The sequence below is a fragment of the Nannobrachium achirus genome (assembly GCF_963921795.1).
Source record: "Nannobrachium achirus genome assembly, chromosome: 9".
Lineage (NCBI taxonomy): Eukaryota > Metazoa > Chordata > Actinopteri > Myctophiformes > Myctophidae > Nannobrachium > Nannobrachium achirus.
Genome location: NC_137818.1, coordinates 16,984,647 through 17,053,572, shown reverse-complemented (window position 1 = coordinate 17,053,572; position 68,926 = coordinate 16,984,647). Strand labels below are relative to the sequence as shown.

The following is a 68,926-nucleotide window of genomic DNA, read 5'->3' as shown; positions in this document are numbered from 1 at the left end:
AATCATGACCATAAAACATTTAATTATGTGACAAAAAATATATATATATATTATCTAAGTATTAATTTACCGAATGTCTGTCCGTCCGGCATCCACCGCCTGACCGTCTCTGACATCACTGATACTACGCAGTGTCACCACCCTGGTTACAGCCGCATGCTGAAACGATGCCCAAAATTCGGAGGTGATGTCGGCCATCTGTCTGCATGACAATAATAAACAGTGTCGCCACCATAGTAACAGCCACATGCTGAAACAATGCCTACATCACAGACGAGTATTGTACAACTGGACGTCAATGGTGACTGTTCTGCCCAACAGATACCGGTCTGGGTTATTCAACATTACTACTGAGACTCCTACATTCAATCCCTCATACAGTATACTGTGATCTTCATTATTTATCTATCAGTCAAGTTCTCCTCGACAGCACAAAGGCAGGGCCCTTAGGCAATTAGGTGCAGCCAAAGTGTAGATATTTGTGCCCATACATTGTAAATACTGTTTCGTAGGAACAGTATTTCTAGTTGTAAATTGATGCCCTTCTATTTCATCAAGTGTGTCAGGAAAAAAAGAAATGCTGATCTACTGCAATCTCACAGAGTGTCGCATCACAACGTATGAATATAAAATCACAAGCTCTGCAGATAGATCAAGCCTTATCATACAGTATGATCATGTATTTAGAAACAACACAAATAATGAATATTAAATCAAAATCAATGGTTAAAAAACAATCAACAAACAAAAGCTTTTGTGTGTGTGCGTGCATGTGTGCGTGTGTGTGTGCGTGCACGTGTGTCTTATGGCTTTTTAAATTTGTAACATTAATTTGCAACATGGCATAAACATAACATAAACTACATCTTTGGCTGGAAGTGAGTGAGTGTGTGAAGAAACCCCAAGGGCTTCTCTTTTCTCAGAAATCAATTTATGTTGTAGAACAGATGGTGAGACTCTTATGCTTATGTTAACTACAAACCTTATATTCCACATACTGTAAAAATAAAAAATAAAAAACCTATGGAAACAATGCTTATGAAATCTGTTGAAGGAACCCTTTGTTAACTTAAATGTGGGTTTTTGCACAGTATTATTAGAAAACCACTTCAGCCCTATTTAAACTTTGCCTATTGGAAAAAAGCCGAACTACATAAGCTCACAACTGGGCGCATCACTTGTATCGGCTATTTTCTTAATATTCCGAATATATTTGAAACTTGTGAAAAGGGACATTCTGTCATGAGTACCGGGCAGGACCTAAAAGCAGACATAATAACAGAACTCCAAGCAAGTGGCACATACAGGAACTCACTCGACATAGGTCTACAACAGGGAAACAATGCAATCACAGGAATTAAATAGACAGGGGGTAACAACACACAGGTGAACTCAAAGACAAATCAACACTAGGATTGGCTGAGGGACTAACAGGATACAGGTGGAAAACTGACACTCACAAGACTAACCTCGCCTACCAGTCTTTACACATAACAAGACAGGTTAGACAAGTCAGGTACAGAACTACAGGGGCAGACAGGAAAACAGAACAATACTACAAAATAAGATACACGGCACTAAGGCAAAACAGAAAAAAACAAGACCAAACAGAACTGTAAATACTAGACAAATACAGATACGAATACAGAACAACTGAACAACAGAAAATGCTGATTGGTCAGATACTGATAAGCAGATCACTGGTGAGCAGAAGCATCTTAATTAAGTCCAAAACCTAAATAAGGACAGTCTATGTCCAAAGTCAGTAGCGGGCCGTGACCAATCCAGAGCATACTGAATGATCTCATCATATAACAAGACCAAAACATATATGGACAGTCAGAAACATATCGCCTTAAATCCAAAACATAAAGCGGGACAGTCAATGTCCCAGGTCCGCGGCACGGACGTGACACATTCTGCATAATGAGTAGGCCTATTTTACTTTTGGTACTTTGAGTAGGCCCTATATTTTGACGCCAATACTTTTATGCTTTTACTCCAACATAATTCTGGATTTCTACTTGTAACAGAGTATTCTACGTACATTGAAGTATTGATATTTTTGTCACAGCATTTCGTCACTGTCGGGCAGAAACCTCATATTATTTCCAAGTTTCAAATTTGAATGTTTTTTCATAAAGCAAAGCCCTGCTTCATCATACAAGACTGTCGCACAAAACTAGTGAAAACAGCAGATCTACAAGCACACAACGCCTCGCAATGTGAGGCATTGAGTATTTGTAGATCAGCTATTTTCACTAGTTTAAATCATCTCTGTCTCCGTTGCCAACCTGTCGGTACCAGTGCTGCTGTAATCACAACAGACACAAACTCCTTACTGCCAAAATTATACTCCCACCTCCTAAACATAGCAGTCTGATTGGCTTTGACAATATGTATAGTGACCCCCCACCGGCATGTTGACATTGTGACTGTGAGACGTGTGATCGTACCTGGCAGCTTCTTATCCCCTCAATACTCCTCTGTGCTCCCGATGACCTTTGCCTCTCACCGCTCACCATCCCCCATCTGAAAAACATTCTCTTCCTTGTTCTGAGGCCGTAAGTTATGTCCAGAGTCCCTATTCTTAACCTACCTCACCCCTAACCTACTCCCACCCTACCCCCACTCCTAACCTACACCCAATCACCCCTCACCTACCCTCAGCCCTAACCTACCGACATACGCCCGACCTTGGTTCCCAAACTTTTCAGGTCGAGACCTAAAAGGGAGATTATCAGTTTGCCAGGGAAAATAGCAGATCTACAAGGCTGCAACGTGGCGCGAAACGACGTTGTGCCCTTGTAGATCTGCTATTTTCACTACTTCTAATTTTTTTTAATGACATTTCTTAAATTTGTTTTTTTTTAAATGTATACAATTATTTAAAAAAATAGTAATAAAGAAAATGAAATAAATGTATAAAAAAAGAAAAGAAATGGGATTCTTACTTGAGTCGTGACCCATAAAAATTGGTCCGTGACCCACAAAAAACGTGACCCACAAAAAACAGTGCCCTAAGTGGCTATAATGCCTCCATGTAGATTAACATTTACACAAAAGTGTGCACTTTCTAAAGCAGGGGTTCCCAAACTTTTTTGGCTCAGGGCACCCCTATAAATATTATTTTCATCCGAGGCACCCCTACATTCCTAATTTTCACTCCCAGCACCCATTATTTATAGCATATTTTAGCGATTATGTTGCGAGGAAAACGTTGAGATAATAGCCATGTTGGTTAGAACTGACTGAAAATAACTTTGTACTTCAAGTTTAAAATGATACTAAATATACTTTTAAATATCCAAATAAATGTCAAATATTATCAAATTATCTCGCGGCACCCCTGGACTGCCGTCGCGGCACCCCAGGGTGCCCCGTCACCCACTTTGAAAACCCCTGTTCTAAAGCATTTTGCACTCCCACGTATGCAGCTTATTTGTGGTGCACATACAGTACAAGGGAGGTAGCATGCAGAGGCTTAAAGTGGCCTACAATGATGCTGTGCTGAGGATTCATATGGCACATGGCACAGTACCTGTCACCTGTTTGTAACATGTGGAATCAATACATGCGAGGCTCTCAAGGCACTCTATGTATGGATTCATATCTAACCTGGTAGCCTGGCTACAGTCCCTGAATCGCTAGCCAAGTTCAGTAGAGTGAAACGAAATGAAAATTCAGGCTGATGGTCAGGCTACTAGCCTGGATGAGTCCTGGAACAGTATTATTGAGGATAAAGTTAATCCTAGGAAGTGCAGTCTCCCGTACTCGTCCAGGCTGCGTAAACACTGGAGAGTCAGGCTTTATTTATGATTTTTAAAAGTTTTATCTTCATGTGTTTTGTCTATTATGTGTTCTCTATGGACTCCCTGAGTGTCTGGTATAAAGTTTAAATTGAATTGAATTGATCCTTAACAGGCCTCTCTCAGAGTTCGGCTATATGCTGTTTAATAACATGACATTATGTTAAAACTGAGAATTTATATATTTTGCTCTTTTTGTCTGAGAGGTTTTGTCTAAGCCTGCTGTATTCCGCGGTGTGATCCCTTAACCCAGTAGACAATGACAATCTGAAGGCCTGAATCAAAATGTCACGTCATTTTGCACATTTTAAGTGGAAGCAAGTTTTTGTACAACTCTCAACTACGACACAGCTAGCCTGGGATCAGCATTTCGTGTTTCTGATCCGGTCAGGAGCGGAAACAATCATGTTGTAGTCATTAGATGGACTGCACTTTGGCCGGAACTACCGGAATCAGTTTTAACCCAAAATAATTCCCTGCATGCGCTCAAGGGCACAATTTTAGGGCCTGCCCAATAAAACCCTTGGTGCGGCGTAGTTTTGCTTATTTTGGAAAGGTTTGTTTGGTATATCTTTTAGTTCAACTCGTAGCGACTGGCAACACTACACTTGTCAAACATTTACTGTAAATACGACTTGGGGGAAAAACAAACAGGGGAGACCAAAACAAAGCGACGCCGCTTCTTCTGCCTGTTGCCAGTTTAGGCCCCGCGCCCACGCCTAGACTGGATCACACGTTTAAAAAATATATAGGCTTTCCTCCGAGGTGGAGTCTGGTGATGCGAAGTTACGACACAGCAGAATGGAGTAAGTCAGTGAATCAAATTAACCCTCCACCTCCCGACACACACACACACACACACACACACACACACACACACACACACACACACACACACACACACACACACACACACACACACACACACACACACACACACACACACACACACACATACATACACACACACACACTCATGTGTTGTGAAAGAGTTGTTTAGATACAAAGCCTTACCTGACCCCTCTGACCCTGTTGTAGGGTACCGCTGGAATAGATCTATAGAAGAATAGCAAACTGCATCTCAAAGATCTGGACTTGTAAATGTTCTTCATGGCAAGTTGGCAACACATTCTGACATTCTACATTCTTAGTATTTTACTAAGACCTTTCTTGACAAATTTAGTCATTTGCACGGCTAGTGGATCTATTACAGGTAGTTAAGTTCACATGCCCATGACATAACATCATATGACAAATTCTTTGCTCTAAATAAATAGCAGTATCTCATGTCAGGACAGACCACACTAGACAACGAGCTGAGAACAATTTCACTTTAACCACTTATTATTCTTATGATTCCTAAATGATCTGAAGCAATGAAAATATCCTCATTCTATGTGTATTGATTGATGCCTATGCACATCAAATGTACATTCAAATATTCTTGATTTCCTTATTGTTATAGGTTCAGGTATTGGTAGGGCCATTTGTTTATCAATGTCAACGTAAAGGAATAATTCATCCTCGCTCCATGAAGCCTGGAATTCATTAGGAATCTCTGTTTGTGTTTTCTCTTGTGATTCAATGCAGCTGTGAGTTTACACCCAGGAAATGTGCGTTGTTCATGCAACAGACTGTTTACACTGGGGTTCTTCAACGTTTTTCAGGCCAAGGAGCTGAGAGAGAGAGAGATGAAGCAGGTTTTTGTTGCCATTGTGTTGCAGATTAAACGTTTTCATACTGTAGTTCTAGACTTGTTTGACAGCACTATCATCAGTGTTGGATTCGTGTTCATGTGTATTTTCAGACATTTAACAACTTAAAACTGTCAATACTTTGTAAACTTGAGCTTTCATTCTGTACTTTTTTCCTCTATATCAAACTTCTTTTTGCAGAAAATAGCCGAGCTTGTAGATCTGCTGTTTTCAGCCAAAGTTCTCCTCTGAATAGTGTGGTTAATATAAAGAAATATATAGATTTGACCTGTAGTAACTCTGAGGACCCCTAGTGGTCCCAGACCCCCTGTCGAAAACCCCTGGTTCTTAGCCTTGTGAAGCCTGGATCAGAGTCGGGTCCGCGGTGTAGTGCGGTGTAGTCTTTTTGAGCGTTAACGTTGTAGTTTTATGACTCAAAAAGACTACACCGCACTACACCGCGGTGGACCCGACGCTGTTCGAGGCTTAAACCAGCCTCTCCCGGAAATCAAATTCCAAAATGAAATGTATAGCTTTCCGGAAGAGGCTGGTTTAAGAGGCTACCTGGTTCTTAACTGGAGATTAAAGTGCAAACAACTGAAAACCAGGTAATGACAGTTTTAAAGATGTTTTCATAGATCATAGATAAGATCACCTTTTTGGGTGCTTGGAAGATGAATGTATGGTTGTTTATCTCTGTCGATATCAGCTGTTGGAGGGAATGTGGGGAGAATGCTGACCATAAACATATTGTCTTTACCATTCAATAAAACGAAAACCAATGAAATAAAACCAACATAATTATTTTCTGAAATAATGTTTTTTAAATGTTTTGTCGCTTCTCTCAAAAATGAGTGATAAGGATACAGTAGTATATTAAAGGTGGAATATAATGATATGTCTCCTTTTGTTAAAACCGCTGGACTAATCATTTGGAACTCTATACGCCGCCAGTAGGCCACAGTATGCCTCCACTAAGCGTGTTCAAGTTTTATACATTTTTAAATATTTAGTTAATTTCCTTTATCCTTTTACCCCAATTTCTCCCTAATTAGCCGTTTTAGCAATTGATCCCTTTCCACACTCGTTTATACAGTATGTGTTGTCACTGCTGTTGCATCTGACTGACCTGCCAGTGAGGAGCGAGGATGCATAGAGCCTTCATCCTATACTCCTCCCGCCCTGCTGACAGGTGTCGCCCCAGCCCGTAGGAATACATGCAGTGATCACCCAATGGTGTGTTCTACCGTGATACGTATATAACCGTCTGAGTAAGCGTATCTGATACGCAGGGACGTGCAGAGAATGTTAGAGAGGCAGGGGCTGAAATTTCTAAAGGGGCCTTTTGGTGAAAATATCGAAAATAGCAGGCCTATCAGCTCCTGAGCTTTGAGGTCGGCTATTTTCAGTACTTGATACTACACTGAACTAAGCATGCAAGTGAATACTGTAGATGTGACGTACGGCATGGATTTCTACAGAGAGGGCAATTCTTTCAACATATAATGCTGCATTCAAGTTCAGGAGAGTTTTGACAAGGCAATTCTCTTGAATGCCGCCTTCAGGTATGGCATGGAAAGAGGGCATTTGCGTGTTTCTTTCACCATAGTAAAAGCTGCATTCATGGTCTGGAGAGGGCACTTTTTACGAACAGATAAAAGGGCATGTGTGCACGTGCCTGCTGATACGCATCAGCAGGCACCTGCTGATACACAGGAAGAGGGGCTGGGCAGCAAGAATGTGGACTTCAATAGCCTAGTCTGAGGTGTGTGTGTAGCTATTGTCTTTCTTGACGTGATAATGGCCACTGGCGAAATAATTCACACATTAAACAATAGACCTGCCTGCCACATTAGTAGAGTTTCATTCAGTGATATAGGCTATTAGATGCCATCCAAAAAACACACCACTGATATCAGATATCACCTTCCCTGCCCGGCTTCCGACGCCCAACAGAGCTGAATGCACCCACAACATCCGTAGTGTGGGTAGGCTACTAATAGGCACTTTTTACCACTGAGCCAACCGAGCGCATATTTAATTCAGTGGTTCTGTCATCACACTGTAGCCTTGCCCAAATTTGGAATCAAATGTCACAGATATTTTATAGATGACTTATGTCACAAATAAATTACCGTCCACATAATAACCCGACAAAGTTAATTTATCAGCTTGAGTGTTCCAGTTCCAAAGTCTGCTCTTTTTTCATTTCATCACTTCCAATTTAATTTATTATACTATTACTACTACTACTACTACTACTAATAGCCTAATAATAATAATAATAATAATCTTACAATAAATGCGAGAAGTCTCTGCGTGCGTGCATGTGTGTGTGTGTGTGTATGTAATCCGCATATATATCCGCATATATTTAGTTAATTTTCTTTACCTTTTTACCCCATTTTCTCCCTAATTTAGCCGTTTTAGCAATTGATCCCTTCCCACACTAGTTTATACAGTATGCATTGTCACTGCTGTTGCATCTGACTGACCTGACAGAGAGGAGCGAGGATGCATAGAGCCTTCATCCTATACTCCTCCCGCCCTGTTGACAGGTGTCGCCCCAGCCCGTAGGAATACATGCAGTGATCACCCAGTGGTGTGTTCTACCGTGATACGTATTATACTTATAACCGTCTGAGTAAGCGTATCTGATACGCATGGACGTGCAGAGAATGTTAGAGAGGCAGGGGCTGAAATTTCTAAAGGGGCCTTTTGGTGAAAATATCGAAAATAGTAGGCCTATCAGCTCCTGAGCTTTGAGGTCGGCTATTTTCAGTACTTGATACTACACTGAACTACACAGAGAGGGCAATTCTTTCAACATATAATGCTGCATTCAAGTTCAGGAGAGTTTTGACAAGGCAATTCTCTTGAATGCCGCCTTCAGGTATGGCATGGAAAGAGGGCATTTGCGTGTTTCTTTCACCATAGTAAAAGCTGCATTCATGGTCTGGAGAGGGCACTTTTTACGGACAGATAAAAGGGCAGGGGCTCAAGACCCCGTTGATGTCTATGAATGCACGTGCCTGCTGATACGCATCAGCAGGCACCTGCTGATACACAGGAAGAGGGGCTGGGCAGCAAGAATGTGGACTTCAATAGCCTAGTCTGAGGTGTGTGTGTGTGTGGCTATTGTCTTTCTTGACGTGATAATGGCCACTGGCGAAATAATTCACACATTAAACAATAGACCTGCCTGCCACATTAGTAGAGTTTCATTCGGTGATATAGGCTATTAGATGCCATCCAAAGAACACACCACTGATATCAGATATCACCTTCCCTGCCCGGCTTCCGACGCCCAACAGAGCTGAATGCACCCACAACATCCGCAGTGTGGGTAGGCTACTAATAGGATCTTTTTACCACTGAGCCAACCGAGCGCATATTTAATTCAGTGGTTCTGTCATCACACTGTAGCCTTGCCCAAATTTGGAATCATATGTCACAGATATTTTATAGATGACTTATGTCACAAATAAATTACCGTCCACATAATAACCCGACAAAGTTAATTTATCAGCTTGAGTGTTCCAGTTCCAAAGTCTGCTCTTTTTTCATTTCATCACTCCCAATTTAATTTATTATAGCCTACTATTACTACTACTACTACTACTAATAGCCTAATAATAATAATAATAATAATAATCTTACAATAAATGCGCGAAGTCTCTGCGTGCATGTGTGTGTGTGTGTGTGTGTGTGTGTGTGTGTGTGTGTGTGTGTGTGTGTGTGTATGTAATCAGCATATCTCGAGAACCGTTTGTCCCACCGGCTTCAGATTCGGCACGCGCGTTACCCGCCGCGGCGCGGAGTGCAGTGTCGGGAGGAGGAGACAAACATAAGACAAGCAACAAAGAGTGTGACTGGGAGGACGTCGATGATGCAGATTTAAATGACTGTACAGCTTTTGCTGAAGAGAACAAGGATCAGTAGTCGAGATCTGGGTTGGCTCAGGTGCAGACGGAGGAGACAAACATAAGACAAGCTAAATCAACAGCACAAGACAAAAATCAAGTTCTCCAAAAAAACTCAAGCTGAACTCATCCCGCTCCAAAAAAGAAAATGAAAATAAAAGAGACAAAGACAAACATAAGACAAGCAACAAAGCGTGGGACTGGGAGGATGACTTGAATGATGCAGATTTAAGCAGGCTGCGTATTCTGCTTAAAGAAGAAACAAACAAAAAGTGACAGAGATCTCATTATATGGGCATAAAAAGGATGCAGATAAACAGATATCTCCATATATGGGCATATGGGCATAAAATGGACGCAGAATCACAAAGATCTCCATATACGGGCATAAAAGGGACACAGACAGACAGATACAGAGATCTCCATATATGGGCATAAAATGGACGCAGATAGACAGATATCTCCATATATGGGCATAAAATGGACCCAGAACTGTATCCGCAGATATATGGACATAAAATGGACGCAGATAGACAGACAGATACAGATATCTCCATATATTGGCATAAATGGACACAGGCAAACAGATGGTCAAAATGGGTCCTATGACAACAGGTATAATGGGGTTTGCATTAAAGGGTGGGGCATTAATTCCTTATTTACATCGTTCCTGAGTAGGCCGGTCCCCGACTACATGCTCGGCCGCCCGACAGACAAAAAGATCTCCATATATGGGAATAAAATGGACACAGACAGACAAATATCTCCATATATGGGCATAAATGGACACGGGCAAACAGATGGTCATAACAGCTCCTATGACAACAGGTATAATGGGGTTTGCATTAAAGGGTGGGGCATTCATTCCCTATTCACATCGTTCCCGAGTTGGCCAGGTTGCCGACTAGACGCTCGGCCGCCCGAAGCAATAATAATAATAATAGGGACAATTTAAATTCCAATAATAGGCCTATTTTATTCTGTTTGGCCAGTGTTGATTAAAGCAAATAAATAAATAATAAATGGTCGGTTCATGTGACTGAGATATTTTACTATTACACATCTCCTCGCCCCCAGTCTTCATTTCTCGCTCTAAATGAACACAGTTTCCAACAGTCTTGGTTTCATATTTCTGCTTTGCCCATGGCCATGACATATCATACCATAATGTGATTTAACATCATAGATGTAGTGTTGAAACCTTGTTCAAGCATACATTATAGCCTATACAGTGAAGTCTCTGAGTCTGCACTATATCTCGGTAAGTGGAGAACTGCCCCCACGGCCCCAACCGAGAAGAAGGTTTGATCGAATGTCGTTTTCGCCATGCAAACAACACCACCATAGACTATAGCCTATCCTATGCTGCGTAATGTTTGAGTAGACCTCCATTGGGCTTTTTGCCTTTTTATTGCCGGCATGTGGACGCAGAACAATCGCATTTTGTCACCGCACCGGCGACCAGCCGCAATCAAGAACAAAATGTACGGCAATGTTGCACAATGCCTGGTCGTCACTCGTGACGTCACCGCGGGACAATGGCGACGCGTAGCCTACCGAATGGTCACGTTGTTAATCGATGGTAACCTGAGGAGCCTCACTGTAGTAATTATGTTTAGGAACATTGTCTGTAGGCCTACACGTCGCGAATCGCGATAAACAACGTCGCAGTAGGCTTAAAAGAACATTGTGATTCATTCATAGACACATTTTATCGGTTATTTATTGTAGGCCTACTACGACTATGAAGTAGGCCTATGCCTAAACAAGACATGTTTATAACCCAGTTGAACGGTTGTTATTACATTACTGAACTGAACCGGTTCTAGCCTATCAGTAGCCTAACAACTGAAGTTAATCTCTCATTTTCGGAATTTCGGTGACTGCCTATTGTCGGCTCATTTGAGGCAAAGCAGGGCTACGAACCAGGCATACATGGGCGTTAATAAAACTCTATGCGGCCCGCGCGACGGCGTCGCTTGCCCACAACAAGACATAACGCACGAAACGGCATTCATGTTTCGCCGTCGGCAAGCGAAGTATGTAGGCAAGCGACGCCGCCGTCGTGCCGTGCCGACACTAGAACAGCAGGCCTACTGTAGGGCAGGACGAGGCTGTAATATGAGCCGTTGTTACGGCTTTTTTTCAACGCGTAGGCCTACGTGACGGGGGGCGGGAGTCGGGACACAGTGCGACGGCCCCCACTTTTGTGTGCTCTCGCTCGGGACACGCGGGCCGTCCAATGGGGAGCGAGAACGAAGGCATGTCCGTATGTTTGCGTTAACCCTATGTTGTTAACATGTAATATGTAGGCTATAGGCTAGGCTAGGCTGCTATGTGTGCTGCATGACTGCTGATGCAGTGCAGTGACTGTGGGTTGATTCAGTCTGTCCTTCTAATCTTCTCCAAGGTAAGTGCAGCAGCGCTCATAGTCTCTCTCTGCGTGACATTTTGTCGTGCGCGGTGCAGCAGCGGCGTGCGCGCACGCACGCACGTACGGCACTATTGTTGTTGTTATTTTTACGCTCTTTGTTGTGAAATGGAGACGCAAAAAAAAGCCAACACTAGTAGCTATGGCAAAAGATAAGCAGAAGTAGGATATAGCCCTGCTGGAGGCATGGAGGAGGACTTCTCCTCTCCGAGTCCTCGGGTTAGCCATGCATTCAGTCAGTAGCCTTTTCACTTTCTGTCCGCAGCTCATGCATGCATCCATTTCTTCTTTGTTTATTTATTTATTTAGTGTCACGATGGTAGATTTATAACGTGCTCACGTCGCCTCAATCTATGAACACTTTCACACAGTGGTCCCATAGTAGTAAAGCGTTAATTGTGCATGCCTACTTTAATATTACGAGTATAGGTTTGTTTGAAAGTGAAATTAAATGCCTGGGTGCATGTAGAACAACCAGTACAGCCAGCCACTCAGTGTCATGGTGGCAGATGGTGCAAACCGGCCGGCGTCCATACATATAATACATGTATTGGTTTCTTTATTTTAATTACACGCGACTCTAGGCTATCTCTCTCGCCTGAAGTTTCCTCTCTTCAACTCGAAGAAGAGAGTTAAGTTATGCAAGACATTCGCGGCAAAAAGAAGGGAGTGGAGAAAAAAGGAGCCTCAATAACGCGAGATCTGTAGGCTATAGCATTGTATTGTATGGAGTGAGGAAGAGGAAGGGGAGGAGAGAGGAAGGACTGGCCCGGCATGGCTCGGCCCAGTGAAAGTGGCTGGCAGTCTATCGGTCTGTCTGTCCACACGCGCCTTGGTGCTAGCCTGCTAGCATATTTCTTGTCAATGCACTGCTTATGACTACATTATTACACATTCTGAAAAACAGCGACAGAAATAATTCACTCTCATTTTTCAACAACAAACACAAAGCAAAGAATGACTCCTCCTCCTGTCTGTCTGTCTGTCTGTCTGTCTGTCTGTCTGTCTGTCTGTCTGTCTGTCTGTCTGTCTGCCTGTCTGTCTGTCTGTCTGTCTGTCTGTCGTGCTCAAAAGAACATCTGCCTATTGGCTGGTTCTGACACCCCTTAGGTCCCTCCCTCCCCTGGTCTCCACTTTGAGACACATTGGGGTTATAGGCTATTGATTATTGATTATCCATTTGAACACTCAGAGTTACAGATCTGTAAGGGTCCATTTGGTACAACACATGGGTATAATGATTTGACCTGTTGATCATATTTAGATCCAACCGCCTATTCAGCCAGCTCTTTATGGGGAACTTGAAGTTGTGACAATGGAGCTAACTTAGTCAGGGCTTGACCTGTTGTCCGTGACAAGTAAGAAAACCGTTCATTAAAAAGTTACTTGTCCGTTGCATAAGTGGCTCTTGGTTTCACTTTATCTGTGACGGTCCTAGCAGCGTTGTGCTGTATGCAGACTATGCCCAAACTATGGAGTGGAGGAGGGCAAGGGTAGAGTTCTCAAATTCTGCCCGAACCCGACCATACCTGAATCCGACCTGACATTTAGGGTAGGGCCTAAAATGTATGCAAATTAGTCGGGCCGGGTAGGGCCTCGGGCTCAAAGAAAAAAGAAAATATATTTTTTGTATTATTTTATTACTATTACTCTGTAATAGAGTAATGAGAACCCGACCATACCCGAACCCGACCCGACATTTAGGGTAGGGTAGGGCCTAAAATGTATGCTAACTAGTAGGGCCGGGTAGGGCCTCGGGCCTACCCAGTTAGGGCCCAGTTAGGGCCGGGCCTTAATTTTCAGGCCCGTTGAGAACTCTAGGCAAGGGTGGTCGTTAATAGTCCTTTTGTTATACATTCTCTCTCCATGTCTGACTTCTGGTCCCATTTAATGTGGCCATTCATTCACCTGGCGATCCATATGATAGTTTGTGATGTCTCATTTTTATCCGGACAAGTGACTTTTGTGCCCGGACAAGTGAATGGGAAATGTACTTGACAAGTGCCTCAAAAACGTAATATCAATTAAGCCCTGGAATATCTATAGGCATTTATCAGGCACTCTTTTCCAGAGTGACTTTTAAGTGTGTGTAAACTGAGACAGTGCCATTGTGTTGGGAGGGGGGTCTAGCTGAGATATACAGAATAATAGAATCAATAATGAACACTTTCATTACATTTCCAATGTAGGCCTACTTGTAAACTGAAATATTTGACCTGTTGATCATGGTTATAATTAGGTCCAACAGCTCATTCAGCCAGCTCTTTATGGGGAACTTGAAGTTGTAACAATGGAGCTAATGGATTAATGCTTGCAGGTATCCCATTCTACATAACTAGTATTAAAACAAGTCCTTTTTCCCACACAGCTTTTAAGTCTGCCATCTGAATTCTGCCTACTGAAGTCTGAGTGTTGGAATCTGCACGTCAAAGTGTCCTTGAGGCACTGAACCCCTATAACTGCTCCTGATGATCAGGTTGGTGCCTTGCATTGGTTTCCTCTGCCATCTCTGTATGAATGTTTGAATGTTTGAGTGTGTGAATCTAATACACATTGAAATAGTGGTATAGCCCACTGTTTCCCAAACACTGGTCGGTACCCATTTTTGTGGGTCCCTTAATTTTTTGTTTCCTATATTTGGTTTTTAATTATCAAATTATTAAAACTATGTTGTTAATGCAAAAAAGAAAAATCGGAGAAATTCCATAAATCAGAAAACAAATGTTGAAGAAGTAGTGAAAATAACACGCTACACGCTCACAACGCATTCGCGCCGCATTGTGAGCGTGTAGATCGGCTATTTTCACTAGTTTGGGCTAACATCTAATTTTTCTTTTGGGTCACGAGCTAAAAGGTTTGGGAACCACTGGTATAGCCTATATAAATATACAAATATACATATACATAGCATATTATGTGAACAAGTAACCAGCATGCATTTACAAATTATAACCAGCATAACCAAAAATATCACACTAAGTGATACATGAGGAGAGCTGGTGTAGGGGTTCAGGTGGAGTCTGAAGAGGTGAGGTTTCAGAATGTGGTGAACAGACAATAATTATGATCTATATTTTTAATTGATTTAAAATGTTCCCCCTAGAAAACCTCACAATGGACACCACCACCACCACCACCACCACCACCACAGAGGCTGTGACTCCAGATGCTTACTATGACAAGAGCAACCGCCATCACCTGCTGAAGTGGTTCAATACCTTGATGAAGACTAATTTCACTGATGTGGTGCAAACAAACTCAGGTATTAGATTTGTTAAAACAGTGGTTCTCAAACCACATGATTTTTTTGGGGGGGTTTGTGAGGACCTTTGATACCTTTTAATACAAACAAGTAAAGAAAAGAAAAAGACCATTACTGTATCAAAAGTAATCATCAAACTATACTATAAAAACAGGGAAAAAACATTGGCCAAATTGTCAAATAATATATGAAAAGGGCAAACATAACCAGTCTACAAGGGCATTGTGAGCTTGTAGATCTGCTATTTTCCAAAATCCTGATCTGTGGAACCGAGACAAACTAAATGTAATGCCTCAACTCCCACAAGGGTGGAGGATCGCCAGTTCAAATATGATGACCAGACAGAATGTTTGTAAACAAACATGTAGGGCAGTATTTCCTGGGAGAATGTCTTAACCTGTGGATACTTTGAAGAAAATTACATATTTCGAAATGTCAATAACAATGTAATAAGTGCCATGTTCTTCCAGAGAATAAGGCTAATGAATAATACTGCTCCAATGCCGTGCTGCCGGCAATATCTACTCGGAAATACATTTTTGGTTGTGGCGATTTCACAAGCAAGGTTGTTTCAATTTTGTATCGCCAAAAGCTGATAAAATAAAGTGTTTGTGTGGTGTGTGTGTGTGTGTGTGTGTGTGTGTGTGTGTGTGTGTGTGTGTGTGTGTGTGTGTGTGTGTGTACAGGTGCGTGTCACTGCCAGCTCATGGACTGGCTGTTTCCTGGCTCTATTGACGTGAGCAGTGTCAAGTTCCAGGCGAACGGGGAGGAGGACTATAAACACAACTTTACTATGCTCCAAGAGGCCTTCAGAAGCAGGAGTGTCACCAAGGTTCATCTCTTCCTTTCTCTCTGATTTTTATATTTTTATTTTGTGAAGCCATGACCATAACTACTTAAACCCTATATCAGGGGTCTTCAACGTTTACAGGCCAAAGACGCCTTAGCTGAGAGAGAGATGAAGCAGGGACCCCCATATTGGATTGACGACTTAAAGGACAACTCCCACCCTAAATCACATCTAGGCTAATTTTCCTGCTTATATTGATCCAAAATGACTGTCCATGGGGTCTATTAGGCACAAATTCCCCAGCAGTTTCCCAGCAGAACCCAGCAGCTCACATCTATACTATAATTTTGCGAATGTCTGAGTGAGTGAGTGAGTGTCTGTCTGTCTCAGCGTTTCTCCTCGGTGGCTGGAGCAATTGATCTGAAATCGCATCACCATCAGCATATGAACACACCTGACATAACTGTGAAGCCCGTTTGTCACTTTCACAAATCGTATGCTGTATAATAGCATTTTTATGGTGTATCTATATCTATTTAGCCTACAGTACCTTTTGTGACCACACATGTTAAGGGAGGGGCGCTGTTGTTCAGGCCATGCACAATCACACACAAACCCACACACACACACACACACACACACACACACACACACACACACACACACACACGGGGGGGGGGGGGGGGGGGGGGGGGGAGTGTGTGTGTGTGCAGGCGGGCAGGCGGGCGGGCGGGCGGGGGGGGGGGGGGGGGTTTCTGGCCCTGTTACAGATGTTGTCCAAAATCATGCAGATCGGTACACAGTATCTCTGTAGCCGTTAAATGGAACGGGTATTTCTTACATTGATGCTCCTACATATTAGCATGCAAGCACCAGTTAAAGTTACTTTCCATCCCTCATATACTGTGTGCACAGTGCACATCCCATAATTCACACACTGCACATCATTTCGGAGCTCATATCTTTGAACGGGTAAGGGCTAGTAGCATAGAGTGGAGCATATTTGTTGGGGTCAAAAGTGTTTTTTTTTTCATGAATGTGTTGTCATTACAAACACATCCTTAGTTGTGACACACAAGCCACCACAACCTCATGAATTATGTTGTGGGGTGAGCATTGGCACAACTGCCAATCAAAGTGACTGTAATGGCCAATCAACACATAGAAGCATAACATCTGTTTAGTATAGTGTCACCGTGATGGGATGGATGTGCTTGTAATGACAACTAGTAACACATTCATGAAAAATAAAAACACTTTTGACCAGAACAAATAGTGATAGCGATCGGCTTATAGGCTCCACTCTATGCTATAAGAGCCGCTGGGTTCTGCTGGGGAAACTGGACAAATCGTATCATAGCTCATATAGGCCTATGAGTTGTCTCTATCTAGCTGTCTCTTTTTTCAGATAAAATCTATTTGTTTTAATAATAACATTGAGTGTATCTTGTGTCTCCTTTCAGGACGTTCCCGTTGAGGAGCTGGTGAAGGGGGATTTCAAAACCAACCTTCACTTCCTGAAGTGGTTCAAAGCTTTCTTCACAGAGAACCTGAAGAACCAGGAATATGACGTTGTTGCAGCGCGAAACGGCCAGGACATCAACCCCACAGGATTCATGCGCCCTCCCAAAGCCCCCAAAGCCCGTAAGACTGACTCACACACTTGCCAATGCGTCGCATGTCGTCACTGTCGGGTGGAAACCTGGAATACACAACAGCATCACTTTTCAGGACATGCACAATGGATCCTGAGTATTTAGGCACAAGCTCTTGTTAGTGCTTTTAATTGGTAACATATGTATAAAACCCACAGACACGCTTAACCTTCTTCACTTTCAAAATCTTTCCAAAATAGCAAAAGTACCTGATCTACAAGCTTGTACATTGGCTATTGTTGCTGCTTTTGTGTGACTCTTGTATGATTAAGTAGTGCTTTTAAATATATATTTTTCAAAATTAAATATTTTTTTGTGCTGTGAGTGTGTATATCTGCTATTTTTGAATAGCCAACTTAAAAATGGACAAAGTGGTTAAAATGGTTGTGATACTATATTAACTACTTTGGCTGGGGACCCCACTTTGAGAACCATTGATGTAACACATTACTTATTACCAAGTGAAATAACATGTAACTTTTACAAATGAGGGTTACTATGTCAAGTAACACATTACTTTCAGAAACTGTTACTGATCGGTTTTAACCTTCTAACACCGTTCACTATTTCGACTTTTAGACTCTTTTTTAGACTTTTAGAGTTTACCCTGCATGGATAGAAGGTGCTGCAGCTTCTGAATTGATGGTGTTTTATGATTTTATGATTGAAGCTGCTAAAATAACATAACAATAATACCAATAAATGTAATGCTAATATTATTGTGGCATTCTTGTCTATTATTATGTCTAATCCCTTTCTGCTTCATTTGAGGTTATTTTGAGAAAGTAATACAAAAGTGATTGTTAGAGGTTTAAAAACTATCAATAACAGGAGTTTCTGAAAGTAATGCCGCTACTTGACACATACAGTAACTGTACATTACAAAGTTGTTTTTACAACACAGTATTACATACTGAGCTACTGTAGAGGCAAAATAAGTAGTACATTGTTTTCTTTTGTTTTCTAAGGATTGACCAAATTGTACATTTTATATCTCTACAGAAATCCGAAAAAGGGACACGGATACAGAGGAGGACGAAAGCAACTATAGGTTAAAAAAAGTTCAGAAAATACCGTATGACCCTTCATGGAAGGAGGTATGTTTCTGGGCAGAACCTAGCCCTAAGGGAGCACACAACACATATTGCACCGTGTGTAAATGCCACCTGAGTACTGCTCACAAGGGCCTGCACGACGTCAGACGCCACGAGGAATCGAACAAACATAGGATGAGGTCCCAGAGAGGCAAACCCGGCGCACCCCGGCCGGCTAGAGAACCCGGCGCACCCCGTCCGGCCAGAGAAGCAGAGGCGCCGCTGCCCTGCAGTGAGGCTGCTATCCAGTTCATTCTGAAACACTGCTACTCTGGCTCCGAAGTCAGCGAGCAGGCATCTAGACATTATCCACGCTACATGCTGGGCTTACACTACCCCAAAGACATAAGTGTTGCGTGTCGGCGCACCCCGTACAGCCTGTACGTCTACGGAGGGGTGACGCTCGGAGCAGCCTACGGCGTCTCGGTGGTGCTAGTGGGTTACTTTGACGCGAAGGCCTCGCGGTACAGCGTCAGGCTGCTGGACGCTATTAGGGACGTCGCAGGCGAAACCGCCCCGGCCGTAGCAGAGGTCATTAAGAGGTTTGACCTTCAACCAGCTAACCTGATCGCCGTGTACTCGGAGGGCAGCACTCCAGCAGCCTCGGAGCAGATGTGCTCAGCACTCAGGGAGCTGAACCCCCAGTCAGTGGCCTTAGCGGGGCTGTACAACTTGGTCGAGCCAGCCTGCCGTGCCGCGGTCAAGCAGTTCACAATGTCAGGTGTTCAGGTCGAGGAGCTGATGGCAGACATCCATGCCCACTACTCCTCTGCCTCGACCAAGGATGACAACTTGAAGGCACTCTTTACCTCCTCTGGTGACGACGTGCAGAGTCCTCCAGACCCCAGCAACACCAGCTGTCTTGACCCCAGCAACACCAGCTGTCTTAACCTTTGCCGCATGGTCACAAAACTTGTGGGAATGTGGAACGAACTCGAGACATATTTTGGCTCCTACGCCGACGATGACAAGGCCAAGGTGATCTGCTCCCGGCTGCAGGATCACAAACTCAGGGAAACGTTAAACTTCCTGGACTACGCCATGGAGCCTCTGCACGCCTTCCACAAGCGCCTACTGCCACAGGACGGCAATCCCAAGGCTGACCTGGCGTGCATTTTAGAAGAAGCCGGTCGCATGCTGCACACCTATGCCCGGCGCCTCCTCCAGCCCGAGGCTGTGTCGCGATACCTCGAGTGGAGCGACGCCCAAATCCTCAGGGACAAAGCCTCCCAGCTGACCGGACCGAGGCATGTGACGTCCGTCTACGAGGCGCTGGCGTGCATCGTCTCGGAGTCACTGCCTCTCAGCTTCGCGGCCTTGAACAGCATGGCCCAGCTCCTCAACCCCTACAGGATGTTGGACGTCTCAGGGGAAGCGGTGAGGGAACTTGGGACCAGGCTGGGCCTGTGCAAGACCCCCGGGGAGGCGTGTGCGCTCAGCATTGAGTTCCTGGAGTTCCACAACTTGAAACGGATCGAGATCCAGAGGGACAAGTCAGCCCTGCACATGTCCCTGGAGCAACGCTGGGCCAACGTCCTGAAGGACACGGAGTCCACCTCCGTCCTCCGGAAGCTCCTCCTCGGCCTCATGTCCCTGCCCTGTCCTCCGCTGGAGGCCACCAGCCTCTTTGGTCAGGTGTGTAAAATATTGTTGCTGTCGATAGGTAGAAATGTGAGCCTGTAGATCTGCTATTTTCACCAGTTTGAGTCCAGTGGTGATATGTTTTATCCCTGCTTCAGTTCAGACTGAATTGAATTCACACATTTCCGTCTGATATGTTTGATATCTATGTTTCATAACCAAATGTTTGGACCAGATTAGTTGTAAAGTAGTAGCAAAACATTCATTTAGCAAAATTTGGTCTCCTGGTGCTGCTTTAATAGGCTCTGGGGACTATGTTGGCAACCTTTCACGACGATCGGTCCACACACACACACACACACACACACACACACACACACACACACACACACACACACACACACACACACACACACACACACACAGCTGATCTTCAAGCTCAAGATGCATCGCAATTTGACATGTTGTGAGCTTCCTCCTCTGTGTGTGTTTCTTTTTACATAATTGTTTTTGTACTAAATGAACCCTTAGTAAAAGCAGTCAGTGTCTGTGCCTCTATGAACCTTTGTGCATTGTGTCTCCTTCCATTGTGGTCTCATCAGGCCGTCCAGAACGGAGATGCCCTGCTGTACTCGGGACGTCCGGAGACGGAGTCGGAGGTGGGGACGACGACCGGAGGAGAGGAGTCTGACAGCACCAGCGGCTCCTCCGTGGTGATCGTCACCTCACCTCAGAGGACCAAGAAACACCAGAACAACTCGGGTAAGTGACTGAACAACTGCTGACTTCACAATTTGATCCGGTCTGTTGTATGGAGAACCACTGCTATATCATATAGCAGTGGTTCTCCGTTTGAGCCCATGATTTTTATGACATTTGATTTCTTTGATTTCTTTATGAAATTACTGAAAGAAATCATTGAATTTGTTTTTAATTCATGAAAAATGTGTAACGTTTTTTTTTTAAACGTTTTGAAATAATAATAATTAAAAAGAAAAAATATATATAGGAAACAAGAAATGTCCGTACAGGGACCCGTACAAAAAATTTCCTCAGTACTTGAGAAACAGTGTCGTATAGTATGACAATGGCTTTCCTTAACTCATTCCCTGCCAGGCCCGATAGTCCCGAGATTATTCCAATGTCTTTCCCCACCAGGCCCGATAGTCCTGAGAATAAATAAAAAAAAAAAAAAATCAAAAAAAAATTTTTTTTCAAAAAAATTTTTTTGACCCCAAAAAATGGAGTAGGCATGATAGCAATCGCGAAATTGCATGTTTAACCCCCATAGCAACCCCATCTTTCAAGCATGGCAGCCATTTTGGCAGCCATCTTTGTTAAACATAGTGGCTGTTATCTCATGAATGCCTGAACGGATTTCCATTCGGATTTTTTTGTTTGAAAGCTGTGAGCAATGTGGACACACGTGGTGCATTATCTAGGCATGGGTGTGCATGATCCGTGCACACCCAATTACATGGAAGTCTATGGAGACGAATGGCAGGTGGGAGTACGGAGGTATGTTAAAATGGCGGTCAATGTGTTAATGACCATACATGTTATATGAGAGTTTCTAATGATCAACAGATGTTAGTGGATGGGGCTGGAATATCTCCTCTGATCCTAGTTTTCCAACTTAAACGTGTTCCTGATTAGACATAACAGGCAGGTTAGAGGTCAGTTCAACAGGTGCCAGAGTAAAGGGTTAGAACACAGAGGGTTCTCGAAGGGTTCCCAGTTCAATCCTGGGCTCCCCCAGAGGTAGTGTCAAAGAGTCCTTGAGCAAGACTCTGAACCCCAAGTTGCTCTCTGTGAGCAGGTTGGTGCCTTGCATGGTTTCCTTCTGCCATCGGTGTATGAATGTGTGTGAATGGGTGAATGTAAAGCACAATCTTTGTAAAGCGCCTTGGATAAAGGCGCTATATAAATGCACTATTTACCATTTAAGGTGCAACACAATGCCATTAATGATGCAGTGTTGTGTTCCAGATGGGAATTGCCTTAACGGGTCGACGAAGACATGTGAAATCCGCCTGACCAAAATTAAAAGTAAGAAAGATGTTCTCACTTGAGCCCGATTCATACTTTGTCGCACGATGTTGTTGCAACCATTGTGAGCATTGTGAGCTTTTTTCAGAGCGTGACAGCGTCGTGCAACAGAGCATACATTAGGCATTAGAATGATATAATGATTTGATTGATGATGATTTGGTACAGTAATCATTTGTCATTTAATGACTTGAAACAACTAAACAAGGCACAGATGACACAATACCAAAGGCTCTGGAAAAATTGGATATCCAGCATTAAATAAAAAAACAGAATCCTGTTTGTTTCTCTCCAAAGGTCCAAATGGGAGTGACAATGACACGAGTGGGAAAGATGAGGTATGCATTGTTTGATTCCTTTTTAAATGATCAATTGAACAGTTTGGCAGATTATGACTGATTATGCCTTTCCGCAGACACCTGATCTTGCATGTCACTGACACTGACTTCTATCTTATCCACTATTCTTGGCAGTCAAAACAATCAGTCAAATATGAACAGATATCTGTGAGATTTTATGTTGCAGTTTATGCATGTCTGTTTTGGTCACCTGGGTGCTTTTGTCTTCGATCTAAGCTCCGAAATACACTTTGGAGGCCCACTCAGTCTTTCTTTCTTAGCAAATGCTAAAATAACACTGTAAATATAGTTTTTTTCCCCTACCTACATGTGCAGGAAATGTGACTTCAGTCAACAAAGACAGTAAAACGTTGTCGACTCATTCAATGAAAAGGAATGTCGACATGTTTAAATGGGGACCATGAAACTAGAATTAGGAAGCCTTTGGCAACAGTGCCATGTGCAGAGGTCATCAATATGCCCGTACACAGACAAATGTGTCCATTGTAGCCCAAAGACTTGGCCTTGTCCGTGGCAAATTTTAGATGTTCTGTTTTACACACCATTATAATGTTCTTATTTTGATCATAATACCCAATTACTGAGTCTCCAGGTTTCCTTCAGAATATGTATAACACTGATTTACTACAACACTATGGCACATCAGGAGTCCTCTAGTACTAGTGGTTCTCAATTGTTTTATTTGCAAAGACCACCATAATCTGTAACAAACCTGTTATGGACATTCAGGGCAATCTCTTTACATGTTTCTGTTAATTCTAATATTATTGTCCGCTCATTTTGTAAGTACATGGCAACAATGGAACTTTGTAAAAAAAAAAGAAAAAAAACAGCATGGCAATGACCCCTGGTCATGTGTCACATGCTCTGTTCATCCTTACTGAATGTCTGAATGGACCTTTAACCCATTAAGACATAGAACACATTATTACTTAAACCATTATTTTATGATTTAACTATTAAAAACAAAAATTGCAGATATACAAGCTCACAGTGTAGATCTGCTATTTTTTAAACATTGTGCAAATGTTTGCAAGTCTTTGAATATTTTTGACCTGATTCTATAAATGTCTTCTAAATCCTTCTAAGTGTTTTTGAAAAACGCATATTTCTATGTCAGTGGTTCTCAAACCTTTTCATCTCAAGGACCCCTAGAATTAAAATATGCATTTGGCCGCCAATCCCCATCAGGGACCTCCCAGAAGCAAATATTTTAGTCAAACGTTCGCTTAAAAAAATATATATGTATATTCAAAGATTTGCAAAAAAAGGCATGATTTTTCAAAAATAGCAGATATACAAGCTCGCAGCGAGGCACTCGGATCTGCGCTGTGAGCTTGTATATCTGCTATTTTCCTTATAGTTAAAGCATAAAATACCTGCAGGCCTACAAACTGCATCCATCTGCCAATCCTCCCATCTTTATTTCAATGCTAAGCTTACTAAACTCTGCTTCTCTATCCCCCCATGGTGGCCAGAGGCAATGTGTTAGCGAGAGCCCGACCGATGCCAGATTCCTGGCTCTGATGCCGATCCCGCTTTTGTAGTCTTGACCCATATCTTGTCAAAAAGTGTAAACTTTTCTAATCAATTTGAGAGTATTGGAACTTATAAACAAACAAATAATAGAAACACGTTTTTTAATAGATGGAATTTTTAAACTAAGTATATTCAACTTTAATATACTGTATGAAAATCTTTAACTTTAATTATACATCGAACTAGCAAATAAATGAACTAGCAAATAAATAAGAATAAACATAAATTGAACTTATTCTATTTAACCTATTCAAAAAAGAATAGCCAAATTATAAGCTCGCTGAGTTGGTAGATCTGCTGTTTTTGACACACCGCCGTCATACAAAACAACAGACGATATGTCGGCCAAACTGATTATATCGGTCTGGCTCTACGATATATGTGCATAATATGTGCTTGTTCACTTATTAAGGGTGTGTGTGCGTGCTTGCTTGCATTTGTGTGTGTGTGTGTGCGCAGCTGCGCGCGTGTAGTCTCACGCAGCCAGACAACTATGTATTCTGGAACTACACCTCCCAAAATCCGACGCAGGAAGCTGTCCGTTCACAAAAATATACTTTAAAAAATATATTTTCATGTTTTCGTATTTATTTTTTCAAGGGCTTGTTCACACTGCACGACTTTTTGCGGCAATTATGCTGTCACGGACCATTTTTGGCGCTCTGCGACAAAACCGCCGATCTGCCGCAAGATCGGACTTTGCTCACAGAGGTTTTGCTTGTTGTGTGTGAAAGGCACTGCGAGAAGATCTGGCCGCGATTATAGTGCTCGGCGAGCCCTTCCAGAGGGTTTCTCTCTCTCTTTGTGTATGTGTGTGTGCGTGCGTGCGTGTGCACGGAGAGAGACAGAATGAAAATCATTTGTGCCCTGCATCTCTGCACGCAAATATCACAGCCACGGGAGCATTTCACGTTTTCGTTGGACATTGGAATAAAAACAAATGTTGGCTATATAATAGGACTATATCTCTAGATCGTATCCTGGTGAAATATCTGGCAGTGTGTGATCCCTTGTCGGTGATCAATCTCATAGTGTGAAAACCACAACGATATTATGACAGACGATTTCAAGAAAGACACTCGTGTAGTGTGAAATACTCTAACGATCCAATAATCACCGACCACTTAAATATCGTACAAGTGTGTCCTGATTATTTTGATTTCTATCAGGATACATTTGCGCGGCTGTAAAGAACAAACGGAAGTGGGGAGGAGGCGTCACGCTTGTTCATTTTCAGAGCTTCCATTGCTCCAGACCGTATGATGGAAGCAGTTGAAAATTGTGGGAGGCAAACAGTCTGGCTTACGAGAGACTACAGTGTGCGTGTGCCACTTGAGGAGTGTGTAATGAGACTGTACTGTCTCTCAGGGTCCCACTAGGGGAGGGTTTGGCTGGGAGACCAGCCTGCGTCAGAAGCCCCCGGCCCGGACAGTGTTTCAGGCCGGGAAGGGCACCTGGGACAGGCCTGTAGATCCTGAACAGGAAAACGGCAAAAAGGAAGAGCCGGTACGTTTACTACTGTCGTATGAACTACCACGACATTTCCACTGCAAGTGCTCAGTGTTCATTTAATCGTCATTCTGCGCAACGTTTTCAATTAAACTAAAGTCTTTTTTTTATATCGTCGCCTGTTGGGAAGAAACAATCTTTTCTCTATATTAACATTATTTGATTTTTCTTTCCGTAAATTGATGCCCTACTTCGTCATACCACAACATCACTCAAAAGCAGCAAAAAAAGTCGCTGTTTTGAGATCTGCTCTTTTTGCCATTTTTTAAATTTGAATCCTGAAAGAAACCTTCTGCTTGTCTGCCCGGTCTCTGTAGAATAGTACTCTCCCTGACCACCTGAGGGCACCCTAGACTGTTGATGTTTTTATTTTGCCTTGCAGCATTGAAATGGAATTCAGGGGATCACAGTTCGAACTTCAAAGACTTCTAAGACCTGAGATTTTGCCAAAAAAATATACTAAAATGAACAGTATGACATTAACTCTTTTCCAGACTGATAAATGAACACTGAGGATTTTACTGTGTTGACCTCAAGAGAATAACAGTCCTAGGTGATTTACCTACAACCACGTTGTAGGTACATCATGGTCATTATACACACAATGGCTGGAACATCACATGCTTTTTACTGCATTTTCATTTTGTATTGCACGATTCCCCCATCATTTGAATTTTCATCAGCACGGTGACATACTTTCATTTCAATTATTACGTTTGCTTTATTCATAACTGCCAACTGCATTTGGAAAAAAAACACTCCAGGAGTGGAGGGGAAATGAGTAAACCACAAAATATGACTTGATGTAACCTTTATTCAGTTCTCTGAGGTAGGCCTACAACTAACCCTCATTTACAGTGTAGACAACTTCAGAATACAGTAATACAGTAAAAGGAAACACAGTACAATACATGCAATAGTACAATTAACAATTCAATCTGACAATAATTAGCCAAATTACAATAAAATTTACAACAAAAAGAAATGCAAGACACAACAAATGATGATGTCGTAGACAGTTTTTGTGTTGTTTTGATGACTGAACGGGCTCCTCTTCCTCAATCCTAACCTATACTTTGTGATTCATGGTGAGCTGATAAAGTAAAGATTAAAAACCATATATGACTATAATATGTAAAACAATACAAATAGTAAAGCATCATTTTAACCAATTCCACCTATTCAGGTGAAAGACACTTCTGTTAAGAGCACAACAAAAGGAAGACCACGTCGACAGTCTCGCTACCAGGTACTTTTAACACAAACCACTTAACTACATTACATGACTATTTGAATCTTATTTGACTACTTCTTTAATATTCAGCAAGAAGTACTAGTACTATTTTAAGGGTGCGGTACCTGTTATGTATTGGTTAAAAGTTAAAACAAAAAGGGTTTTGTTAAAAAGGTAGAGCTATGTATTCTGATAGTAATCATAGCTATAGAGTGTTTGTTCAGTAACAGTGTTAAATAGCTCTATATTCTGATAGTAATCATAGCTATAGAGTGTTTGTTCAGTAACAGTGTTAAATAGCTCTATATTCTGATAGTAATCATAGCTATAGAGTGTTTGTTCAGTAACAGTGTTAAATAGCTCTATATTCTGATAGTAATCATAGCCTATTGTGTTTGTTCTGTAACGGAGGTCTCCCTGTCTCTTCAGCTCTTTAGTAAACGCAACAAAAACATATCTTGTAGGCTTTTCAGACGGAAAGCGACAGACACGCCTAGTAATACATGTGGAAAGAAGGCACAGGAGCAAACTCAGACAAACTCAGTTCAAGCCTTTTTTATTAACAGGTTGCTGGCAAATAAAATGACAGTAATACATTTTTCAACGAGAGGCCAATGGGCAGGTAAGGAGGCGCAGGCAATCTGACAGGCGGATGGATAAGCTGACACACTCGCGTTCTTGCTTGTTTCACACAGACACCCGGCATTGACAACAGCTGAGATGTTGTCAACTTTTTTATACACGCAGTGCTCGGGTGGCGCAGTGCCTGCCCACCACCACCACAGGGGTTGTGGGTTTGAATCCACCATGGAGCATCTGGCTAACGGCTTTGTCAGGCTTCAGTTCGGGGGAGGGAAGCCAGGCAGAGAGGGTGATATTTGTCACTGCCACGCCACATATTCCTGCGGGCTGGGGGCGGCACCTGTTAGCAGGGAGTGTTTAGTGGGAGGAGTAGGACGAAGGCTCTGTTTTCCCGGTGGGGCCTCCTCACTGGCAGGCGAGTCAGTAGGATACAACAGTATGTCCTCCCGGTGGGGCCTCCTCATTGGCAGGCGAGTCAGTAGGATACAACAGCAGTGACAACTCACATATTCTCTCTCTCCCCTGATTGATTGGATAAAATTGTTATCCTGACCGGAAAATGCACTTTCTTCATAACTAAGAGATAGATCAACATGGAGACCACTGTCACTGAACAAACACTCTAGTCTATAGCAATGATTATAATCTGAATATAGAGCTATTTAACACTACTACTGTACTAATAACAATAATCATTTGGATTGGCATGTCTGTGGCGGTAGGATGGGCATGGTTTCCAGGCAGCAGAGCTGGTGTGGGGTAAGCTGAAGCTGAAGAAAGGCTGGGCGTGGTGGCCTGGCATGATCACACCCTGGCCCAGGGCCACTCCTCCGCCAGGCTTCCGCAGGGTGGAGTGGTTTGGAGACGGCTTGTACTCTGAGGTGAGACACACACCACCAGCACCACCACCACCACTAACTGGAAATGGTGCACAGTAACTACACAGACTATATTTACTTGAGTACCTGTACATTTTGTGAGTATTAATTTATTTTATGGAAACGTTTCAAAATCAAAATTGGAGTGGAGAGCGGGTCGGCACATAAATAACGCATAGAGGAACTATGCATGTCGACGTGTCTACCGTACGTACTGTCTCACCCAAAAACGTACACAAAATCAACCATACGTAACTATAAATGGCCCTTAAGGGGTCTTTGGCCTGAAAACGTTGAAGACCCCTGTATTAGACTGATGCTAGGTGCTTGGTTTACCTGTGCCCCTAGATTACTGAGACTACACTGTCTATCTGCATCTGATATATTTGTTTACCTGGATAAAGTCATAATGCTAAATGCCTCGATTGTGAATAGTAACTAACTTCCCTCCTTGTTCTACAGATGCATATATATGCAATTTTGCCACTTGCCGACTTTAATAAATGCTTCTCCAAGACGGACTTTGAGGACGTCCCCCTCTACAAAGATGCCATCTACCAGATCCTTGAGGTAATTAAGACATCCACAGAGATATAATAATTGTTATAATGAACAAATTGACGTGGAACAATGTAATAGATATTTTATAATCAACTAAATAGATTAGTACGATTAACCACTTTTGTAGCTGATCTACAAGCTCACAACGTGTTGCATTGCACTCTGAAAAGGTGTTGTGGCAGGTTTTTCACAGGTTTTCAAGATCTGTTCGATATCTTTTAGAAAATAGCTAATCTCTGGATTAGGTCAAGGCATAGATGAGTGCACAACAGGTGTGTGGTCCCATGGATTTAGATTTTCAGGCCAGGTGTGATTGCGTCAATCAAACCAGGAACCAAACAAGGGAATCACGCAACGCTATCCCCTTCCCCTATTCGCTCACACAAGGGCATGAGATACTCTATGTGTAGGCAAAAAAGAATACCATGAAACAGTCTAGATGAAGCAGCATAACTCCCTATACCTGCCTTATAAGAGAACTTGTGATGTGCTCTGTGTTACAGTTGGCAGCTCAGCGCTCTAGCAAGTTGTTCAGTGAGGCAGAACATAACAAAGACAAGGAGCTGCAGTGCATGGTGGCCTGGGCCACGGGAGGGTTTCTGCCTGGTGGACCCGCAGCCTTCACCCCCGCTGCAGTCACTACAGGAGGAACAGGTAACAAAGTACATTTTCTCAAAAGTACGATTTTGAGGAACCTTTTTTTGTGTGGATATTATCAGTCACCATTAGGGCATTCACGAATAGTGATTTTTAGTTATCGAATCATTCGACCTCAAAGTATTCAAATAGTCGGGTATTCGACGGGTGAAATATCATATTTTTGTAATCTAATAAATCGTTAAAAGTAAGTAAGTAAAGTAGCCTAAAGTATTACACACTTTTGTCAGCAATGAGCGTTGAGCTTGCTTGTTCTGGAGCGCTGTTGTGCTCTGGAGTGCCCCTCCCCTCCTACACTGAGTGACTGTGCCATCTATTGTGACGGGCCAGCCGTGTATATGTCGTCACATCGATCACATAGGCTAGCCGTTACAGTGTGGTGGGATTTGACAACAATCAAACATGAATGGATTAGGAGGAATACTAACACCAGAGCTCACAGCTGCATGCCTGCTGTAGAAATATTGTCACGGCTTAGGAAAAAAATAAAATAAAAATAAAATAAAATTAAATAATATTAAAATTAATTTTGGGGAATATTCGACTTTGATGTACAGTACTCGATTAGTGATTTGGTATTCGAATATTCTAATATTCTAATATTCTCTGAATGCCCTAGTCACCAATCAGCAGACCTGTGTTTTGTGAGTCTAACATGGTTAAAAGTAAGTGTGAGTGTGAAGTTAAATACTGTAGGAATGGGAATGTGTTTGATGGAATGAATATCAAATATTGAATCAAGCAACTTCAAATAAATAAATAAATAAAAGAATGTCCGGAGTGTACACAAAAATAAGAAAGGAATAGACCTTTTAAATGAAGTTGTGTGTCCTTCTCTAAGATGCTCCTAAGATCCTCCCTGATGACTCTGACTCAGACTTCCAGCCTGTCCCGCTGAAAAGGAAATACAACGTTGTCAAGGACAACGTGAAGACTAAAAACCGTTCCTCCATCTCCTTCAGCAGAGGTATGTACACTATGTATGTACTGTATGTACTCTAGGTGTATATGCATGTATCAAATATTGCTTAACTAATACTTGCCTTTTTCAACTTTGCAGAAGGAATGATGGAACATGTTGTCAAGAACAGGAAAAAGCTTGAAGGTACGTTTTGGTTTATTATATTTTTGGTTAGAATTTATTGAGGACTGTGATATGGTTACAGACAACATATTATTATGGTTACAGTATATAGTAACAGTATAGCCTCAATGGCTTGTTTCCATTGTGGTACTATGCAATACAATACAAATCAAATGAAGCGTCAGCGTTAGTTTATGCAGGACATGGGAGTCAAGTCGCCGCCAGCTGTAGTCAGATGTCAGTCAGCTCTGTTCTCATACCTCATTATCATACCTGCTGGTCATGATGTCACATGACTGCCATACTCCAATCAAAGCTCAAGGCTCCTTTAAATACGTCTCGCTTTCTCTTCCTATGCTTGGTTTCCGAAGCTTCGGAATCATTTGCTGTTAGCTGCCTCCTCCACCCCAGCCTCCATCTTTGCACGATCAGTCTGGCCAAACTCAAATACTTGTGATTGTCTGATTAAGTTACATGTCAATGTTGTTAAGTTCAAATACTGTGATTTTGACTAAGTTACATGTCAATGTTATGCTCAGATACTGTGATTTGACTAAGTTACATGTCAATGTATTGCTATTATTCTGCTATTGTATCCCTATGGGGGGTATTGATTGCGTTCCCTGATTTTGCTTAGCATGCTCAGAAAAGCTTGTACAACATGTCAGGGAGTATCTCCGTACGCGGAGCCCTTTAAACACCAAGATGAACTATATTCCATTTATGCAATAAATGGCTAAATCTGCTTGACGTGTATTCCATTTGCAATAAATGGTTAAATTGACTTGACGTGAATGTTCCTGACTAAATATAAGGTACTGTATATTGTCTCTGGGTGGAAACCTCATCCAAAACTGTTATTTTTCAGGATTCAAAAAAAGAAAATAGCAGATAGACAAGCTCAAAACCTGTCGCTTTGCACCACATTTTGAGCTGCGTTTCGATCTTGTAGATCTTCTATTTTTGGTTAAAATATGGAGATCAGAGGTTGGGTTAGGCTTGCCTAGGTCCTGTTGTGAATTGCGGACATGTGCTCTTTCATGGTAGTTTTGAATGAGGACAGGGAGTCGAACTTCAGTACGTTCATGTTTTATAATTATTTTCAGATTTCTGTTTGTCATGTGGATCTCCTGAGATTGAGGTGTATCACCCTCTGTTTGAAGGAAACATTTGTCTGAAGTGCAAGGTAATGTCACCATAATTACATTTTAGTTAACCATTAGTAGTACATCATTGGGATTAATAGTTTAAGAACAGCAATTGCATGAAATATACGGTATAAAGAACTGACTGACAATGACACATACCAATAATAAACAATAAATAATGCACTATGCATTAAACAGGCCATGCAATTGACAATTTTATAAATTCAAAAAATAGCTTATCTACAAGTTCACAACACGCCATGATGTAACATGTTGTGAGCTTGTAGACATTTCTTTAGCCTATAATGACATACGCAAAATAGGGAGAACCAGGTGTCTGTGGGTTTTTATAAATATTGAACCAATGAAAAGTATTAACAAGAGCTTGTGACTAAATAATAATAACTACGTTATTTGGACATACAGGGTTTCCACCCGACAAGCGATCGTATTCCAAACACGGTGCTTTGTGATTGTTTTTTTCAGGAGAACTTCATTGAGACGCTGTATCGCTACGACGAGGACGGCTACCAGTCCTATTGCACTGTGTGTTGTTCGGGAAAGGAGGTCATCCTCTGTGGCATCGCCAGCTGCTGCAGGTAAACTTACAATAACACATTAACGTGATTTTCTCCCAATGAAATAGCTCTATAACGTGATCGTAATCCAGTGTTTGTTCCGTAACAGGGGTCTCCCTGTCGCTCCTACTCTTTAGCAAACAGAAAATTCATTTTCTGGTCGGGATACTAGTTTGACCTAATCAGGAGAGAGGCGTGATACATAAGCATAAATTAGGGGAATTGGGAGTGATGAAACAAATGAGCAGACCAAATTGGAACACATCAAATTGAAGCTGATGAATGCAGGTTTTCTCTCCTGAAAATGTATTCTCTGTTTACTAAAGAGCTGGAGAGACAGGGACACAGCACCCTGTTAATGAACACTATTTACAATGATTACTATCACAATATAGACCTTCTTTCTGTCTTCCTTTTTACCAATTTTCTCCCCAAGTTAGTTGTTACACTAAAGAACTTTAACTTTAACCCTGCAAAAACAATCACATTGATTAACTGAATACTGTATAAGCCGTTTGCAATAATAAGCACAGGAAAGTACAGTTCAATACAAGGTCTGCTAAGCCTATGGCTTGTTTCCATTGGGGTCCTTTGTAGAAATTACCTAACAGATTAATTGAATATCCCATGATGCTGATGATGATCAGATCACATTCCTTTAGATTAATTTTCATGTCTTTTCAGAGATTTGAGCCTGTTTGGGCTTTGAGTTTAATGCAGTACCTCATGCCAACCAGTATATGTCATATCAGACCACATGATATAAATGTCTCAATAGAAGAGCAGGGAGACCAACTACAGCCACATATGTAAATTATATATTTATCAAACTTTATTTTTAATTTATTTTAACCTGTTAACAGTTCTCGGCCCGCCCGCGGGCCCGCCAGACGCATTTTGACAAACATTCACGTGCACACAGGCGTGTGTTTCACCTACACTGGCAAGTCGTATACCTATGTAAAGTTACTGTTATTACAGAGCTGCAAAGCATGTGTTTTTAGCATCGAAACTCGCGCCACTATCAACGTTGAAGTCCGACATAAAAAAAAGTTGAATTAAAACTATTATTGTTGTATTGTACAGTGGTCTCCCTTCTCAATTGTTTTTGCATTAGATCTTTGCCACCTTGGGAAACCCTAGGACTCTCCACTTCGTTGTGTGGCACTACATAAAGTTATGGGTTTCAGCTTTAAAAGTTGTTTCTCATAGGAGAAACCCTAGAGACAAGTTCTTAGATTTTCATGTCAATAACAATAGTTCTTGTAGTTGTATAACTTTGGTCAAGCCTACATTTTCATACGATCCAGTTGGGATGTCCTGTGTCTGTCAGTCCATTCAAGCTCAGTGTCTGTTTTGTGTCCTCTCTCTCTCACTCAGGTGTTTCTGTAAGGACTGTTTGGACATCCTGGTGGCTCCAGAAACCTTCGACAAGCTGAAAGACATCGACCCGTGGAGCTGCTTCATGTGTGATCCCACTCAGTGCGGCGGAGGAGGACACCTCAAGCGTAGAGACGACTGGTCCACCAAGGTCCAGCAGTTCTTCACAAACAACAGTGCTTTCGCCTTCGTGAGTGACTGAACATTCCTCTCTCTCACCAGCCAATTAGAGCAGAGATTCTCAAACTTTTGAACTTCAAGGACCCCCAGTTTGAAATGCATTAGGACACAGTCACACAGACCACCCTTTCTGGTCATTGGATTCGGCTATGGCATGGCCATGGCTGAATGGGTAGACGGCCATCGTGAAAGTAAGCAGAAGGCCCCAGGTTTGATTCCTGGTCCCGGCAATGTGTCGAGGTGTCCCTGAGCAAGACACTGAACCCCAAGCCACTGAAACATAAAGGCAAAAGGAAATGCACTTTTTATTTAAGGTATAGGGCTCTATTTTGATTGTCTTAAGTACCAGCTCTTATGCCTTAACTTAAAGGCCTGTCCATACTGTCTCCGACCACCGAACTTTTCGTCAGAAAGGTCCGGTTCAACTACAAAATGACGTCACTCGCATCTTCTGAAAAGCATTACCACGAATTAGAGTTCGGAAAGATGCAAGTCGGAAAGTCAGAACTCTCCGACAAAAGGTCTGGTGGTCGGAGACAGTATGGACAGGCCTTAGTTAAGGCATAAGAGCTGGTACTTAAGACAATCATATACATAAAATCAAATACAGCCCTATATGTTCCAATGTTCAATGGCAAAAAGAAACACTGGTGACAGTCCTTATTGCATCTTTGTGTCAGTACACCCGCTCCCGCTGGGAACAGGTGTGCAATAAGGGGCCGTGTCCACAGAGAACAAGTTGAAGAGGGCTTTGGGTGATATCATGTCCATAGTACTCACACACATCTTTTGTTATGGTAACAATCCAACACCAGGTTGTAAATTATGCATTCAGGAGGATCAAATGACCGGCACTCCTTTCCAAAAGTTTAACTATTTGTGGGCATCAAGATGGTCGGAAGTGCATCTTTACCATAGAAATACATTGAAGACCATAGCAAAGTGTTCAAATGTCAAGGTCAAAACTTGCCCTATAGTATACTATCATAGCAAGTGCTACAGGTTGTAGCATCTCTCCATTCATTTCTTTTGAATATGTTGCATAAACATTTTTTGAATTTAACTTTTTTGATAGAACATAATCATCTAATGACATTTCTGTTTTGACTAATTTCAAAGGAGCCACACAGAGTGTATCCCTCCATCCCTGCTCAACAGCGCAGACCACTGAAGGTGTTGTCCCTCTTTGATGGCATAGCTACAGGTCGGTACAGCTTTATTTTTGGTGTAAACATGCCAGGTGTACATATCTGCGTTGAAGTATGTTCAATAAATGTACATCAGTGGCCTCAGTCAGAGAAATATACTGTAGTATGGAGATACCTGAAATACCATTGGATATAAAATATTCATATGTACGAATAATCTACAAGCTCGCTGTGTGCTTGTAGCCTTGTACATAAGTTATTTTCACTGCACAACTTCAGCACGACAGAATATAACATGGAGCTTAAGTGGTTATATTTGGATTGACTACTTTATTAGTCAGAGATACTAGTAAGATGCCTCAGGGGGACCCGCGCCAATTCTTGGCCATCTGGCCTGTGATGTATATCGGACCAGTTACCCATATATGGAGACCCCTGGTACCCATGTATGGAGATCCATGTACTGTATATGGAGATATGCTGTGAGAGGCGAGCCCAAACATGCTTACTCAGTTATGTGAAAGTCCTATGATGTCTATGACATCTGACATCATACTCTTTTATGCCCATATATGGAGATCCGTATCTGTAGAACCAGCCGTTAGTGTGGTATGTGGCCAATGTGTGGACTCCATATATGGGCATAAAAGGGATTCTGCTAGTGTGACATGACAGTGAAGCCAGAGCGTGATGTCAGAGCAGCAAACCCATTCTGTTAGAGTGGTTCCCCTGACATCACAGTGACATCAGAGCCTGATGTCAGAACGACAAACACATAGAACCACACAGTGTCAGGCGTGACAGACAGACAGCTCACACATACGGACAAGCTGTGACCGTTTACATACTAAGCTGCGCCCTACGGTCGCAATAACCAGCGTGTAGTACAGTAAGACATTAAAGCTAAAAGGATAAAACCAAAAAGTCCTGGAGAGTTTTTTTCCTCATTGTGGTCCTATGTATTTCAATGCATCATAGCATACATGTAATCAACAAATACAGTCAGAAACAGCTCTATTTTCACACCACAAGTTTACAGAAGTAAGAAGGTGTTTTAAATTAATTTTGTGCAAGTTCTATCGTTTGTTATTTCCATAGAAGAAAAAAAGTCGGGGCTAGGGGGAAGACAGATCAGCCAAAGGAAACTAATTTAACTCCATATTTACACATAGTGACTGAGATAAGATATAAAGGTGCGTGAGCATAGCAGCGGATGTACAGCACTGTAGTGTACATGATATACTCAGTGGTGTGTTCTAGATTTTTTTGAGGGCATACTATAATCTATGATCCGTGACTATTCGTGTGGCCAGGGCAGACGCCCATGTGCATAATGCCTATCAGATACGCTACTTTGAAAGGTTCACGAGAAAAAAAAATCATCACGGCATACGCTGTATACCCGCGTTACAGGTAGAACACAGCACTGGATATACTATGGACGTTAGTTAAGGTGCTAGAAAACTAAGAATAGTAGAATGAGAACTTTTCCAGGTTTGTTCTAAATGTGGGTGGTGGTACCAGATCAGTCGCTGTGGCTGTGGGAGTCAATCACTTAGGAGAAGTAGTTCGACAGGTCATACCTGTCAAACTACTTTTTGAGGGCACTGTCTCTTCAACTATCTTCAATACCAATACCAGTGATATTTTGTTTAACCTGGAAAGCATCGGTGTCACTTTAGATCAGGGGTCTTCAACAGGGGGTCTGGGACCCCTAGGGGGTCCTCAGAGTTACTACAGGGGGGCCGCCAAACCTTTGTGTGATAGGATCATGTTTTTTACATTAACCACTTGAACCCTAGCATCCCTATTCTGAGTAGAACATTAGCCAAATATAGCAGATCTACAAGCTTACAACGCCTTGCAAGAGGTTTGTAGAGGGAAAAGAAGAGAAGATTAAAGTATTTGATGGTTCAAATGGTTAAATGTCTGAACACACATTACTCCAACATGATGACAGTGCTGTCAAACAAGTCTATAAGCTGACTAAGAAATCTATGAACATTTTAAATCTGCTACAGAATTTTATACAATATGCAGTTGGGGTCCCTGCTTCATCTCTCTCTCAGCTAAGGGGTCCCTGGCCTGAAAACGTTGAAGACCCCTGCTTTAGATTGTAACCGCTTTATACTTTGGCGAACATATGTAACTCAAATCTTACTTTCTCGGGTAACCTGGAACAAAATAATTTGAGATGGGGGTCCGCGGTCAAATACATTTAATTCTAGGGGTCTTTCATATGAGAAAGTTTTAGCACCACTGATATAGAAACATAGGTTTTTCAGAAAACAGTAGAATTGGTGGGTTAAATACCAAGCCCAGTGATATTTGCTTAACACTGTCTTCTACCCTGCCTGAGCCATCCCACAAGTGTGTGGGACACGGGCACAAGGCTTATGTGGGGTTAATGTGTGTGGTGGTTGTGTGTCGTGACAGGATACCTGACGCTCAAACAACTCGGCTTCAAGATCGAGCGATACATCGCCTCTGAGATCTGCGAGGACTCCATCGCAGTGGGCATGGTCAAGCATAACGGCGAGATCGAGCATGTGAACGACGTGCGAACCATCACCAGGAAACATGTGCGTACACTCTGTAGTAACAGCACTCATAGTTTTCTCGGCTCGGCTACTAATATAAAGAATGATTTGTACCGGCTTCTGTTTGATATTTTATCTTTATTATGTATTATTTCTTTCTATCGTCACTTCAAAATGTTCACTTGTTTATTATCCTGTACGGGTTCTCAGTCTTGTTCGGATGAAATTGGCATTCGTAAAATGAAATGCATTTTCTGTTCACTAAAGAACAGGAGAGCTGGGGAGAGCCCTGTTAACAAACTCTATAGCAATAATTACTATCAGAATATAGATTTATTGAACACCTATTTAAACAAACATTTAACAACAAATCACTTACTGCATCTTTTAATATACTGAAAGACTAAAAGCTATTGTCTAATGTCTGCTGTCACATTGCAGTTGGCAGAATGGGGCCCGTTTGACCTGCTTATTGGAGGAAGTCCCTGTAATGACCTGTCCATGGTCAACCCGCTGAGGAAAGGGCTGTTTGGTAAGGACTCACTCACACTCTAAAGCTCTGTCCACACCGGCGAATTAGCGAAAGCGACGTGAATAAGCGAACCAAAAAGGCGAAGAATTCGCCATTCGCCCTTTTCCATACACACCAAAAAGCGACGCGAATGTGCGTATAATATTCGCTTAATTCGCCTAAAACGAGGGGGCGATATCTGCCTGCATAGCCACAGGAGAAAGGAGAAGAAAGGAGAGAGAGGAGAGGAGAGAAGAGAACGGAGACAGGGAAACAAATAAAACAATGGAAACTATATCCTCAGGTGATGATGAGACCTGGCCGTGGTTGTTAGGGGTGCGTACCTTTTGCGCGAAGCCCGAAAGCGCGAAGTGGGGAAATGTCTCCTACCGCACCGTTAGCGCGAAGTGGGGAAATGCATTTGCATTTGCATACGTATGCATGCAAATGCAGGCTATTAGCCGACTATTAGCACCCTTCGGCTATCGGCTTCACTTTGCGGGGGGAGGGGAGGCGTGAGGACATTTTAAGCCCTAAGAAACTACACAACCACACAATATATTTGACTAAATGAAAAAGGGTGCCCCCTGTCGAAACTACCACACAATATATCTTCCTGGACCCTTATTGTGAAGGGCTGAAGGCAGAGAAATGATCTACAAGCTCACGTTGTCTCGTGGATGCGACGTGTTGTGAGCTTGCAGATCAGCTATTTTGCGAGACAAGCTGAGTGCAGACAGCACTGCATATTATCAACCAGTGGAGCATGTGAATGAAAAGAGAGACATTGTACTACCATACAATATCGAGCACTGCATATTATCAACGTTCACAAGGAGCTGTACTACCATACAATATCGGTGCGGTAGGAGACATTTCCCCACTTCGCGCTAACGGTGCGGTAGGAGACATTTCCCCACTTCGCGCTTTCGGGCTTCGCGCTTTCGGGACTTTCCCGTTGTTAGCCTATTAAATAAGAAAAAGAACAGAAGAGACAAGTGACAACACGCGTTCTCCGTTCCCCCTCCCCTCAGCTCCGGCCGGGGGCAGAGTAGACAGGGTCGGTCAGTGTTTTATCATAGCCGGGTCGGAATGGCCGCATCACCCTCGGAGTATAATACATACGGGGCTGTCAATCATTATGTGTATTACCCGAGAGGACCCAAGAGGACCCGTATTGTGTGTGTACTTTCTGCTTTTTTATGCAAACTGTAAAGCAATCAATCAATGTGTGTGTGCGCGCGCTGGTGTGCGCTATAAGGAACGAACTCGAACTAGGCTACTGGAGTTCTGTTTAACGTGTGTGCTGTGTTTAGGCTGGCCTGACCTAGGATCATGGTCTGTTAGCCGTGAGGCAGCGAGATGAATGGCTGTGTAACAGTGAGATGATAATGCTGGTCTAGGATCAGTTTAACAGCAGGGGTAAAATATATTGGTGCGTGCGTAATGCATGCGCGATGCGTAGCCTGCTGCCAGGATGAATGAGAAAGCAGCCGCGACCGCGTACAAGTTAAACCATGACTTACCTCTCTGTAGTTAGAAAATAGCCTAAAAGTATTCCTTTTAATCTCTGGCTTTTGTTTCGATCTTAATATTATAGATTCCTTGGTAGCCTTCTTCTGCCTGTCAATCAGTTAACAGCGCACGCTGCACGGCTACAGTGCGTTACATGAAAGGGGGTTTTAATCATGATTAAATGGTCGGGTCTCTCGGAAATAAAAGGATTTCGGTCTGTAAAAAAAGAAAGTCAGTGTAAAGTAACTAAAAGTAGCCTACATTTACTTGAGTAGCCTGTAGGCCTACTTGTAGGTATTTGTACTTGAGTCGAATTTCCAGTACTTTCCTTCTAATCGACTCATTTCGGATCCTATTGTAGGCTATTTAATACCCAGCGATTTATTTTTAAACATTAGTCTTTTTGCAGATATAAAGTAGCCTACAATAACAAACACATAAACCATGCTTTTACCGGTAAGACATTAGAGTAGGCTACTTTTTCCAAGCAGCCACGCAGATGAGACACGGAAAAGGAGAACGACACTGTTCCATTCGGCCTCAATGTAACGTGAAGGTCCCTCCACCATTCTCTCTCTCTCTCTTGAAATAGGGTAGAGTGAGCTTACTTTGATACAGAGAGAGAGAGGAATTCGCCTTTGAACGTTCGCTTAATTCGACACAAGGGCGAATAAAAAACAGACGCCTTTTCGCTTTTTCGAAATTCGCGTTTGGTGTGGATGCTTCCATTGACTTTATAAGGTTTTAAACAAAAGGCGAATAATACGCTAATTCGCTATTCGCCAATTCGCCCTCAGTGTGTACGAGGCTTTAGGCAGAGCTTAGCTTTGCTGCGGTCTATAAAGCATCAGGTAGTGGTACCCTTTATGAAATGACTACCTAATTGATACATCTGTTTACAGCATTTCTACATACCGTTGCTCTCAGGCAGAAATCATGTGTCTCCATAGTTCAGCTTTTTGTTAAAATAACAATAATAATATTTTTTTTTTACCTTTTTCTTTTTAATCACGTGCTACAGCAGGGGTCAGCAACCTCTTTGAAATGAAGTGCCATGTTTTTATTTTCTCGTGTCAGTGTGCCATGTCAACATAGATTTTAATGACAAATAGTTTGACATATTTTGATTAGCAGGACATCATTAGACCTAGAGCAATAACCCATCTATCTCCCCGACTCCCTCCCCAGTCAGAGTTCAGAGTTTTAATGAATGAAGAAGTTTGTGCAAGAATTTGCTATAAATGAGCTTCATTTAACTGACCACGTTTCAAAAAAAAAAAAAAAAATTGTTTTTAAAATAAAAATCCTCTCACATCCTCTCTGTGCCGGTGATCACCCTCCCATGTGCCAATGTTGGCCTAAGGTTTCCTACCCCTGTGCTACAGGGTTTAAAAGCATGGCATAAAAATAACAAAGGCTAAAAAAGATTGTAGATCGGTGAACGTGGTTAAGTTTGTCTCTGGGTTTTATGAATATTGTACCAATGAAAAGTTTTAACAAGGGCTTGTGACTAAATAATAACTACATTGGATCCATTGGAACACACATTTTATTTATTTTTCACATCTCCTGAAAAGCAACAGTATTGGACATGCAGGGTTTCTGTCAGACCCCACTCTGAGCTAACGCTGACATTATTTGTATGCCGGTGGATCTCTCCGGGTCCTCCGACGTCTCGAAATGACGCGGAGGGACATGACTCCTGCTGCTGTCCGCTTTGAGTAAATGAGGAAGTCATCCGCGGTGGAAAACGAGTAATGATAAATCATAGCGATTTTATAATTACTAGAAGCTGGGCCGCCCGAGTCGGCGACCTGGCCAACTCGGGAACGATGTAAATAGGGAATGAATGCCCCGCCCTTTAATGCAAACCCCATTATACCTGTTGTCATAGGACCCGTTTTGACCATCTGTTTGCCTGTGTCCATTTATGCCCATATATGGAGATATCTGTTATCTGTCTGTCTGTCTGTCAGCGTCCATTTTATGTCCATATATGGAGATCACTGCAGATATAGTTCTGGGTCCATTTTATGCCCATATATGGAGATATTTGTCTATTTGCGTCCATTTCATGCCCATATATGGAGATCTCTGTATCTGTCTGTCTGTGTCCCTTTATGCCCGTATATGGAGATCTTTGTGATTCTGCGTACATTTTATGCCCATATATGCCATTTGCCATTTCATGCCCATATATGGAGATCTCTGTATCTGTCTGTCTGTGTCCCTTTATGCCCGTATATGGAGATCTTTGTGATTCTGCGTAAATTTTATGCCCATATATGCCATTTGCGTCCATTTTATGCCCATTTATGGAGATCTCTGTATCCGTCTGTCTGTGTCCCTTTATGCCCGTATATGGAGATATTTGTGATTCTGCGTCCATTTTATGCCCATATATGCTATATATGGAGATATTCAGAGATTTTTTGTTGACTCATGTGGCGAACGTGATGCCGCCCTTCGGGCGGCCCAGCGTCTAGTCGGCGACCTGGCCAACTCGGGAACGATGTAAATAGGGAATGAATGCCCCGCCCTTTAATGCAAACCCCATTATACCTGTTGTCATAGGACCCGTTTTGACCATCTGTTTGCCTGTGTCCATTTATGCCCATATATGGAGATATCTGTTATCTGTCTGTCTGTCTGTCAGCGTCCATTTTATGTCCATATATGGAGATCACTGCAGATATAGTTCTGGGTCCATTTTATGCCCATATATGCCCATATATGGAGATATCTGTCTATTTGCGTCCATTTCATGCCCATATATGGAGATCTCTGTATCTGTCTGTCTGTGTCCCTTTATGCCCGTATATGGAGATCTTTGTGATTCTGCGTAAATTTTATGCCCATATATGCCATTTGCGTCCATTTTATGCCCATTTATGGAGATCTCTGTATCCGTCTGTCTGTGTCCCTTTATGCCCGTATATGGAGATCTTTGTGATTCTGCGTCCATTTTATGCCCATATATGCTATATATGGAGATATTCAGAGATTTTTTGAGCGGTGGTGACACCGCTCCTTAGAATGGCCGTGTGTGTATGTCTGTAGCCTGAGGTGTATGCAGGAGTGTGTATCCGTGTATGTGTCTGTAGCCTGATGTTGAATCTAGCCTGAGCATCAATTGCAACAAACACGCACGCACACGCACGCACACGCACGCACAGGTACGCACGCACGCACGCACGGCCATGTGTGTATCAGTGTATATATGAATGTATGTATGTAGCCTAGTACCACTGGTTGACCAAAGAGGGTGCTGTTGCTTCTAGCCTGAAAATCAACTGCAACACACACACACACACACACACACACACACACACACACACACACACACACACACACACACGGGGAGGGGGGGGGGGGGGTCACACACACAAGCACCCCCCCCCCCCATATTATTATTATTATTTTTTTTAATATTTGTTTTTAATCTTTTTTAAATCTTTTTTATTATTATTTTTATTATTATATTTATATTTGTTTTGCTGTTGCGCAGCCTCCACAACCACCGCTCAGTTCACACGGGTGTGATTTTGTTGACTCATGTGGCGTACGTGATGTCAGAGCCTTTTATGAGTGATGTCACAACGAGTCAGCGCTTGCGCCGATTTCCTCCGGAACAGCCTGATGTCAACAATCAACCCCGCATAAGGAGATTCCGAACGTTTCGTGCCGGTTCGGGAAAACCGCGCGTCGGGTCGGGTCGAGACCCGGCACTGCACTCCGTGCCGCGGCGGGGAACGCGCGTGCCGAATCTGAAGCCGGTGGGACGAACGGTTCTCGAGATACGCGGATTACAGACACACAGAGACAGACAGACACGCAGAGACTTCTCGCATTTATAGATAGATAATGGATAAGCCGATCTCGCCGGTCCTCCGACGTCTCGAAATGACGCGGAGGGACATGACTCCTGCTGCTGTCCGCTTTAAGTAAATGAGGAAGTGATCCGCGGTGGAAAACAAGTGATAAATCATAGCAATTTTATCATTTTAATGGATAAGCCTAAACAAAACAGTTCACATGAACAATACTGATGTAAAATAAATAAGATATCTGAACGGCTACATTTATTTTATACAATTAAAATGTCATGAGCCTACACAGTTATAGGGGGGCTTGCCCAGGCTTATTTTTCTTCCAATCGCCAATAAGCCTGGGTTTCCGAGGCTAGTCAGACCCTGACAATATTGTGTGTCTGCTGTCGTCCTCTGTGCTTCCAGAGGGAACGGGACGTCTCTTCTTTGAGTTCTACAGGATTCTGACCATGCTGAGACCCAAGGACGATGACGACCGCCCCTTCTTCTGGCTGTTCGAGAACGTGGTGTTCATGGCGGCCAACGACAAGTCGGACATCTGCCGCTTCCTGGAGGTGAAGTCAATTATTATGGGATGGGGTTGAGCTGATGACGGATTAGATCATTGGTTCTCAAAGTAGGGTCCGTGGACCCCCAGGGGTTCTCGAGGGAGTTCCAGGGGACCGCCAGCTAAATGATAGTTAGGAACCAAAACGGACCCTTATGGATCTGTAACTCGATTGAGAGCGTACAAATGGAACCAAATGGCCCCTTATGGATCTGTAACTCCGAGAGTGTACAAATGGAACTAAATGGACATGCACTGGGTCACAGATCCCAATTCCGGGATCCCAGTCTTACACTGTGAAATCCTCAACCTTAAAAGAGTAGTTCACCCCAAAAATAGCTTGTTTCCTATCAATTACACACCCCACGAATCCTTGAATTAATGGAGATCTTGTGTTTTTTGTCGCATTCCTTAGCCAATAATAACCCTGGAACCCCGTCAGAGACCCGATGTGGTCCCCTGGACCTGATGTTGATTATCATTGTATTCATTCAATGACTTTTAAATTAAAAATCGTTGTTTTTATTTTTTCAGTGTAATCCCACTTTCATCGATGCTGTGAAGGTCAGCCCTGCCCACAGAGCTCGCTACTTCTGGGGAAACCTCCCTGGCATGAACAGGTACAATAACACAATTATCCTGGGGCAGAACGTTTGGCCCAAAAAATTGCAGATCTACAAGCTCACAATGCGACACGTTGTGAGCTTGTAGATCGGCTATTTTTTGTCAAAGAGATTTGGTAGAGAGAAAAAGACTGTATCAGGTACGTTATTTCCAGGTTTGTTTGACCAATTATAGGAGGTTTAAATTGTACCGGATATGTAGCTCGACACATAAAAGGTGAATTGATCCCAGTGTGCATGACGGAGGACAATTTCACGATAATTTAAATTTAAATCTCCACGATGCGATTATTGTGAGTGTTCTTTTATCACGATAAACGATAATAACGATTATCGTCCTACCCTACTCTTAATTTGCACACTGACAATGTCTCACACATCTTGTTAAAATCACGTGCTTTCACATTTGATCTTCTTAGACCTCTGGCCACTTCCCTGGATGACAAAGTGAACCTCCAGGACTGCTTAGAAATTGGACGAGTCGCAAAGGTAAGGAACTATAAGATTTAACAAATGTTTCCATTCTGATATCGCTGTTCCTCGTCACAGTGAACCTGAATGTTTACTTGACGAGTATGACAGTTCTTCTGCTTATAATTCAACAAAGAACATTGGAGATTGTACGTCGTTTTGGATTAAAAGTGTCTGCTAAATGCCTAAACTGTAGACTGTAAACTGGAGACTTGGTCGGACATTAGTTCCTATTATTTTATAATAATACTTTCCTATATCATTTAGTTTTTAATTAATGGAAGGGATCATAGTTATAGGGAACATTTAGAAACTATTCAGCTGAAACTGCTGGTAAGTATCTGCTCGTTTATTTGAGTTTTATAACCATGAAAATATGAACAGTTAGGCCCACACAAAAAAAAAAAAATAGGTCAGTTTTGGTTGAGTTGATGTGAAACTTAACTTAACTAAAATAATTAACTAGAACTATCTGTAACACTCTGAACAAAAACAAATTGAGGCAGAGAAGTAAACAGATGAATTGTGAATAATGACATTGGACAACATTGTTTCTTATGGATACTTATTTCTATTTATCTGTTACTTATCTGTAATTAAAGCTGCAGTCTGTAACGTTTCGTCCTGCCCCGGGTCAGAACCTGGGTCCCTGCGCTAGAGCCATCATGTGTAGCAGTTAGAAGCCTGTTTGTGCAGAGGATAACATGAGCTTTGACCATCATGCAATAACACTTATCAACCAGTAGGTGTCCTACCTGACCACAGTTTCTACATTTCTCAATGGATGAGCATGTTGTAGTACAGTGATTCTCAAAGTGGATTCCAGGGACTCTGTGGGTTCCTTTAGGGCAGTGTTTCTAAAACTTTCAAATTTCAAGGTCTGCCCTTAAAGGAGCTTTAGTCAACTTTTTCTTGAAAAACGGACGCTAAAATAAAAATAATGTTTCGGAAATATTTTATAAAAGATTAAGCTTCATGTATGTGTTTCTATTCAAAAATGACCACAAAAAGCGTAAAATAATGATAAAATAATAATTTTGGCCATTGTCAGACTGACTTTGTTTACATCCCTCTTCTATTCTTTTATATGGATTGATAAGGGATGTAACGGTCTGACAATGGCCAAAATGATTATTTTATCATTATTTTACGCTTTTTGTGGTCATTTTTGAATAGAAACACATATATGAAGCTTAATCTTTTTTATAAAATATTTTCGAAATATTTTTATTTTAGCGTCCGTTTTTCAAGAAAAAGTTAGCACCTTTAACTCTGACAGCGTACAAATGGAACCAAATGAACCCGTCAGGGTTCATTTGGTTCCATTTGTATACTGTCAGAGTTACAGACGTTTATGGGTCAATTTAGACCCCCCTAAAGGAACCCACAGAGTCCCTGGAATTCACTTTGAGAACCACTGCTTTAGGGGGTTCTAAATGGACCCATACAAGTCTGTAACTCTTAACAGTGTACACATGGAACCAAATGGACCCGTTAGGTTCCATATAACGGGTCCATTTGGTTCCATTTGTACACGGTCAGAGTTAAGGGGAGACCTTGACATTTGAAAGTTTGAGAAACACTGTTGTAGTAACCTACTACAACCACTATCGGAGTGTTAGTTATATTCTATTAGATTAGATTGTTTCATATTGTATTACAGGGATTACTTTGTGGTCCAAGCATGTAAAAAAAAGAAAAAAAGGTTTTCATCAATTAAAAACAAATTGTCAAACATATCTAATAATTTACATGAATATACAAACAAATAGATTTAAGAAGTAGTGAAAATAGCAGATCTACAAGCTCACTATTTTGGGTCCTGGACAAAAGTCCAATTTCTGTTGTGGGTGTTGAGCTAAAACATTTGGGGAACAGAACACTGATCTAACAGACAGGGCTAAAAACTCTTCATCTATTTCTCACAGTTTGACAAAGTGAGGACCATCACTACCAAGTCCAACTCCATCAGGCAGGGGAAGAATGGTCTCCCAGTCACCATGAACAACAAGGAGGACTACCTCTGGTGCACCGAAATGGAGCAGTAAGCCTTTCTCTTTATGCATTTCATAAGTTATCATTCATGGCTACATGGTTTGGTACAGTGGACAATCAATCTTATCTAACGGTAAGTGTTTGTAAGTTAACAGTCCGAAAGATTCATGTGTAGATGTAGGTTGCTGTAAAAGATGCATGGTTCACTCGCAAGACCTGATGGTCACCAGCCTTCTTGCCTGATGAAACATTGCATCTATTTATGCTTATTAACATAGATTCTGAACAAATCTGGAGTAATAGGGATGGGTCAAATGCAGTGGCCTATGACTACACATGTGTATTACTTTAAATACAAAGTATCGATCAACATTTTGCATGTTATGTATCAAATTGGTGGTCCGTGGCCTATTGCTTATCACTCCGGGGGTCCTTGAAATTTAAAAAGGTTTAAAGATTGTCTAAAACGTGCTTCCTTAAAATCATCACTTTTGTGATTTCTAGGATCTTCGGTTTCCCTAAACACTACACCGATGTGAACAATATGGGGAAGAACCAGAGGCAGAAGGTCCTGGGTCGGTCCTGGAGTGTCCCGGTCATCCGCCACCTGTTCGCTCCACTGAAGGACTACTTCGAATGTACATCTGTCAACTGAAGGAGCCTTCATTTCATACTAAGCGGTTCACTCCAATTCATTATAAAGATGGCACCATTTTGGTCTACTCACTCTGTCTCTCAGAGGAGGGCTGTGGACAGTTTCGAAACCAGCCTACCGTTTTAACCTATTTTTTATATATATTTTACTCCAATTCATTATAGATAGCACCATTTTGGTCTACTCACTCTGTGTCTCAGAGGAGGGCTGTGGACAGTTTCGAAACCAGCCTACCGTTTTAACTTATTTTATTATATATTTTACTCCAATTCATTATAGATAGCACCATTTTGGTCTACTCACTCTGTGTCTCAGAGGAGGGCTGTGGACAGTTTCGAAACCAGCCTACCGTTTTAACTTATTTTATTATATATTTTACTCCAATTCATTATAGATAGCACCCTTTTGGTCTACTCACTCTGTGTCTCAGAGGAGGGCTGTGGACAGTTTCGAAACCAGCCTACCGTTTTAACTTATTTTTTAAATACGGTATATTTTATTAATGCAAGGACATTGGCTTCTATTTCAGAATGCTAACTTTCTATTGGCTTGAAATCCCCATCAAATGATGTAAAATGGTAAATGGTGCATTTATATAGCGTCTTTATACAAGGTGCTTTACATAGACACAATGTAATGTGCATTACATTCAACCATTCACACACACATTCATACACCGATGGCGGAGGAAATGCAAGGCACCAACCTGCTCACCGGGAGCAACTAGGAGTCTTACTCTTCGACAATAACTCTGCGGGAGCCCGGGATCGAACGGGGAACCCTTCGGGAAGCGAGGAGCGAAATCCGTGCCGGTTGCGACAAAAGTTGACACCCCCCGGTCACTACGTCAGATCCAGGCTAGGCTCGCGATGCAGAAGGGAGGTGAAGGGAGACCTCTTGTGCCAAGCGCATCTCTGCAGACAGCAGTAGCAACGGGCGACGCATAAATAAAAAAAATAAACACTTCTTTGGTATTTTATGAAAATGTTGCTACACTAAAAACTAATTTTTTTCTACAATCAATAAACAGATAACAAAGCCTATCCTTACCAAATACCATTATTTTGTCATTTGCAAGTTTTATACCATTATTCTGCATTTTGTTCTACGAGTTTTTCTTCTTCTTTTTCTGCATAGGCCTAGTACTGTGATTTGTCTGTCATGCTGTCAAGTAAAAAAAGGACCCAAATTGCTTGACAAAAGCTTTTTTGAGGTATCCTTTTAGTTAGCCTTTTTAGTTGACCGTGACACTACCAGTGAAGTGTACTGTCACGAAACTGTAAGGGGGTGTCAACTTTGGTCGCAACCTGCACGGATTTCGCTCCTCGCAGTTCAAACTCTTTGACACTAACTCTGGGGGAGCCCGGGATCGAACTGGGAATCCTTCGGGAACCCTCTGTGTTCTAATGATGGTTTCTCTACACCTGCCACCCCTAATGATGTCATTGATAGCCAGGTTTCTGAACTATTCTCACCCCATCAATGGGACACGGAGTGAGTGGACAGAAATGCTGCCATCTTATAATGAGCATTAGTGAGACTTTAAATAGGACTTTGTCATAGGACAAGTTATGAAACAGCATGATGTACAAGCTCACGTTGCAATATGACACGCTGTGAGCTTGTAGATCTGCTGTTTTTGCAATTTTTTGCAAAAAAGGTGTAAAGATTTTCTTTTTTTATCATCCCAAATAGAGACGCTAGGGTTAATGTGGTTGATCTATACATTGTCACACAACGGTTAAAGCTAATAATGTGTCGTGTGGAACAATTATGAATTCACACGACACACATTCATACCAGCAGCTAAAGCCAACAAATTGGCCATGTCCGGTGCTATGAGTGACCACATCATGTCCGAGTGACAGCATGTCACCTTCTGTCAACGTGTGTGTGTGTGTGTATCTGCTACTGAGGTGAAGAAACAGCGACTTTAGATTTATAGTTTTTAACCAACAGCTGTTGGTGTGAAATGACTGAAGGTTGAGCAACTACGTCACCAATTTATTTGCTAAAATGTAGGGGTGGGACGATTCACTTACCTCCCGATTCGATATATATTACGATTCCAAATTATATTATATACTAGAACATTTTAAAACAATTATAAACAATATAAATCATACACTTCAATGCAGCCATATCACTTAAGTCAGTCTTTCTGACTTTTTTTTATTTTTAAGAAATCATAATAAATAAATAACCCTAACCCTAATAATAAATACATAATAATCGATTCTGAACCTTACAATCCGATTTTAATATTGTGGCATTAAAAAAATCACGATATATCATGAAACAAACAAATCATGTTTACAAACAAGCTGCCAGAGATGAGCGACAATATTCTCTACTGGTCCTCTGTACCATACCGTACCAGTCCAGAGATGTCCCTGCTCCCACAACCAGTCAGACCACTCGGAATCAGAGCTGTCCCTGCTTCCACAATGCTTCCATTAGATTGTTTATGTTATAGTTATATACAGTACAGTAGTTATTAGTTATCCAACGACAACTGCTATTTTAAAACACAATATTCTTTGGTTTGGGTGAGCGTCAATAGAACACAATTGGTGTTGTTCAAGGGAGGTAAGACAGGGAGGGTGATCTTTGTCTCTGCACATAACTCTGTGAACGGGAGGAGTAGGACGGAGGCTCTACGTCCTCCCGGTGGGGGCTCCTCACTGGCAGTGGCAGGTGAGCCAGTAGGATACAAGAGCAATGGCACGAGATGAAACAGTTCTTCATCTCTGTTTCAGAAACAGGCAGGAGAGGTGCAGACACGATGCATTTTAGGCAATAAATATTCAATGTAGTTGCTCAATTTTGAATACTTTTGCACCTTCAACTGCTATTTTAAAACCGTATCAATCATCGTGCAATAGTGTTCTTATGTAGTGTTCAGTTACTCTACGCCAGCTAAAGAGAACAGCACGCTTTGATATCAAACGTTGAGGGCTTTCTCAACTTTGGAGTGTCCCAGTGCTGTGATAAGCATAGGATGCTCTTGTCCATAGTCTTTGCATTGAAACGCCACTCAGATCATGCTCTAGTGATGCAGCTGTGTGAATGCATTATTTAGCCTAATTTATGCGAGGCTGGTTATTTTCAAGTTCAAAGTATGAATCGGGCTTTAGGCATTACACACACACAGTGTCCCAGTGCTGTGATAAGCATAGGATGCTCTTGTCCATAGTCTTTGCATTGAAACGCCACTCAGATCATGCTCTAGTGATGCAGCTGTGTGAATGCATTATTTAGCCTAATTTATGCGAGGCTGGTTATTTTCAAGTATGAATCGGGCTTTAGGCATTACACACACACAGTGTCACGCGATTGCAGGCGCCAATCCTTATCTTGTCCTTCAAGATTTTTCAGTTTCAGTTTCTTTTCATGCAATAACAAATACAAACTGACTTCAGTGTTTTTTCCACCATGAACAAAATGTTTGTGAAACAACGGTGCTGTTATCAACACAATCAACCTGGATCTCAACAGTTATCTACCTCAATATGGTGATTGGTCTTCTGCCGACAACTCTTTTTTTTATCTTTATTTAATTTAACGAATGACATTTGTCACTTTTTAAATTTTGTATTGTGATAAGGGGTTATTTTTTTTAGGATCTAATTATGTTCATTGCTAATCATAATCATGTTTACCCACTTGGAGCAAATCTGTGAAATTCCACGTTTTTAAATCCTTTTAAAACCAAACTAGTTGGCCTCCAGTGGTCCAGTTTTTATTCTCCAGATATATAATTTGATTAATATTGTGTTTTTTACTAACATTGGTTATTTTATTTTTTAACTTTGTAACTTCTTATTTACTGAAGGTCGATGTTAAGTCGTGTTCATATGACAACATTGCTGTAATTGTTTCTTTACTCAATATGGTGCCAGGATTCTCCATCATTAGTGTGCATGTGTATTATCTGTACTAATCACATCTCACCATTACTCATCGGTTTGTGCTGAATACTGTCAAAGTGTACCTTAAAATATACATTTTTTTATAAATATATACAGACCTTACCACTATCTCTAAATAACTTGAGCTTTATAAAAAAAAAATCAAAATCGATTTTGGTGCTGTTTAAGTTCATGTACAACTATAGGACTTTTAAGTATACTGTAATCTTGTTACTTTTTCTTTTAGACTTATTTACCTCATCCATTCGTTAATTATGTTGTGTGAAGTGCATGTTTATGTTTTTTGTCATATCAGGTCTTTAAAACATGTAATTACATCTGCCAGCTCTTTGGTCGTAAACATCAAGCCAGCAGACCAGTGGAACTTGCCATTGTTTTAAGGTTCCTTGATACCTCGAGTTGTCTGTGAATTTTGGTCACTGAAGGTGCTTTCCTGTTGGTGCTACATTCTTGTGATTTACAACTGTTGTAAAATGGTTATTTCTAGGTTCTTATGCAAGGAATCTGCTGTCCACATGACATCAGTTATGATTTACAGAACATTATTGTTTATTAAAGATGGGGTGCCATGATTTTTGTACGTTTTCTGTTTTTCATGTGTCTTATGAGGTTAACAGTACTTCATTGGTTATGTGCAATTTTTCGGACATATACAGTACAGTACATCCAAAAATACATACAAAAATATACCCTCTGCCTCATTACCATACCACAACAGGTGTGGGCTTGGCTCTCGGTGCCGCGCTGCGAGCTTGTAGATCTGCTATTTTTGAAAAGTCCTGAAAATGTGTGCAAATCTTTGAATATGTATTTTTTAAGCGGACATTTGTAACTCAAATTTTGCTTCTTGGGGGTCCCTGGAACTAGATATTTTGAGATGGGGGCCCGTGGCCAAATACATATCATTTTGGGGGGTTTTCACATGAGAACCACTGACATAGTAGTCTCTCAAGAACAGACTAACTGAGCTCCAGAAGGACCTTTTCTTTGACGATGGCCAGCCAGATTGCTGACATGGAAACATGGGTTTTTCAAAAAAACCTTAGAAGGATTCAAAAGACACTTTTCATCAAAAAAAATAAATAATAAAAAATAGCACATCTACAAGCTCGCAGCACGGCACTCGGTGCCGCGCTGCGAGCTTGTATATCTGCTATTTTTCAATAGTTAAAGCATAAAATAATGATACACAATGTGTACCCGTTCTAAATGGGTTACCTTACAGCTGTTTCATATGAATATATGTGCATTTGGACCAAAGTGTTTGTTACAAACTGCAGCTAAAGGATTTTTATGTATGAGTCCTCATGTGTCGTTTCAGATTACCGTTGTCACTAAAGCTAAGATTACAAACTGTACAAATGAAAGGCTTTTCCCCTGTATGAGTCCTCATGTGTTGTTTTAGGTGATTCAACAGACTAAATCCTTTAGTACAAATCATACAAGTAAAGGGCTTTTCTCCGGTATGGGTCAACATGTGTCTTTTTAGGACAATCTTTTGACCAAAGCCTTTGTTGCAAACTGCACAAGTAAAAGGCTTTTCCCCCGTATGAGTCCTCATGTGTATTTTTAGATTACCGTTATCGCGAAATCCTTTGTTACAAATTGCACAAGTCAGTGGCTTTTCACCTGTATGAGCCATCATGTGTCTTTTTAAATCAGATTCCTCACAAAAGCCCTTTTTACACGTTTCACAAACAAAGGGCTTTTCCCCCGGATGAGTCCACAAGAAGTGATTCTTCAGCGTTTCCTTACGGTTAAAGGGTTTCTCACAGACTGTACAAATATAACTTCTTTTCTTTCCTGTGTGACTCTGCATGGAGTGAGTTTCTTTCGATGATTTCAGGTCCTGGGTCTTGTGTGACTTGACTGTGTTTAAAGGTGACTGATCTACACCGGGCTCCCACTCATCACTGTCTTCAGTGATGTCAGATTCAGAACAGTGTGAAGAGAGGAGCTGGTCATTACTAGCTGGTTTTGCTGCTACCCAGTACTCTATATAGGCTTGTGTTTTCATGTGTTCAGCTGAGGTGCTGGCTACAGGCTCTGTGTCTCTGTTTTCACCATCATCGCCATCACTTTTCACTGCCAGTAATGTCAGAATTGGCCTATCGACCTCTTCTGGTCTTTGAAGAAACTCCTCCTGTTCTTTACACACAGGATCATCTAGGAAAAAGATACAGTGAGAGACCCGTAAAGGCTTGAACTTTACATTGTGTTCATGCAGTGTTTCCTCTGTTTAATGAAAAGCTAGTGCACACACACAGACCACTTTTCCACTGGGCTTTTCAGGAACGGCGCGGTACTGTTATTTATGCGGTACGGCATAAATAAACAGGTTCTGCTGGTGTTTCCACCTCAGTCCTGTTCGGTTGTACTTGTAACCGTGCTGAATCGTGCCGACGGGCCCGGTTTATGATACCAGGCTCTGCCTGATTGCGAGATGAGGAACCGGGCTGATGGGAGGGTTCAAACGCCTCGGTAATTACTCATTGGTTAAATTACACACGTGTTGTTTACCAGCGTCTGAACTTCATCGTCTAGATAATAGTCTCTCCGTGGATCACAGGAACCCTTAACAACTTTTCGTCTTCGCAGCTTGGCAGAAAAAAATACAGTGGTCACCGTTAATCGCTGTTTGGTCCAACCTGAAGTAAGTCGTATCCAGTCGTATCCGTGTGCGACAGTCCACACACAACAACATGCGGCAGTACACAACACCAACAAAGGAACGCTACACTGCGGAGATCTTAGTCTTTTAGTTTGTCGTTCTTTTTTCATTATTCGGTGATCTCGAAACATTGACAACCTCTTAAAACCCCTCTGGACTAAAACAAGACCCGACTTTCCTCTGTACTTTCTTTTCACCGCTGTCGCTCTGTCTCTCCATACAGAGCAATGCTCACTTGACTATGAAAGCAGCTTGCTCTACTTCTCTCTGTCTCTCTCTCCACATCTCTCTCCCCCTCTTTTTCTGTCATGGGGGAGTTAGCGGTGGTTTGGGGTTCAAGTGGTTTATAATCATCGTTAGATTGAGCTCTGCGATCCGTTTTCCTCTCTCCATCTCCCTCACGTTACAAAACATGTTTTTTCCCCCACTTCCAGACTCTTCACTCATTCTCAGTCACTAATGGAAACACCTGATTAGCTCGACACGGGGCAGTCCGGATCGGTGCAGCACACGGCTTGTTACTGTCAATGGAAAGGTGCCCAGAGTATTCCGTAGTCTAATTAATGATGCATTCAGATTGATCCAGGGATCCACATATTGATGTAATCTTTCATTTAAATTGTAAAGAGCTTGAAACTTACTGAGATCTATGTGGTCTTCGGGTTCCTGTTTAATAGAAACAGTCCTGTCTGGAGAACTCATCTTCACCTGCAGACTGGACTCCACACACTGATCATCTGGAATAAAGGAATAGAATAAGGTCTTTAACCCCCATACCAACCCCATCTTTCAAACATGGCAGCCATGTTTGTTTACATTTGAAGAAAACATAAGAGCTGCCATCTCCTGAATGCCTGAACAGATTTCCAAACGGATTTTTTGTCTGAAAGCTGTGAAAAGCGTGCACATGCGTAGTGCATGATCTGTGCACAAATTCGTGCACAATTTTTTAACCCTTTGTACCCTTTGGTGGCAATATAAGAGGTCCCAATTTACATGTGACTGTGTTAATTAATGAAGGGTGCTCCACTGCCGACGTCAACGTCAGCAGTTCATTTTCATACGCCCGTTCATTTTTGGACGCCGTCCAGGCACGACGCCGTCTTTTTGGTGGAGCCCTAGCCTTAGCTTAGTACCCATAGGCTACATTTAATGTCTGAAAACACCTGCGATTCTTTGCCGATAAAAATTCGATAATCAAAAATTCGGTGGCGAGTTTAATTGTCATCAATTGTATCGATTCGTTGTTGCAGCCTTAGTGGAAAATAGGGTGTTAGTCTCGTTAGATTCAAACTAATCTGATCTTTTCTTGTTTTTCTTTGTTTTACCTGAGAGAGTGTTGCACCGGGTCTTCCTATGTAGTAATGTCCCTGCTGACACATCAGCCTCCTCTTCCTGTTTAATCTGTGGAGGTTGTTGTTCCGTCTGGACCAAAATGGAGATCATCCTCTCATGTTGTGGAGGTTGTGGTTCCTCCTGGACCAGATTGGAGCTCCTCTCCTCTTTACACACATACAGAAGGAGGACAGAAGAGTTAGCATCGGTATAACAACTCAAAATGTTTTTTTTTCTCTCATTGGATGAGATCCTATTTATTGTTTTGTTTATCAGTGTTTTTAATATTGTCCTATTCGTATGACAAGGGTCGTAGAAGGAGCAAGCCGTCTAGACAAGGGTGTGTGGGTGGGTGTGTGTGTGTGTGTGTGTGTGTGTGTGTGTCAAACACACAGTTCCATGTACAAAGTACAAAATGTTAAAAATTGAAATTTGCTGGCCATTGATATTGATTCATGTCTGTTTTTAGTGTCATGTATATTGATTCTGAATATTTAAAACGGTTGCAAGCAAAACCCATGAGAATCATCCCTGACACACACACACACACACACACACACACACCTCGTGTTGAACATAGTGTAACCATGTGTTTACCAACCTGCAGTGTAAGGATGGATGTCCATATCAACATCAATGTCCAGCAGTTTGTTTCGTTTCTCCAGCAGAGTTTCTAGTGTCTCCATCTCTCTCTGGAAGAGGTTGCACATGAACTGAGCAGCCAAACTGAGGCGCTCCAACACAAACACTCTGACATTAAGCTTCACACTACAAACATCAGCACCACGCTGCTGTTTCTCCAAAACACACAATATCTCCTCTCCCACCGACGTCATGTGTTCATTTATCTTCAGCCGTAAAGACACCATTTGATTCGTTTTACCTCCTTTATGAGACATTTTCATATAATGTGAAAAGCTCTCCTATTCCTACAGTGATATACTTATACTAGAAATACTGTTCCTACGAAACAGTGTGGGCTCGCTCGTAAAGAGATATGAGTCCCTGATGTTCCCTAACGTGATTATATTATGCAGCGTGCTAACTGTCATGTGAAGCTCAACCAATACTCCAGCTAACACCACTCCAAGATGTTTTTTCTGGGAGTTCCAATTGCACCTCATTGGCTAAGGGCCCTGCCTTTATACTGCCGTGGCGGAACTTGATAAATAAATAATGAAGATAACAGTGTTCTCGCCTTTCAAGCAGGATTCTTCACCGCAAAACTAATACTCTACCCTAATAGACACGTATTCATTCACAAGTTGGGTGTCGTTAGAATCAGACAAATAACTCTATTTAATAGACAGCCGCCACAGCAGCTCCTGTTGAATAAACTATAACTCTATTTAACGGTCAACAGATTAAAAGCTCCTGTTGAATAGAATATAACTCCTATAACATTACACAGGCAGATATAGACATTCAGATTGAGCCTTACACCCTCAGATGTGAACTAGAAGACATCTGGGGCTTCCTCCACCTTCCATGGTAGCTCAAGGACCAACGTCGTCTACCGGTCTACCTTGAACCTACTCAGTCCTACTGCCCTCATTAAAGCTCAACGTGACGCCCTGAGAGATAATTAGTAACGCGTCGTAGCAAGCATAAGGACTGGTGTCTTGTAGAACACTGTCTTGTAGAACACTATCCTTTCCTACAAATATACTTATATAAAGTGTAAAGCTGTGCCTACGTGTCGAAGAATACCAATTCCACCATTTTGCGCTGAACATAAATAAACAACACGCATTCATTCACTTCCGCCCGGCCCGGGTCAACGTGTTACAAGCGTCAGCACAGCAAATTATCCAGACACTGTGTATGTCGCCCCCTGGCGGAGGAAGTACGTAACTCTTAGTGAATAAAGGACTGCCCTCCAATATCTTGTGAATAACATGCATGTTATACAAAATGAAATTAATTCTATATCTCTGTTGGGAAACCTTTTCTACCTTTTCTGGATCTGGATGTTGGGCAGCTTAAATACACATTCTACAATTACACGTTATGATATTTAAATACATATTCTACGACGATACAAACACATTGTTATGGTATTTTAATACATATTCTGTATACAAACACATTTGTTATATTTCTGAGGACTGACATTCCTCTGTCTGACCAGAATAGGCTATGTGTCCTTAGAACTTGAGTATGGAAGGTCTCTTCTGCCTGGATATTGACATAGCCTAGAGATAGTTGTTTAATGTTACATCCTGTACAGGTGTCACCAATGATAGGCGTGCGCGCGCGTGTGCACACACACACACACACACACACACACACACACACACACACACACACACACACACACACACACACACACACACACACACACACATAAACAAATGAAATATATTGGTATAGCCTATATATGAAAAAGAAATGGGATTTAAAGAAATGGGATTTTTACTCGAGTCGTGACCCACAAATCACAAAGTGCCCACATGCCCCTATTGCCTTGTTGTCCAGGTGCCCACATGTATCAGCCCTGCACCGCCTACTGTGTGGGTAAAAACATTTAAAAACATGACCAGTCACTATACTGCACCCGCTCCTTTTTACTGAAACCAAGTTTAAAATGAGAATTGAATACACAGAATAACAATAAGAAGCAACTGAATTTCAATGGTAGTGGAGAAAGGACAACTGTCCCACCAAGGCACAGCAACCAATGGGTGCGAAGAGGGGTGGAACAACAGCAGGACTTGACAAATAAGGGTGAATTAGGCCTACTACTGGTGCTCTATATGCCGCGTCAAAAACTCCTGTGCTCACCAGGGTAAAGCGGATATTCAGCACCATGTATCTGCTAAAAGTCACCAGGACAAGCAACAGGCAGTCAGGCACTTCAGTCCACAGCTACACTTGAGACCAATTTTCAGTGCCTGTTCCTGCTGTCGGGGGTATGAGTGATCAAGAGGCCAAAGTAAGTTATACACAGTATGTGTGCAATGTATATCCAAGCAAATTCATGGGTTCAATTTGTAGTCCTACAGCGGCCATGTTGAGGACCAACACAGGTGTTTCACTTGTCTGATTGGCATAAAAGTAATGTTCTACATAAATCAGCACACCTGTGTTGGTCCTCAATATGGCCGCTGTAGGACTACAAATTGAACCCATGAATATAGGGTTGCAACTCTAGTTCTCCATAATGTACCACTGGCTGTAACTGACCATCTGGGGCCTCTCCTTAAGGAAAGTTTCAAGGACTCAAAGACAGCCCAGGAATACAGATGTGTTACAGTATATTGTTTGACTGACACTGTCTCTGCATTCTTTGTATGCAATTACCTTATTGTAAGTCGCTCTGGACAAGAGTATCTGATGAATGCCTAAATTGCTAACTGTAGGTGTGCTAGGACTAAAACGACGAGCATCATAAATGGGGAATTGGCACCACATTTCTTGAATGAGTTGGTGGTGAAAATGAAGGAAGGACCATAGACCCTCATTAAAGATGGTTCCAATGACACAGGTATTTCACAAGCTGAAATATGTTATGTTTTTCTCCTCCAAAATCTCTCTGGCATACATAAAAAAAGGGAGGAGTGTTAAGTGGTCCTGCATGCTGTCATTGCAGGGCGAGAGAAGATGAACCACTTGTCCGGATCTTAAAAATCAAACCTTGGTTCGAAGTGGAGCCGTGAAATTGAGCACTTCCAGATCTATGTTTTTGATTCTATGTGTTCCCCCCCCTGTGTGTGTGTGCGTGTGTGTGCCTGGCCTGAAAACAGCGCCCCTCCCTTAACATGTGTGGTCATAAAAGGTACTGTTCGAACTCAACGGGACAGTTCTCACTGGTGAGACAGGACACACATTGCCACTCAGAGGGAGACCATGGGCTCCGCCCACGGCTCCAAAAAAAAGAAAACAGCGCAGTTTCCACAAGCGGACCACAGTGTGGGACAGTGGAGGTTATCTTTTCAAAGATGAATGCCACCCTGCAAGAGAAGGAGATTCCCTGGCAGAACTGTGTTGCTCTCTATCAACAATGCTGCTGTCAACACGGGAGCACACAACTCTATTTCCTTCCGAATCCTGAAAGAAAACCCCAGTATCTATGTCCATGGTTGCCCATGTCATGAGGTGCACAACACGGCTAAAAAGGCCGGGCTGGGTTTTTTGGAGGTGAGTGGCTTATAGGAATACTTAAACATTGTTGTGGGTTAGTCACCCAGCTTACACACTGATACTCATCTATGGTATTTTACACTGACCGTTTTTGTTCTTTGTGAAGTCCTTTATTTATTCTTTGTAAATGTCTTTTTATTTAATGTAATATTCAATCAACACTGTCTTGTTTTCCCAGCCTCTTTTTGTTAAAACATGAGCCAGGCACAATTTGTGCACTTATTGCATCATGCATGGTTTAACATAATGTTTATGGTCTGGTTCATTGCAGGTATACAAATTCGACATGGAGGACCTCGAAATTGATGTGGCCTTCTGGTTTAAAGGTAGCACAAAGGATACTTTACAGGTAAGCTTTTAAGAATACCTATGTATTATTGAAACATAATGCTTTTGAAAGCAAAACAATTATAATTCATGTGAAATCAATGGTCTGTCACAGAAGTTTGGTGAGCTCCACGAGGCAGAATATATGGAGCTCCTCCAGCATGTCTCCCTTTCGGTGGTTAAGCCTTGAAACCTGTGTGATCCGCATTCTGAGGCTATATGACCCTCTAGCCAGCTACTTCAAATCTGGAAGTATGTCCTTGCATCAAGCAGCTACCAACAAATGCCACATTAACTATATACTTGTGATTTGCTTTCACTCATAGGCGAGAAACAGGTGCAGTTCAGGAGACTGAAGGAGGCATTCTGTGACCCTATGACAGAGGTGTATCTGCTGTTCTTCCAGACATAACATGACAATTCTTAATTTGTGTGACATGTGGCATTTGACTGACTGAACTTGAACTTTGAGCAACATTAATTTCAAGCACTTTAAGAAGAGATAAATGTGAAGAATGTTAACGGGATGTCTGTGCTTTTCTTTTACAACTATCAAGATTTTTAATGCCACGATTAAAATGTACGATTTTTAACTTCAGAATGGGTTTTTATACAAATACAATATTTGTATGATTTTCAAAAATGTTGCAACCGTTGTGGGCTTGTAGATCACACTCGGCTGCGGCACCGGAAGCTCCGTGCAACTTCTGCGCAATGCACGATGGGATGTTGGAAAGTTGTGGATAGGGTGTGCCAATTGTAGTCCTAGAGCGGCCATATTTTGGGTAAAACACAGCCTTACACAGATGTTCTGATTGGAGTAGAGCATTAGTTCTATGCCAATCAAACAATTGAAACACCTGTGTTTGACCCAAAATATGGCCGCTCTAGGACTACAATTCACCCTTTGTCAAGTCCCGCCCGTTGTCCCGCCCCTCTTCACACTCATTGGTTGCTATGTCTCGGTGGGACATTCGGTGGGACACTTCATCCACTACCATTGTAATTCGGTTGCTTCGTATTGTTATTCTGTGTTCAATTCTCATTTCAAACTTGGTTTCAGTAAAATGGATCTGCTCAGTGGCAGTATAGTGACTCAGAAGGTTTTTAAATGATTGTATTTCTCCAAAAAATGATGTTTTAGCAAATTCAACATAAAAAAAGGCAGAACCAGGGCGGGACAAGGCAGATAGAGCCTTCTGGTTGGTCAGTCAGGGACCAACCAGAAGGCTAATAAAGGGTGAAATTCACCGTTGGCACAAACTATTGATCCCCTGAGGTAAAAAAGTCAGAACAACAGAGCAGGACTAGTTAGACTGAAATCGGAGAAACAATGATCACATATAAACAGAGTGTGTATATTTATGTATGTATTTTATTTACTTATATGATATTACACCCGCCCTGACCTGCACTAAAGCATACATCATTTTGTGAGTGGGCACATGCTTCAAAATAACATATTTACAAGCAACCTAACAATGCATCACAACCCAACCTGTTCATTCTTTTCACGCATCTGACGTCTTCCTACCATGGAGTATAAATCTTCATATAAAGTAGTCTAACTGGGTCAAAAACAAATCATTTCAATGTAACTTATAACTTCATTACTCTGGGTATCTGTGTTACACAGGTTTGACATTTCTGTTTGAATATTTTATATTGTATATTCTGCTGGGTTACAGCAGCTCACTGCTTCTCTCGCGCACGCATGCACGCACGCACGCACGCACACACAAAGACACACAAAATAACCACAAGATACAGCAAGGCCAGAGATGGATAGCTGCTTCATTTGAGCCTAAAGGAACTAATTGCATTCTAATGCTCTAGTTGCCATACAATCATCCATGTCCTTCGATTTTGCATTTGAAAGAAGTTACCATTTGCACTTTTGTTGAACAAAACATAAATCGGCACATTGTGAGCTTTGTACTTTAGTTGAACAAAACACAAATCGGCACATTGTGAGCTTCTGTTACTCTCATTATTTAGTTTTGCTCTGTAAATAACCGTTCATTATCATAATCGAAGCACGGGTCTATAAAGCACGGGTCTATGTCAACCTCTATATGAGTCCTCAGGTGTTTTTTTAGATTACGGTTGTTTGTAAAGCCTTTGCTACAAACTGGACAAGCAAATGGTTTTTCCCCTGTATGAGACGACCTCATGTGTACCTTTAGGCTACACTTATGACCAAAGCCTCTGTTACAAACTGGACAAGAGAATGACTTTTCCCCTGTATGAGTATGAGTCCTCATGTGGCTTTTTAAGCCCGGCTTTATTCTAAAGCCTTTGCCACAAACTGAACAAGTAAATGGCTTTTCCACTGTATGGGTCGTCATGTGTCTTTTTAGATTACGGCTGTCACGAAAGCCTGTGTTGCAAACTGAACAAGTGAATGGCTTTTCCTCTGTATGGGTCGTCATGTGTCTTTTTAGATTTTTGCTGTCACGAAAGCCTGTGTTGCAAACTGAACAAGTGAATGGCTTTTCTCCTGTATGAGTCTTCATGTGGTCTTTTAAGTACCGCTTTAGACTAAAGCTCTTGCCACAAATGTTACACGTGAATGGCTTTTCCCCTGTATGAGACCTCATGTGTTGTATTAAGTTAGTGTTTTGACTAAAGGCTTTGCTACAAACTTCACACGCAAAAGGCTTTTCCCCCGTATGAATCCTCATGTGCCGCTTCAGTGTTCCCTCAACATTAAATATTTTGCAACAAACTGTACAACTAAAACGTTTTTCTTTCTGCGATTTCAGGTCCTGGGACGGCTTGTTGCTCAAAGATCTGTGTCCTTCCACATGTTGTGTCTTGTGTGACTTCAGTGTGTTTAAAGGTGACTGATCTACACTGGGCTCCCACTCATCATCACTGTCTTCAGTGGTGTCAGATTCAGAAGAGTGTGAAGAGAGGAGCTGGTCATCACTAGTTGGTTCTGCTGGTACCCAGTGCTCTATATAGGCTTTTGTTTTCATGTGTTCAGTTGAGGTGCTGGCTACAGGCTCTGTGTCTCTGTTTTCTCCTAAATCACCTTCACTTTTCACTGCTAGCAATGTCAGCTTTGGCCTATCAACCTTTTCTGGTCTTTGAAGTAGCTCCTCCTGCTCCTCTTTAATGTGTGGAGGCTCTGGTTCCTCCTGGACCAGACTGGGGCTCCTCTCCTCTTCAGAGGAAACCTCCTCTCTACACACAGGGAGGTTGTCTGGGGGAAAGATACAATGAGAGACCGGTAAACTTTTGAACTTAACATTATGTTCTTGTAGTGTTTCCTCGGTTTAATGAAAAGATAGTGCACCCCTATCCACTTCAGTGCCCATGCCTCAAATCATGCGGTGTCCATGCCCAAGAACACATGCGACCCCTTTCACTTTGGCCTTTTGTAGTGCCACCAGGAGGCCACAATACCTGTGCTCAGAAGAGCACTGCATCTAGTTAAACATAACCAGGTCTATAAGAAAACAAGCCCAAAAGAAGCAACCAGTTTCACCTCTTGAGCTTTACATAAGCTATTTTCTAAAAGAATAGATAGATAGATAGATAGATACCTTTATTATCCCACAGGGGAAATTCAGTTTCCCAGAGGCAGCACAGCAGTTAAGGTTACAAGTTACAGAGAAGTAAGAAAAATAAAAAGAGTACTGTAGTATACAGTCCAAACAAAAAAAAGATAAATAAAACATAAAGTGTCAAAAAATATTGCAAAAAAAAGAAGAATATTAAGTGACTACGAAATGCGTGTAGAGTGTGACACGTCACACACTCAAAAAAAAGCATAACTTAACAAACAGTGCCAAACAAAAGAGTGCACATAACAGTCACTGCTAGTCAATGCAGTCATGCAATACAAGTATCACACCGCCATATCAACACCGCAATAATACACAGTACAACACTGTGTATGTTACACTAGCTATGTGACTGGCTAGTCCGTTTCTAGGACAACCAGTCGTTTACTTTAACCCATTCAGGCCGGGAACACATTTTGCTGTTTGGGAGGGGCTTACAGTACATGTACAGTATGTAGCAACATATTTGTTTTGTAGGCTAATTTCTGATTTAGCCCTATTCTATAGGTTAGGCCTAAATGGGTTAAACACAAAGAAAAAAAAACACTACATACCTATCCTGTACAACTTTAAAAGGTTTAAACCACAGTAAATAAAACATTACATACCCATCCTGTACACCTTTACTACAGGTTGCATCCTTGCATCAAGCTGTTCCTCCAACTTTGAATATCTTTTGGAGGCCATCGCTCTAGATACTGAAGACCTCTCCTTTTGCTCTGTGGAAATCACCAAAAGAAGGAACTTAGCAAGCTTTAATAAAACATAATTCTTGTTTTATTTGTGTGCATGTTTGCGTTTGTAGGATACATCTCACGTCACCTCAAATGAGCCACAAATCACAAGTGACTGTTATTAGAATGCCTTATTCTTGATGCAAAATCAATGTAAACCTCAAATAAATGTGAATGTGCCCAGGCCAACAATTCACCCTTTGTCAAGTCCCGCCCATTGTCCTGCCCCTCTCCACACCCATTGGTTGCTGTGTCTTGGAGGGACATTCAGTGGGACATTCCATCCACTGCCATGTTAATTCAGTTGCTTCATATTGTTATTCTGTGTGCTCAATTCTAATTTCAAACTTTGTTTCAGTCAATTGGAGTTGCTCAGTGGCAGCATAGTGAATCAGCATGCTTTTAAATGTTTTTATTTCTCAAAAAATTATGGGACAAGGCAGATAGAGCCTGCTGGTTGGTCAGTCAGGGACCAACCAGGAGCCTAACAAAGGGTGAATTGTGTTTTCTTTGGACCTCCATGGCAGCGGGTGAGTCTCATTAAAGCTATACTGTGTAAGTTGCTCAACTAGTGGTCAGTAGCGGTATAGCAAACCGCGGTCGCGTCTGCATTTTTCGGCCGTTTTTCGCCGCGGACCAGGCCTCAGACCACCACGTTCGCCTGCACCTCGCCGAGATGCATCTTTAGAGGGGTCTCGCACATAGACATAGAAAGGTAGACACCTCCTTCGACTCTGATGCATGTGCATCGAGGGACTAAGGGAATCACGTGTGCATTGCTTCCACGTGCGTCACATATAGGGAAGTTGCTAGGCCAATCAGAGGTAGGTGGGGGAGGGTATTTACGTACGCAGCCTGTAAGAACAGCTGAGCCGCGCAACATCGGAACTGGCTCTGTTGAATTGAATTGTAGTCCTTGGATAAGTCCCGGAAAAGTCGCGCTGTGATTGGCCAGTAGTCACTTGACTGACAGCGTTCCCTTAGTTTTTCCAGGATGTCCGGACTACAACTGTTGCACGTCACTCCAATGAACTGCAGAGGCGAACGAGGCATCTAGCTTTTTGTATCTGTGGTCTCGCATCCCTCTCCGACCAGGCATTCTCCTACACCAGACCAGAGTAATGCTGTTAATGCTGTTGTTATGTTGAGGCAAGCTACTTCCTGAGAAGACGGCATGACGTGCTGTGATTGGCCGGTAGTTTATGATCCGCGCTGTGATTGGCCGGTAGTGTATGATCTGGGAGACACGTATACGGAATGATGCAGATGACGTAATTTTGCAGGGAAATGCAACCCCCCTCACGGCCACACGGGCTCAGTAGAAAACATATAAAGAAAAGGCCTTTGGGGCTGAAATTAACAGAGTGGGTGTTCTAAAACTTTAGCAATGTAATAGTTAGGACAATTTTAAGATTTGTTTTATTAAAAAAATTACATAGTATAGCTTTAAGTTACAGTAGAACTACTAAACAACCAATCTGCACACACATCTGTTGAATTGTTGTCAACTGAAACAAACTGTCTGCCATCATAATGTAGTTGTTTTAAAGGGTTATTTTGATTTATGGTTTGTTTATTTATAGCAATTTACAATGTAATAGTGTGGTGCGATGCGTCCAAAAAAACAGCTCCCGTAGGATTTTTGTGCTAAAATTGATGGGTGTCAACTTTTCCGGACCCCCACCCCCTTTCTGGGGGTCATCTAGTCTAATGCCAGTTAATGTCCAATTTTCTTAATATTAGGGTTATTTTGTAGGTTTTAAAACATTCTGAGTTCATTTATTACACTTTTGAAAAAGCCAGAATAAGCTTTCTGACTTTTGGTTGGGGTCTTTGCTCATCTGGGACCCCAGATGGACCCCTGAGCCTATCTCAGTACTTGCTCTGCTCCTGCTCCAGAACAATGAATGAATGAATGAATGAATGAATAAAACTTTATTTATATAGCACCTTTCATGACAGAATGCAGCTCAAAGTGCTTTACAGTGCAGAACAAAAGTGTATACATAGTAACAGTAACATTAAAAAAGCAAACCACACAGTACAAAACATTCAAAACTTCAATATAACCCTAGGAACAGAAAGAGAACATGAAAAGGAGGATAAAACAGATGAGATTGAAAATCATCTAAAAGCAAGTCTTGAGCAGTGATTTAAAACGGTCGACAGAGGGAGCCTGTCTAAGGTGCGCTGGGAGCTTATTCCAGGCGGTCGGCCCGTAAAAACAGAAGGCTGTCTCACCATAGTTTTTATATGTCATGTCAGGCACGTCAAGCAGGTTAGCGTTGGCGGACCTGAGGGGGCGATTAGGGACATATCTGGACAGGCAGTCAGAGAGATATGGCGGAGCCAGGCCATTTAGTGCTTTATAAACGAGTAAAATAATTTTAAAATCGATCCTAAAAGCAACTGGTAGCCAGTGTAGGGAGGCTAAAACAGGAGTAATATGATCTCTCATCCTAGTTTTCATTAAAACCCTGGCAGCCGCATTTTGGACGAGTTGTAGCTTGTCAATGGATTTCTTTGGCAGGCCAGATAAAAGTGCGTTACAGTAATCCAGACGCGAAAAAACAAAAGCGTGGATAAGCGTTTTAGCATCATTCAGTGAGAGATAGGGTCTGATTCGTGCGATATTTCTAAGATGAAAAAATGCAATTTTAGTGACTTGGTTAATGTGTGTATTAAAATTCAGTTAAGCGTCAATGATCACTCCTAGGTTCTTTACTGAGGAGCTGCTTTGTTGAGCCAGGCTACCGAGTCTACTAATTGTTGATTCTCTTTGCTCAGTTGAACCAATTATGAGAACTTCAGTTTTGTCCTCGTTTAACTTGAGAAAATTCTCATTCATCCAGCGTTTTATGCTGGAGAGACAAGATAGGAGAGGGTCGAGAGCACAGGGGTCGTCTGGGGCTACGGACAGGTATAATTGGGTGTCATCAGCATATGAATGGAAATTGATACCGTGTGATGTAATAAGTTCTCAGAGGGGCAACATGTATAGGGAGAACAAAAGGGGGCCGAGGATTGAGCCCTGTGGGACGCCTGAGGAGATGCTGTAACTATCTGACTCAAAGCCATCTGAGCTGACGCAGTAGCTTCTACCTGTTAAGTATGAGTAGAACCAGGACAGGGCAGAGCCTGAGAGCCCTATCCAGTGCTCCAGTCGCTGTATTAGAATTGTGTGGTCAAGCGTGTCAAAAGCCGCTGTAAGATCCAGAAGTAGGAGAACGGATACCTTTTTATTGTCAGCGGACACCCTAAGGTCATTTATTACTTTTATAAGTGCTGTTTCGGTACTATGTCCTTTCCTAAAACCGGACTGAAATTTGTTATGGATCGTGTTGGTAGTAAGAAATGCATCCAATTAGCCGATCGCTATGCCCCTCCTAAAGCCGTGCTTGCCCAATGCCACGTTTAGCGACAGGTTACTAAGGCGGGTGCCTTGGCAAGCTGCCATGGCGGCGTGCAGCAATAGCACCCAGCTGCAGACTAACCTGCCACAAACGTCCAGGAAGAAAACAATAGCCTATACTAAAGTCAGATTAACATACAGTACACAAGTGTTACCAGTTATATTTTCTCATGAAGTGCTCCTAAATTATTCCCGTGGGTTGGTTTGTGTAGGTCAGTGCAATCCGTTCTGTTTTTGTTTCAGTGTTTGTGACACGGAAGCGAGTGGGTGGGACGTTCGCGAACGAATCGAGTCTTTTGAACGGCTCTTTGAAATGAACGATATGATTCGGTTCACAGTAGGGAGCCGTTCCTTTCTATGAACAGTGGTGGGAAAAGTACTACATTTCTTTACTTAGGTAAACATATCAATACTGCAATCAAGTTTGGAATGTTATTAATGTAGGCTACTAGAGTAAAAGTAAAATAGTATTGGTATCAAAATGTAGGCTACTTAAAGTACCAATATTAGAACGTACTCATTATGCAGAATGTCCTGTTTCACAGGTTTTCTAATGAGTAAAATGTAGAAAAATCATTTGCAAATAGCTGATCTACAAGCTCACAATGCATCGCAACGTGACACATTGTGAGCTTGTAGATCACCTATTTTCAAATGCCAGAAATGTATCCAATGGCCAAAATGTACAGGCCTATTTGGGTGGAAGTGATTTACAATCATAATCAAAATCTACAAAGTAACCAGTAACTAAAATGAGCCAGTCTTTTGAACGGCTGAAAGGAACGGATCTCAGAGATCCGGTTCACTTCAAAGAACCATAAATCCCATCTCTATCTAGCAGCCAGACTAGCGGTACACCGATGCGCGCCGCCATGGCAGCTTGCCAAGTCTGCTGCGTTAGTAACCTGTTGCTAACTTGGCATTGGACGAGGACGGCTTTAGGAGGGGCATAGCGATCGGCTAATTGATGGAGAATTGTTTTTTCTAA

The 68,926-nt window shown here is 42.0% G+C and overlaps 1 protein-coding gene across 1 annotated transcript; it reads left to right on the top strand.

Moving 5' to 3' along the window:
* Window positions 1-27,736: 27,736 nt before the first annotated feature.
* Window positions 27,737-47,812, top strand: LOC308290677 (DNA (cytosine-5)-methyltransferase 3B-like; the record flags this gene model as incomplete). The annotated part of the gene is made up of 17 exons (XM_080732588.1): window positions 27,737-27,934; window positions 28,234-28,392; window positions 28,852-28,959; window positions 29,454-29,604; window positions 30,449-30,574; window positions 30,668-30,712; window positions 31,798-31,877; window positions 32,326-32,438; window positions 33,798-33,987; window positions 35,097-35,181; window positions 37,562-37,707; window positions 38,107-38,197; window positions 43,927-44,075; window positions 44,603-44,688; window positions 45,111-45,180; window positions 47,091-47,206; window positions 47,662-47,812. 17 exons carry the CDS (start codon window positions 27,737-27,739, stop codon window positions 47,810-47,812), a joined length of 2,064 nt encoding a protein of 687 aa, XP_080588714.1.
* Window positions 47,813-68,926: the final 21,114 nt, after the last annotated feature.